This window comes from Scomber scombrus, chromosome 15, assembly GCF_963691925.1.
Source record: "Scomber scombrus chromosome 15, fScoSco1.1, whole genome shotgun sequence".
NCBI lineage: Eukaryota > Metazoa > Chordata > Actinopteri > Scombriformes > Scombridae > Scomber > Scomber scombrus.
The window spans coordinates 14,822,961-14,895,049 of NC_084984.1; the positions used below are offsets into that span (position 1 = coordinate 14,822,961).

Below are 72,089 nucleotides of genomic sequence, written 5' to 3' on the forward strand. Positions count from 1 at the left end.
ACTTGCACAAAGGAAACCCCCTGCCACGCAACCACCAACCCCCCAAAGCTGGCTGACCAAACCCTCCGTGTCTCCTGTTTCTCCTCGCTGGGCTTTAAAAAAGCAGAGAGCTGCATTCACAAAGAGTTGTAAGGTTAAAAGCTGCTCCCGACTGGCCGAGCGAGGGGCAAAAGAATAGTTTGCAAAGAGTTTTGCAGCAAAATCTACTTCCTAACTAAACTAAAAATCATTGTGTACTATTTCATCAAAGCTTAACTCTGCAAGTACAACCAGAGAAATAAAAATTAAGCTGCTTTTAATGATAATAAATATAATAACTAATAATAATCAACATTAATTATGGTTAACATACCTTTTTTCTGTACATTTACTGAAATGTATTGGAAAAACTCTGTCCTTTTCTTGTTAATTTAAACATTTATACATATTTATGTTTTCTAAAATCACTAACAGAACATTTAAATGATCAATCTCTCATTCTGCCCTTTAAACTCTGTGTAATCCATCTGTTAAACTAATATTTTCTTTATTTCTTTCCAGCTGTTTTCTGCCAAATGCTGTTAGTTTTATTAAGTATTCACTGTCATGAAACAGGTTTGTCCTTAAGCCCTGTTTTTAAATCCATAATATTTGTTGTTTAACTGATTTATATGGATTTATTTTATGTGGGCCAAAGAATATCTTCACTCACTGTCTTCTTTAGCAGTTTCCGTTCAGCTTTGCAGAGAGTTTGACTTCAGTTTTTTTTGTCAAACTGTTTTAAGGTCAAGAATGAAGTTTCACACTGATAATTTTAATATATTTAATGAAATTCTGTAACACAGAAACCAAAATATGTTATAACATTAAATAAATAGTTATAAATATGACAATAAACGAGCATTTAAACTTTAAAATACATTCAGAACAAGTTGCTTTTTTCCTGCTTTGTCCGTTAATCATTCATTCGATTAATTTCACATGTTTCTATCACCTCATTGAAAACAGTCAGAAGGAGGAAGTGATTATCCTGAGAAAAGATAATAATATACACAGGTATGAACATAATTTTATACACAACAGTTATACAACTATTGTATAGCAGCTACTATAATCTAGATCAAACAATCATATTAGTAAGAATGAAATGTGTTTAAACATGAGGTAGTGGGCAACAGTGGAAGAAGTATTCAGATCCTTTACTTAAGTAAAAATACCAATACAGCAATGTAAAAATACTTACAAGTAAAAGTGCTGCATGAAAAAATCCTCCTTAAGTAAAAGAACACAAGCAGCAAATTTGTAAAGTATTGCAGTAAAAGTAGTGGTTTGGTCCCTCTGACTGATAGATTATTATATATGACATCATTAGATTATTAATAGTTAAGCATTAGTGTTAGAGCAGCATGTTACTGTTGTAGCTGCTGGAGGTGGAGCTAGTTTACACTACTTTATATACAGTTATCTAGTTTAGTCCATGGTTCCCAACCTAGGGGTGGGGCCCCTCCAAAGGGTCAGCAAATAAATGTGAGGGGTGGTGAGATGATTAATGGGAGAGGAAAGAAGAACAAACTAAGTTCTGATACACAAATGTGTTTTCAGTTTTTGGACTTTTTCTCTCATCTTTGATTTTTGCTGAAAAATTGGATCATTTGAACATTTATTCAAATGAAAGCATGTGAGAAGTTTAGAGGGAAAAATCACTATTTGGTGGAGCTGTTAACAACTCATAGACATCTGAAATGTGAGCCCGACTACACACTGCTTTTTGGTTTCATCTTTAACAATGTGTTGCATTTTAAAAGCTTGTTATATTATCCATTGTGTCAAATCTTCATTTGAAAAGTAACTAAAGCTGTCAAATAAATGTAGTGGAGTAGAAAGTAGGCTACAATATTTCCCTCTGAGATGTAGAAAGTAGCATCACATGGAAATACTACAGTATAGAGCAGAGTTAGAACGGTACATGAGGACTGTCTTTAAATGACTGATGACGTTGCATAGCTGCATGAACTTCACGCACAGCTGTAACACACAGCTGGTACGGTTTCTCTCGCGTGTGAATCCGCATGTGCTCCATTTTGCGGTACTGTCGCGTGAAGCGCATGCCACACTCGTCGCACGCAAAGGGCTTGAGCGCGAGGTGGCTGCGCCTGTGTCGGGTCATTGTGCCCCGTTGGGTGAACTGTTTCCCGCAGACGTCGCAGGAGACCGGCCTGCTGAGTCGGTGGCTCCTCTCGTGCTGCCTGAGAAGAGCAGCATCCATGTAGCTCCGACTGCACACGGAGCACACGTGAGAGGCCGGCCTCATGTCTGGATCCTCAACATCCACCTTAATGAGACTTCTCTCCTCTGCAGCCTCCACCAGCTCCTCAGCAGCGTGTGACTCTACATGAGCGATAAGCTGCTCTGAGCTCGGGAAGCCTTTCCCACATGGGATGCACATGTACAAGCTGCCCTGCAGAGCAAACCCAGGCTGTGGTTGATGGTAGATGTAGCTCGCCTGCTTGTTTCCATTCAGCTCTTTGCCTTCACTGCGCTCTACCTTGTTCTTTAAGGCCCAATGTTCCTGTCTAAACTCGGCACGGCCCTCCAGCTCTGTGGACACCCTCCACTCTGCTTGGATCAGCTCTGCACTTTCCACTTCCTGCCTTTTTGTTCCAACACTTCCTCCCAAACAGCCGTCCCTATGGGATCGGGGCCTCCTTTGTGCTGCCATTTGATGGGAATCAGTTGGGTGTGACTGCTCAGGGTTATCATTAGGTGAGGCATTGTTGCTGCTGGAGTTTGAGGGGCTCTGCTGCAGGCTGCTGGCTGATGGGCCGAGCCTCGTTTCAACTCTGTCATTCATCTCAGGGGTCATCGTCCCCTCGAGTTCAACCTGCACCAGTTTATGACTCTTTCCGTCCTCCGTGGGTCCTGATTTGTAGCTGTGGTCTACTTGAGGTTGGCCGTTGGGGGTTAAGGAGGAGATGATGGAGGATGGCGGGTTGCTCGGCCTGCAGGGTTTAAGTTTTCTGCGGCAGAGAGCTTCCAAATCGTACAGCTGCAGGTAGGAAGCAGCTCTGAGGAGGGCAGACATATCTTTATCACTGACGTGGTGAGAGGAGGGAAGCTGGCCGGTGTAGATGAAGTCTAACACCTGATAGAAGTGGAAAAGAAGTCTGATGAGCCACATTCATGAAGGCATTTATAACCATGAAAAGTTGCTTTATCAATTGATCATTTACATACAGTCAGATTTGACCTATTTTCACATTTAAGAGCAGTAAAAACGTTTTTCTTTGCAGCCTTTTAGTCTTCTAATCTGACCAAGAATATACAAAAATAGAAATATTTACCCTAACCCTTATTAAAAACATTTGTGTGAAGCTGATCCATATATTTGTTTAGATGTTTAGATTGACCCATATTTATTGGGGAAAAAAGAAAAAATACTGTTGCACTCTTCACATTTAATACATTATTCAGTGAACTAGGATCACTATACTGTATATGTGAATGTAAATGTAAGTATGAACTCTCTCTCTGCTCTCTGAAAGCTTCATAAAGGATTAATCACACTATTTATCTGTGACTGATGATGTGTTTATGAATGATTTGTTGTGAAGTTTGGTGTAGAGACTAATTATGAAGGGATGCTGTGAAGGGTCTAAGTATGAACAGTATTGAGAGTTAATAAGAAAAACACTAAATTAATTCATCGACAACTAATTTAACATTTAAAACTGCAGGCCTGATGGATTATCATACAAAACTGTTCATTTATGATATATTAACTTTTGAAATAGCAGGTTACTGATATATGCCGTGTCTCAAATCTCACACTTCTGTACTTACACTTGATGTTTTGAGTGCATAAGTTGCATTCACACTGGGAAGAATGGAAAAATGCATTGCACTATGAGCACTCAAAGCAGTCTCTACACAAGTAAATACAGAGTTTACACAGTGTACTGACAGAAATATGTGATATGAGACGGAGCCAAAGTTTTGCTGAGGGCTTTTTAGAGACAGAGAAACTCAAGACTAATTTTTTAACGACTTAGTAACATTTATAATTACCATAATTAATGACGCTGGAAGGCCTCCCTGATGAACTAAAGAGCTAAATAAAACAGAACGTTTGACGATAGCAAAACATATTTCCTATAAATAGCTTATAAAGATTTCATAATCCAAATTTCAAGTTTATTTTTTTGTTTCTCAGGACCAAAGTGCATGAGCAGACAGAATAAATAACTAATCATAGCTAAGAAATACATAAGGACAATTAAAAGACAATAAGGCAGCAGTAGTTAATTAAAAAAAAGACCAGTGCTATACTAAAATAAAGTGCAATCAAGTCCTTCACAAAGCAGAGAGCTTAATCTATTAACCATTAATAAAGCCACTAATTAACATGTGGTTCTTTATGTTTCTCACCTGTCTGAACACCTGGGGCTTCACTCTCTGTGTGTCCAGAGTGATCATGTTGTCTCGCAGCAGCAGAGGGTTAAAGTATCCGCTGCAGGCCGCCAGGATGTTCTTATGAGCCCTGAACAGAGCGTTTTCCACCACGATGATCACGTCACACAGGTATCCTCTGGATCTCTGCTGGTTCAGCTGCAACAAAAGCTGCTTGGTGTAATTTGGTTGCTCCATCTCAAAGACACACACCTGGTAGACTGTACAGATAGACAGAGGAATATGCAGTCATTTATGATTTAATGCATCTCTTCATAATTACTGCTGTTAGATTGAAAGGCAGTTTTTAACACTTATTATACACAATATTCACACATCCACACACACAAAAATATCATTAAGAATAGTTTTCATCCTTTTCTAGATATGTGCGAATGATTAACAATGAAGGCGTTATTTGGTATTTTTTTTATTTCATAAGAGTTGCTTTTTTTTATATGAAGCCCAAGATGCCAACTAACACTCAGCATCAGTTGTAGGTCTGTGAAGCTTTAATCCTCACTGTAAAGAAAATCAAATTAAACTAAAAATGATCCAATATTCCCCCCAAAAAACAAAGATTAGAGAAAAGTCTCCCAAAATGTCTGTAGCAGAACTTTGTTTTTATATTTTTACCCATTAATCCTCTCCTTAAACTACTCAAATGAAATATTTTTATAAATATATTTACATAGTAGGTCTACTAAAATAAAAACTACATGTGTTAAATAAAGTAGTTAAAACAAGCTCTAACCTTTACCAACTACAGCAGTAAAATGTATTTTACTTAATTTCTATTTTGTAGCTACTTTTTTTTTTACCATTTTACCAAATTATTACTATTTTTTATTTTCTATCTTATGTTACATTGATGTTTCTTTTCCTTTCTTCCCTCTTATTTTGGTCTTTTTAAACATTGCTTCATGTTCCTTTTAGGTGCTTTTAATTTGAAGTACTTGGTGTGTATAATTTCTTTTGTTGTAAAGCAATTTTGTATGAAAGGTGTTATTATTAAAATATATCAGATAAATGTGCCTTTTTTATTTTACTTTTGATGCTTGAAGTGTTAGTGAGTTTTTTTAATGAAGTATTTTATCATTATTGTGTTGGTACTTTTATTTAAGTAAATAATCAGATTTCTTGTTATAAGTTTAAAAAAAAAGCTTAACCTGATAAAGGTGAAACTGCAGATAAAAAAAACAGAAAATCATAGCTCACAAAGTCCATAAATGTGTGCATGTTCAGTTTGGTAATTTCACTCTGAAGCACTAAAGTCCACCTCATGGGGGCGCTAGAGAAATAATCCAAAATTGAGATTTCTCAATGGTGGACTGACCAACTGGAGCCACGCCGCTGGTGTTTTCTAAAAATACTTTTAACGGATCATCAAGGCTGCTATCAGGGAGACAAAGGTGGTAAAAATAGACAAGATCGAGTGCCACACCCTGTCCGGCTCTATCTGCTGTGGGACAGATACACAGACAATGACAATGACAATCATACTGCAGCATTGTGTTCACATGAAACTCAGAAACCAACCTGAACCTTAACATGAATACTGAGCATGAATCTACGACCTTTATGTGTGTTTGGAAGGGATTTTATTTCGATTTTCCAGTTAATCTACACTTCATGAGAGACTAATCTACATCAAATCTACATCTACCTAATAATCAAGTAAAACGAAGCAAGACACATATCACACATATAAAACAAACAAGTTCAACCTCTATCTTTATATCTGATCAACTTAAATACATGAAATATACAGTAACTGACCATAATCATGCACCACAGATAGGTCTAAGTACACCCAACACCGGTCAACAATAACAATAGATTTCTAATATTTAAGTTTCTTGAATACATCTGATGCAAAAAAAAAGAAGCCAAAATCCAACCCTGCAGATTCCTCACTGTGTGTCATGTGATGTACACAATCTAGAAAAGTACGAAATGATGGATTAAAAGTAGGTTTCACCACCAATATCGCTTATAAAAACTGCTTTATAGAAATCGTGGTTTCTACAGTTTAGTTTTCTAATCCAAATCAATAGTTTTACAGTAGAAGGTGTCATATACCAAACACATTGTAAAGCTCTGTGCAGCAAACTTATGATTTTGGGTTAAACAAAATGATTAGACTGTAATCATTGCTCATTTTAATTAAGTACATCTCTGGGTTGATTTTCCCAGTTTTAGCCGCTATAACAATCTCTTATTTTGACTCAGTTTTACACACAACAAGCTCGAGTTTTGGCTGAATGAACGTCACAAATGTATTGTTTCTTGTACAAAATGATGTACATATGACACTCAAAGGTTACACAATCTATCAACAGTCAGTAACAAACAATGACAGGTTGTCATGAATATATCTGCTGATAAGAACAAGAGAAGTGTCTGTTCATCTTATCTCGCCGGACGCTTCTTTAAAAGAAACAGAAAAAAAAACATGTTTCAGTAATCTAAGTGGTGCACATGTGACTGGCTCGTAGCCAGTAAATCCCAGTTAGAGTCTGACTGAGAGAGTGAAGCTGTTTTATCAATGAATCCTCGACTTGTTTGTTACAACTGATGGAAGAAGTATCCAGATAGGATACTTTAATTAAGAAACTATATTTTAAAAAGGACTCCATTATTAGTTAAAGTCCTGCATTCAAAGTCTTAGTATCCCTTAGACCTGGTTATATCTTACTGTTTATAAAGCATAAGATAGAAATTATTACCCAATTCTGTGTTAGACCATTTCTTTAAGCACTTAATTTTAATCTTTATCAGGTTATAGAACAATGAACAACCAACAACAAGTCAACCCCGCCCCAAACAAGGCTGACAAAGAAATAAATAAAATAATGTATATAGCATTATGTAAATGCACACTCACCAACCTATAGACGCGCTCATACGCCAAAATAATGTATATTTAAACTTTTTTTGTGGAAATTATGGTCAATAGGACTCATTTAAATGAAATTATATCCCAACTGGAGGGCTAAATTAGACATATTTCCAACAACAATCCATCATTTGTTGTTAGAGCAGAGGAGACATTTTGGAAATATGTCAATTATTTATCTTTCTCTGCTTCCACCTTATATAATATAAAGTAAAATTGCTTCATATGAACCTACCAGGTCTGAACAGGTGAAGATGCCGAAGTCTGCAGACAGTCAAATACCAGCGAAGTAAGAGTCACAGAGATGCATCATAAACTATTTAATTAATATTGTTTAAAAGGAAACATATGATGAGAAGATGCACGCTGACAAACCTCCTGCAGAAATGAACCGAAGTGACAACCACAGAGAAGAGGATCACTGAACTACAGATGGTGACTGATAAATCTTCTTCTTCTTCAACCACCAAACAGTACCAGTGTTTTATATAATGTGGTAATAACAAGGATGAATACTGTCTCTACTCCTGCTTATAGACAATATCATATACAAAATATAATAGACTTGTAAATATACAATATAAAGTAATATCCAATCCAATCCCAGTTTATTTGTTATGCACTTTAAAACAACCACATTAGGCAAGGCAAGGCAGTTTTATTTATATAACATTTAACAGAAAAAATTGAAAAAAACATGGAATTTGAGAAATTAGACCACCAAACATTAGACCAAAATGCTGCACAGAAGAATAAATAAAAGACATAACAGCTCACATGAGGCATAAAATCACATATAAAATACAAATAAAATAAATTAAAAGACATAAAACATGAGTCAAAATAATAGCCATGCAATTAAAACAATTCAAATCAAATCAAATAAAGTCTACGTCTTACTAGGTGGACAAGAGATGGGTTTTAAGAAGAGAATAATATACCAAAATTAACAATATAAAGATGTATATCAAAAGCACAGCAGCAGATTTAACAACAGAGACGGTCATTTAATAAAATAAAGAAACACTAGTATGCATATATATCCAAATATTCATATTAATATGTCATGAAGTGCAGAGCAGATGCAGGAACTGAAGAATATATTGTAGATGTTTATATACTTTCTATATTGTGATATTGTGAAGTTTCTACCTCAATATATATATATATATATATATATATATATATATATATATATGTATATCATTTATACCTTAATAAGTCAGGAACTGGACACAGAAGTACAGAGAGGCCTTCTTATTAATATATTATAAACTTATTTTACTTGCACAGAATTATTGTTTTGCACATTCTGGGAATATTTTAATTACACAGGTACTTCTCATGTGTCACTACAACACTGCAAACATCACTGATAGCCTTTATTGCATTCCTTATAACATATATCAGATTTCTTACGTGTGTATATTAACGGACATGGCTGCAAACTTGTTTTCTTTACCACACAGTGCCATCTAGTGTTCACCTCTCATATCACTAAGACTTTTTTTCTCCACAGTCCTGCAGCCAGTTTTAAAACTTATTATCACTCTTTTTACAGAAGTGTTAAGTCTCATTCATGCAATGTATGTGCAAACTATGCCATGTGTGATCTTTGAGTTAAAGTTAGTTAAGTTTATAAAAGAGCGCCACCTGCTGCAACAGTGATGGCAATAACAGCATGCATGGCAGTATCTTTATTAAAGTGAATTGGTGATGAATTACCCTCCATAATCAATAATAGCCATTTTAAAGATATAGATATATTTCACTTTTCAAACCATATGATAGAAAGTGCTTCGCAAGGCAATGAAGCAAAGATAAACACTATTAAAATGCAGCAATGCTTCCAAGATAAAACAATAAAAAGACAAAATATAGTGCAAACATAATTAAACAAGGAAATACTTGTACTACATCAAGCTCATAATACTGTAAGTAGTACTTACTTTAATACATTAACTATTGCAGTAAAAGTACATAAATATTATGAGTGATGTAGTATGCAGTATTACAGTAAAAGTACATAAGTATTATGAGCTTGATGTAACTACATCATGCAGTACTTTTACTTATAATGGAGTATTTTATTTTACAGTGCTTTATTTATATGTACATTACATGTCAGCAGATACTGTGACTCAGTAATATTTGCTTTACCTCGTTATCACACAGAGTCAATCAGTCCCAGTAACAGTGTGTGTGTGTGTGTGTGTGTGTGTGTGTGTGTGTGTGTGTGTGTGTGTGTGTGTGTGTGTGTGTGTGTGTGTGAAGCTGTTCACCTGAGACACACACACACACACACAGGTGAACGTCTCCACTGTGTGACGTCACCGGGATGGGCAGGTCACGTGGGGCGGTGCTGCGGTGTAACGTTACTGAAATGGGAGAAAGGAGACGCGGGGAAGAAAAGGGAAGCAAACACGGTAGGAGAGCAACTCACTCTCTCATTACATCCTCTAACAGAAGTATACATTAGTGCTTTATGGTCGGGTATTGATTAGGATCGGTTTAGTGTTTAAAATGTAGACTTTTTTAAGGTTTAAAGGTGAACACGGCGGTAAACTTAGCTGCAACAGGCAGGACGAGGAGTGAAGTTTACCTTCCTCAGCCGCCTCTCACTTAAACTAGCCAAAAAACTACATTTAAAGTGACGTTTTAGGGAGTTATGATCAGTAATTCATTCATAAAGTAACATTAAACACGGTTATGGTTTAACATGGAGTCAAATTTAAGTGTTTTTGGGTCTTTTTTTCACCACAACGTAACCGAGTCCTTTGGCTGTGTGCCAGCTTGAAACGTTCACACAGGTCTGATTTACCTTGGTGTTTATTAGTAGGCCTGCGTTACACACATACATAAATAAATATATATATATATATATATATATATATATATATATATATATATATATATATCCTTCCTACCCACTGCCTCACTCACATAATGCACCCTGAACCTAACTATTTACCTATGTATTTATTGTGCCTTTAACATGCACTTTTTATCCATATACTCATTGTGCTTTTATACTGGGTTCTAGCAATGCTGAGGGTGTGTTTTTATGTATTCTTAGGTATTTTGTATGATTTCAACGTTTGTTGTCTTTGTGCCATGTATTGCTGCTTTGACATTTTACATTTCCCCTCTGGGATTAATAAAATAAATATATCTATCTATCTACCTATGTACTACACACACATACACACACACACACACACACACACACACACATATATACTACACACACACACACACACACACACACACACACATATCTCACACACACATACTACTCACACACACTACTCACACACACACATATACCACACACACACACACATACTACTCACACACACACACATATACTACTCATACACAGGCACACACACCTACATATACTAATCACACACACACACACACACATACCACTCTCTCACACACACACACCCACACATATACCACACACACACACACACACACACACACACACACACACACACATACATACCACTCTCTCTCTCTCTCACACACACACACACACACACACACACACACACACATACACACACATATACTACTCACACACTATTTATGCTTCTTGCTGGCTTGTTGTCTCTGCTGGTATTTGCATTACTTCACTATAATGTTAATTGCAAATCTGTAGAAATGAGTTTGAATTAAAACGTCACATTTGAGCTCAGGGAGATAATTGTTATAGATTATTAGGGCCCGAGCACTGACCAGTCAGTGAGGGACCTATTGCTTTTGCCAAGATTCTTATTATTATTATTCAAGTGACGCCAAATGAATCGCATTTTTGGTGGCCTGAACATACATGAAAACTCATGAAATTCTGCACACACGTCACATCTGGTGAAAATTTATTTAATTCAATGTGATTGGACGCAAGCGTGGTAAGGGGACTCGCTAGCGCCCCCACACGTCGGATCATGTGACCAAAAATGTTCTCGGATCTGCATGAAATTGTAATATGTCATAGCTCTCATCGGATCATGGGGAAATTATTTTTGTGGAATTTTTTTACCAAACAGGAAGTCTCCCACGCGGCGTGGCGTGCACCGCTTTTCATTTTTCGAACACCACTTTGAAGACTTTATGATGTTCACAGAATCATAAAACCTGCCACGTAGGTTTCAAATCATGAGCTCTTTCATCTGATACCACATTTGCCCAATATTTTGCCCCAACAGCTCAGTAGCGCCCCCTAATGCCTTTTCCCACTTAGGATGTACTGACAAGCTCTAAAAACTCACCAAATTGGACACACTGCTCAAGACTCACGAATATTATTTTTTGGTATAACCGCAACCTTTTAAGTGCCAAAATGACTGAAATTTAGGATTCATATATATCATGACCAGACGCACAAAAAAGCCTCTTGGACCCATACCCTAAGTCCAACAGGAAGTCGGCCATTTTGGATCACAGGTGCATTTTTTCCGCCACAGGTGCATTTTTTCAGCCCTCGTACTTTAACGAACTCCTCCTGCAGTTTTGACTTCAAATTGGAACTGTATCATCCTCAGACCTTGATGATGTAAACTTGATGACAGATTTTACCTACGTTATACCAGGTGGGCGTGGCAGTCGTTTGTTTGTATAAACAAACAACTCCTTATAACTCCTCAATACATTGTCGGATGTTTATACATGCAGTGCGTGAAATGTCACACCTGGTGAAGCCGTTTCAATTTCAACATCATTGGGGGTGGGTATGGCAAGGGGTCTCCATAGCGCCCCCTAACAGCAGGTCATGTGACCAAAAACTTTGTCTGATCTTCGTGAAATTTACAGGACTCATAGCACTCATGGGTAAACCCCCAAATTAATTTTTTCAAAATTTTCGCTCTAACAGGAAGTCGGTTATTGTGCATTTCCTGCGTCAATTTTCCGTTTTTCCAACAGCATTTAGAGGACTTTTCCATCTTCACAGAATCACCAAAATGCCCACATAGGTTCACACTCAGGAGCCCTTTCATTTGAGACCATAACTGCCCCTGGGCGTGGCACAACAGCTCAATAGCGCCCCCTACTGCCTTTATCCATTTTGTACATTTTCACAAACTCCTACACTCACCAAATGGTACACATACGTCAACAGTCACACATATTGACTACTGACAAAGTTTGGGATTTTTAAGTGAGAAGATGACTCCACAGCGCCCCCTGGAAGATTTCAAAGTTTAAGCCCCGCCTACCACATTAACATAGAGAAATGAAATCGACACGGCCTATGTATCATGTACAGACGCACAAAAAAGCCTCTTGGACCCATACCCTAAGTCCAACAGGAAGTTGGCCATCCAGTCTAAAATGTTCAACCTGGATGATTTTTATTATTATTATAGTTTTACGCCTTTTTGACAGCCTAAACATGCCCCAAAACTCACCAAAACTTGCAATCATGTCCGATCCGGCGAAGAATTTGATATTCTAAGGATCGCGGAAATGGCCGACGCAAAAATGGATTAATAGCGCCCCCTAGAAAATTTAAAAAATCAAGCCCCTCGACTCAGATCAACGTAGACAAACCAAATTCATGAAACACATTTATCATGTCCAGACGCACTAAAAAGCCTCTTGGACCCATAGCCTAAGTCCAACAGGAAGTCGGTCATCCAGGCAAAAATGCTCAATCTTGATGCTTTTTTGGCCCTTCACCACATTCCTTTGTGCTGAGAAGTCACCCAGACTCATTTGTGCTCTTAGTTTGCCATCTAGTGGAGACATTAACCCCTTCAAACAATGTTCCATTACAGCAGCAGGAGCAAAGACCTTTACATGGCTGCTGTCAATGCCCTGCGACTGCGACAAGCACTGACGTTCCTGCGTATGAAGACCTCTACCTGCGCGCCCTCTGACTGCGCCACAGTCCGACGTGCATGGATGTGCGAGGGCCCTTCGACACTGCTTGCAGTTTTAATCATTATTATTATTATTATTATTATTATCATCATTAATATTAATATCTGTGTGTTTTTCTTCTTTCCGCAGGTGATTCCTCGGCTCTCTGTGTGTTTAAACAAGGTTTGCATTCTGACCTGCAAGCCAATGTAAGTCGTGTTGAGTGACTGCGTGTGAAAGAGGTATTCAAGCACAGTTCATCTTTTATTTTAAAACCCGACTTGACTCTCAAGATCATAAAGAAATGGGGCTTTTTTTTTCATTTTTTAACGGGTCAAGAATGTATTTTTGTGGTGCGTTTAAGGACTCGTAGAAAGCAGTTATTACAGTAAAGAGGGGGGGGGGGATTTGTTCTGCTTCTGTTTTTCTTTTTGTGTTTTTTTTTGGTCGCAACACAAAAATGCATTCTTGACTCGTCTTGCATGGAGGAGGCTGGGATAACATCTGCACTCAGGAGGGGCTGAAGGGGCTTTTCTCTTCTCTGGTGACCTCGAGCACCAAGTCTCAGTTTGTTTTTTGGGGATTGTCAGGGATTGAATGATGTCTAATGAATGTGTAATCATTTTCTGGCTTCTTTTCTTTTTATATTTCCTTTTTCTTTATTTGTTGACTCATTCCTTTTTGTTAATCATCACTATTTTGATAATTGATTCTTTGCCTCCAGCTTCATAAATGTGAATATTTTTTATAGTTTCTTTCTTCTTCTTATACAGATAAATTGAATATTTCTGGGTTGTTGACTTTTTGGTCAAGACTAAATAAGACATTTGGGACATTTTTCATCATTGTCTGACATTTTTTAGATTAAACAACTAATCGAGAAAACACCTGATTGATTAATTGATAGTGAAAATAATAGCTATAAACTATCCTGATACCAGATTAAGGGCTGAAGTCATTTATCAAGTAAAAATAAATCGTTTTATGTCTCCAGCTTCACAAATATTGCCTTTTTTCTTTATCTATATAATTGATTTGAATTAGATCATGGTCACAACACACAGGAGACACAACAGTGTATTTAGGGATTAAATATTAACAAAACATTTAAAAATGAAACAGTTAAAATCAATAGTATCAGTAGTATGTGTGTTTTGTAAGATGTATGAAAGCAAAGCAAAGTATAACCAAAACAAACAGGAGCCTGCAGGCGAGTCAGAGAGAGAGAAAGAGTGTAATAGTAGTAATGATTTGTTTATTGGGACCTGATGTCATTTGATAAGTAGAAATCACAAACGTTCTCTGTTTCCAATCCTCTATAATATATATATTTAAATATATATATAACTGAACTTGACCCAGATCATTGCCGCAACATGACAAACACTGTGAAATTCAAAATAATCCAAAAAGATGAAAAAAAAGATCAGACAGAACAGTGATTATGAAAGTGAAAAGCTCTATATTGGTACTTTCAGTATATAGCTACCAACTCGGAGAAAAACTAGCGTTAAGATTTAACAAAAATAATTTATTTAAAACAAATTAAATCAAATGTCAAGAGAGAAAAAGGTTTGTCAGAGAGATAAACCTCTCTAAAGAAATTACCTCTGGGTGTCATTCTGCTCCAATTTACAGCGTGTTAGTTTGTGGTGAGAGATGATCAATGCTGCGTTAAAATAAATACATTTTGATTGACTGTCAGTGTTTTTATCGTTCATCAAATGGCTCTGAAAGTGATTCGTATGATATATTTCTCCTCTATGTTCTCCTTGTTGCCCTGTTGCTGAAATGTGCTGCACAAATAAATTAGCCTTGCCTCTATCGTTGTCATTATAGTTGTGGTGTGGACTCCACCATCCACTTGAATTAGAACGATATTTAAAACTATATATTTATAGTTATCTTTCTCATTGTGGATGATGGCCCTTAATAGTCCGCAACAGTTATAACTAAACCCACAAATCCTCATATTTGTGAAGCTGGAACCATGAAATTTGTGGTATTTTTGCTAAAAAAACGACAAACAGTTAATCAATTATCAAAATAGTTAATTTATTTTCTGTTGATCGATAAATCGTTACAGCTTTAGTGTAATCCTGTTATTAAATCCTTCTTTATTATAATATTTTATGTGTGTGTGTGTGTGTGTGTGTGTGTGTGATCAGGGACCAACACCATCCTCATGTCCAATGGAGGAGGCTTTTACGGACACACTGAGCGTGTCCGCCAGGCGCCGTCGCCGCACTACGACCAGGTTCCCCCCGGCTCTTTACGCCGAGCAGACTCCTACGACTTCGAGCCGCTGAGCGAGCAGACGACGGCCGCTCGTCTCGCCCAGAGTGCCGACCCCCTCCCTCCGCCTCCTCTGCCCGACCAGCCGCCCGTCGGACCCGAGTTCGACCCCAGCGGCAGCGAGGGGAACTACAACGACGACGACCCTGCCATCGACATCAAACCGGTCCATCGCTTCATCCCCGACTCCTGGAAGGACTTTTTTCGGGGGAGCAACCGCAGCAACAAGTGGTCCATGCCTGGTTCTTCCTATAATAACAACAACAGCACCTCTGAGGGGGTCCGCTGCTCTCCTCCTCAGTCTCCGTCCGTCCCTGGATCGTACAGGGATCCCTATGGCGGCTCAGGCAGCAGCTACAACTCCCGCAAGGAGCTTCTGGAAGTCCGGGACGCCCACGAGTCCCTGTCGGGCCGCACCCACCACACCGGTCTGACCTACAGCGAGCGAGTGGAGGAGTACCAGCTGCGCTACGCCTACATGAAGTCCTGGCCGGGTCTGCTGAGGATTCTGGGCTGCGTGGAGCTGCTGCTGGGCGCCGCCGTGTTCGCCTGCGTCTGCGCCTACATCCACAAGGACAACGAGTGGTTCAACATGTTTGGATACTCGTCTCCGGGTGGAGCGTACGGAGGAGGAGCGTACGGAGGAGGGTTGTACGGCGGAGGGACGGGCGGCAGCTACTACAGCGGACCCAAGACCCCGTTTGTGCTGGTGGTGGCGGGTCTGGCCTGGCTGGTGACTGTGATTCTGTTAGTGTTGGGGATGACTATGTACTATCGCACCATCCTGCTGGACTCCACCTGGTGGCCGCTGACAGAGTTTGTGTTGAACTTGTCGCTGGCGGTGCTCTACATGGCGGCAGGTGGGTGACTGTAGCTGCAGATTAATCTTACATTGAAATATGTCATTTAAAAAAAGATTTATGAGACAAGGAGAAAATGTTAAATGAGGTTTTTGTACAAGAGGAACATCTCAGACTGGACTATTACAACATTATATTTTATAAGATAAAATAAAATGTTATTGATCCCACCGTGGGGAAAATTCATTGCTACAGCAGCTCAAAAAGATAGTGATATGAGAAAAAACAAATGTATACAACACTAAAATTAAAAACTAAATAAAAATACTAGGGCTGGGCAATTAATCGGAAAATAATCGAAACCGCCATTTAGAAAACTAAGGAATTTGAAAACTTGTCCCCAGTGATCATTTGAACCCAAACCACTATGATCTTTTCATAGTTCTAATCAAGTGAACTAGACATTAACCACAGCGTCACACCTTAAAACATCATTATTTTCACTCCCTAAAGATACTCATGTGTGAGGGCAGCAGTGTAAAATACAAAACAGAAGAAACTGTGACAATACATAATTGTTCATCAAGGGTCTTACACTTGGGGTGTATTAATCTGTCGCTGAAGGAGCTGCTTAAGGCCCTCACAGTCTGACGCAGAGTAATTGTTCCTATTAACACAATGTTACATCATAAAACCTCATTTTCATCCAGCATTGAGGTCTTTCTGCATCTTAATAGCATCACATTGTCTCTAAACTGTCATTCACATGCTTCTGCTGCTTAAAAAAACGTCCTTACATCACAAACACCTGTTGCAAATAATAAGAATATATGTGACTGTAATTTAGCACATAGAGAATTCAATTTTAATCTTAAGAATAAGAATAGACTTTATTGTCAATGTACAACCAATTTGAAATCATAAGTAAAAAAAGAAAGAAGGTGCTTGTAAAAGAATAAAATAAATGAGTAATTAGCACCAAAACTATCTAAAACACATAATACACACATAGGACTTTTCACTCGCTTCTATCAGTATTGCACAATTCCCCTAAATGTTACACACTAGTTGTTGCAGTTAAAACAGGATCAACTATTCTAGTGTAAAGATGATAAAAAATTGGAAAGGCTGTTTGATTTTGACGTGTTTAAGGTAACTACTTACTTAAACACTTATTAGGGCCCGAGCGGCGACTGCAAGTCGCCTGGCGAAAGCCCTATTGAAATTGTAATGTTTATTATTATTAGGGCCCGAGCGGCGACTGCAAGTCGCCTGGCGAAAGCCCTATTGAAATTGTAATGTTTATTATTATTATTATTATTATTATTATTATTCTTCCGACATTTCGTGCCCCAATTTCGCCCCTTTCCCAAATGCGAAAATGCTTATACTTTTGCACGGACGTCCGGCCTCATCCGAAATTCGATATTTTTGGGTGGTCGCACATGGTCGACGCAGAATGGCGGAATAGCGCCCCCTACAAAGTCCAAAAATGCCCATAGGGAATTTTGCTAACTTTGTCCTATGCTCACAAAATTCGGTACACATATGTATTATACCAACATATGCAAAAAAGCCTCTTGACCTCATGACCTCAACCCAACAGGAAGTCGGCCATTTTGGTTTTGATTTTTCCCGCCTAAAATGAACTCCTCCCACAGCGTTCGCCCGATCAAGTTCAAATTAGGTATGCAACATCTCCAGACCTAGCTGAGCTTAAGTTGTGCTCTGCGCATCCGTAGGTCAAAGGGCGTGTCTGCCAGGGCTCAACTAACTTTGGCGTGCTCGCCATGTACATACGAGTGGCTCTCACGCCCACATACTTCATCCAATCAGCTTCAAACTTGCTGGACATGATGATGGCTCCGCCCTGAACGTCCCGATATATTAACTTCCCACGTAACTCATAGCGCCCCCCGGTGGTAACAGGAAGTGAACTTAAATTCATGAAAAATACATAGTTGACCCCATCAACTTCATTCCACTTCTAAAACATGCAGAACCAGTTGGCGAAGCTACATTATGAACACTGTGAAGCTACGAGTAATGGCGTCCCTGTGGGGGCGTGGCTACCATCAATTCCTCGCCATGAAAATACGTTTGGCTTTTTGATGGCTTTATTGAACACGTATCATCATGAAAATTGATACACAGGTCCAGGGTGGAGACCTCTTCCATCTGATAGGGGTGTCGCTCATGTCACCCCCTAGTGGAAACAGGAAGTGCCTTTTTTGCATCAACATTGTCCGATTTCCACGAAACTTCACATGTGTGATGAGGGACATACCCTGAACACACCTGCATGCATCCCATTACTGCCCCCTGGTGGATGAACCATCAACCTCTCATAACTCCTTCATGCTTTGTCCAATTCACTCCAAACTTCACATGACTGATGAGTGGCCTCCCTGAACACACCAGACCATATGTGTAACTACCTGTGACTGCCCCCTACTGGATGAACGAAATATTGCATTTTTGGCCTCCTTCCAGGTTTTTTCTCACTTTCTGCTTCACGCCACAGCCCCGCCATGCCTCAGGCCCCGCGTTGGCATGGGTGAGCGAGGGCCCGCCATCGCCTCTTGCGGCTTTAATTATTTAAATGTATTTATTATATCTTCAGTACTATACAAGTACACAGAATTGTTAAAAACATTTATTATAAATCTCTCGGTCATAACTTTTTAAAAATCCCCTTGAATTGCTGTTCTTCTCCAAACCTGGAAACATTTTAATTTATCATCTTTTGTCACATATCTTCTTGGATTTCCTCCATGGTGGTGAATCTTCTCCGTTTGGGTTCAAGTTTTAGTTTCACTCTAACTGCTTTGATACTCTACTGCAGTGCTGAACTATGAGGCTGCATAAAGGGCCAGTATACGTTTTTTAAAACTGTAAATCATGCAAAAATATTCCATTAGAGCCCCAGAATATAAATAATACCAGCACTTTTCATGTTCATGCATCGTAATGTAACACAGACTCAACAAAAAAAACTACCAAAAAATCAATAAAAACAGCAACTAAGGAAAGAGGAAACACCACAGATAGGGTAAAGATGTTTAAGAAATTAATGTAAAAAAATGTGGAAAAATTAAGAATACCCAAATAAAAAAAGGTAATAAAAAAACATATATAAAATAAAAGAATGTCACTATAGAATAAAATGGGTAAAACTGGGAATGATAGGAGTAGTATTTAAAGAAGACCAAAAAATGATAAGAGGAATATAAAATAATGAAACAACTAAAAGAGTAAAAGTAATGAAGTAAAACTAGACGTAAAAGGTGCGTTAAGAAGAAATGTGCAGGATTTGTCCTTTTTTAAAGTTGTGATCCAGAGAAACTTTTCTAAATTACTGCCATGAAACAAAACTACTGTCATGTTGTGTCAGAAATCTGTAAACCAAAACTAATAATGATATGTATATAAATAAGACAGTGTAGGGTTTTTTGTGTATTTTGGATGAACTGAACCTTTAATTCACACTTTAAACTGCCTTTGTTTTACCACGTTTTGCCCTTTTTTACTTCTCCAGCCATCGTCTATGTGCGTGACACGACTCGCGGAGGCCTCTGCTCCTATCCCATCTTCAACAACGGCATCAACGGAGCGTTCTGCCGCACCGAGGCGGGCCAGACCGCCGCCATCATCTTCCTCTTCGTCACCATGGTCGTCTATCTGATCGGAGCCATCGTTTGCCTCAAGCTGTGGAGGCATGAAGCGGCACGCAGATATCGGGAGAAGTACGGCCAGGAGGTAAAATCTCACTCAGTGTCGAGTCCTGAGATTCCTCAAATTCATGCAAAAACTCCTCCAAACATGCTCACACCCTCACAGACTATAATGCAGTAAATTGCATAATGTGTGCAGATGTTTACAGCTGTAGTTGAGTCTGTAATCTCACATGTGTGCTGCTGTCAGGGTTTAGTTTGAACTAGTTTTATTATCTGCAAGATGCACACAAAACAAAACACTCACTTCCTGTTTCGTCCCCTTGTTTATCTGTATTTTGGTATTTTAAAGGAACAGTCTGACATTTTGTTATCTGATATCTGCTGGTTTAAAAAATAAGCTGGAGTTAAGAGACTGGAAAAACTAGATGTTCTTGTCTAACTAAGTGTGTTTTCCCCTAAATGTCAAACTTACCTGCTTTGAATAACTAATCATCATCATTATTATAAGCCACATGTTAATGAGGAGATTATGTTTTTGTTTGCACAGATGCAGCCGTCCGAGATGCAAGCTCTGCACTCGTTGGTAAGCTTTCTAGATTCAAGATTCAAGAAATGTAATATCACATGCAGAGTAAAAACACTGAGGTTCAGACAATGCAATGAAATTCTTACTGCTGCTCTCCTTACACAAAACAATAACACACAACAATAACACATACACATGACAAAAAATAAAATTAGATAGGCAAGAGAAGTGCCAAAAAACCTGAGTGACGTTGTGTAATGTTAAAAAAAAACATAACGCAGACTCTCAGAATATAATATAACAACATTTAAACAGTTGAAAAGGGCAATTCTCTTTTTTTTACTCTTTATTTATTGTCATCATTTCATTTTATGCATCTTACACATGTAATAAAGGCTACATACTACATTGTCTACATAAGTAATGAGATTTAGTGACGCAATAACAATTAATTAATATATCAATTAGTTAAAGTAAATGGAAAGAAAGCCGCATCTCTCATATAGTTGTGTTTCTGTGTGTGTGTGTGTGTGTGTGTGTGTGTGTGTGTGTGTGTGTGTGTGTGTGTGTGTGTGTGTGTGTGTGTGTGTGTGTGTGTGTGTGTGTACACACAGACTGCACCCAAAGCTCCAGAGCAGGTCGACGGCTCCTCAGTCATTCCCATCCAGGCGGCACCAAGAGCAACAAAAGCAGGACCTCCAAAGGTTTTACAGGGAGGGATCCCCTCAGGACACATCCCCAAACCGGTTATTGTGCCTGACTATATTGCGTAAGTGCTGCTAAACATGCAATATGCTCTATAGCTAATGGTGGAGGAAGAAAAGTAGCCTCGAAATGTAACAGGGCTGCAATTTAAGATTATTTTTATTATTGATAAATGTGTAGATTGTTTTCTGGAATCATTATTTGGTCTAAAATAGTTAAAATTGTGCAGCACTATTTCCTAAACTGCAATTTTAAATTTTCTGATTATATTCAGTTTGTTTTGTATAATTTGTCATCAATATTTACATTTGAAGAGCTGTAAAAAAGCATTTTTGCTTCAATATTTTCACAACATAATTAAGATTATTTAAAATGGTTACAGATAGATCTATCAATAAACTAATCAATTAATAAAAGTAATTGATTCAGTGCTAAGATACAGTGTGTAATTCTAACATTGTGAGATAGAGCTTCAACGATTAATTGATTAGTCAATTGGCAAAAAATGAAGCAACTATTTTCATTATCGATTTGAGTCTTTTGGGGGGTTTTTAATAGAAAAAAATGCCAAATTCTCTGATTCCAGCTTCTCAAATGTGTGAATATTTTCTGGTTTCTTTATTCTTATATGACAGTAAACTGAATGTCTTTGAGTTGTGGTCCAAATAAGACATTTTAGGACATCACATTGGGCTTTGGGAACCAATTATTGGCATTTTTTTAACCATTTTCTGACATTTTACAGAACGATAATGAAAATAATCATTATTTGCATGATGATGAATTTTGACTTCATCTGTCTGTTACTGCTTTAAGATATTGCATAACCACCATATCCATAGCATTGCCTAAGCAGCACTGTATGTACATTTAATCCTATAATGTTAATAAAAGTGTGTTTCTCCATCCTGCAGTAAATACCCGACGATCCGGACGGATGAGGAGCGGGATCAGTACCGAGCCGTGTTCAACGACCAGTACGCAGAGTACAAAGAGCTCCACTCCGAGGTTCAGGCTACCTCCAAGAAGTTTGACGAGATGGACGCCATGATGCGCGGCCTGCCGCAGCACCCGACCACGCAGATGGTGAGAGGCAGGATTGATCATATAACTATAACTATTGATTTTTAGTTTTTTAGTTTGGTTTATTTTGCACAAGTTAAAGTACACACACACACACAAGACAAGTAACAAATAATATAGAGGGCAGGAAGAGGCAGAAAACCGGAATCAATTTATTTGAAGCCTTGATTTAAAAAACGTTAGAAAATAATATGAACACATAAAAGTGAAAGCAAACCAAATAGTAACTATACATACACATATATATGTGTAGATTATATAGATTAAGCAGTCCGTCCAGGAAATTTTGCCAATTACTGCAACTTGAAAAAAATCCTGCAGCAAAATCAAACATTTATGATCGCAACAATCACACAAAAAAAACCCTTGAGTTATTGATAAAGTGTCATAATGGTGTAACCTAGGCTTTTCCCAATAATTATCGACTTATCATACAATAACGTAATTATCATCATCATCATGTCTATATATGGACTTATCGTATGATACATGGACATGACCTTTGACCTCAGTATTGTCACACTTCACATTAGCAGCTAAGAGGCTATTCATGTCACATTGGCTAAGTGAGTAGTGTCCTCCATTCCTCACTGTGTTCGTCCTGAGTGGAGACTGCAGAAGAATTAAAGGTAAATAACTCTGTCCCCAACCATAATGGCAGTCTGGGTTTTTACCAGGCGGGGATTTCCGGTCCTCTGAAAGATGCCAACGCGGAAGTAACTTAAAACTGCATTCTATCAAAAGGCCACCAGGGGGCGACCATTTTGGTGTCAAAAGGACTTCCGTCTCTATACAAGTCAATGGAGAATTCACTAACTTCTCACTTGATTTCTAACCTCAGTAAACATTTTCAAATGTGTTTATGGTCTCAATCGCTAGTTTAAAGCTTTCTTCAATGCAGTAGGTTGTTCATTTGTGAGATTTTGGCCTCCCTGATTTTATATTTGACGATAAAGCAGGGTATGCATTAGGGCGTGGCTACGTCATGATTGACAGGTTGATTAGTTCACAGGTTCAGGAGGGCGCCTCATGCCCGCCTGATGCCCATATAAGTAGAATCCGTGTTTTTATTTTTCCCGGCATGCACCTGAAATTTTCAAGATGGCGCTGCCCAGATCCGAAACTATTGGCTTCCGAGCAGCAGTACACAAACCAATGGGTGACGTCACGGATGTTACGTCCATTTTATATACAGTCTATGGTTTTTACTGAAATGTATCACCCACTCTCCAATCCCCCCGCTCCACATTATTATGCTATTATATTATCATTATATTAGTGGTATAAAATGATCTTCAAATGACAATAATATCGTTTATTGCGATTATTTCTGAGACAATATATCGTCCAATAAAAGAAGTTATAGTGACAGGTGTAGTGTATCCAGAAATGTGAAAAAGGAAACATTTATTAACAATTATTCTTGGATAGTAACCAGTTTTATTATATAAATTAAGGTTAGTTTGGTCTGTAAATACATGATTATGGGCTAAGTGCTGCTTTTAAAGGAGAACAGGAGGAGTTATTATGTAATGTTCTGTGACTCCTCTGAATCCCACCCAGTCTTAATGTTTGCTCTGTGCAGATCTGCCCCACATAAACACATAAACACAAACACAGCTGGACTCTGTTTTGCGGTCCAACCTTCGATACATGAATACAGTTATCTGGTCTTCAGTCTGATTGCGGGCGTCATGGCTGCTCTGCACTAAACTACACCACACAGATTGTATCAGTGTTTGGGTTTATTATTTGTGAGCACAGAGGAAGCGATTTTTCAGACTGAACTGATTACGTGGCTGAAAAATTGCACGTTGCTTTTTGTTGTTTAAATGTGCCTCATTTCCCCATCCTGCAAATTCCTCTGTTTAGACTTCCTGTTTTCACTCCTCCGCCCTCAAATTCCTTCTTGGCACCATCGAGAAGAGAAAGCCTGTTCGACATCATCATCATCATCATCATCATTTTATTACATTGGAAAAAGGGTTTTAATCTTTAATAAAGTGACCAAACTTTTCTCTCTTCTTTTTGTAGGAGGCTGATCGCATTGGCAAAATCCTTCAGGATTACCAGAGAAAGAAAAATGTGAGTCCATTGTCTTGTCAGTGTTTTGTATATAGTGACTTTTTCTGCTGCATGTGTTAGTTTGTATTACAGAGTTTGCTTTTCATCCAGAGAGTTGAGTTTCAGCCTTGTCTGTTAGTAGAGACATCTTCCACATAGAGCCTTAAAACTGTAATAGATTAAAGGAGTAGTCTGCTTTTATTTGGTAATTTAAATTATGAAGAGACTAAATTATAATCCTGATGACTTCAGTGATCCTCTGACTTTTCATCTAATGTCGACAGCAAGTCAAAACTTTTACTTAATCAGTGAAATATCTCAAACTTCTTCTGGTTGGATTGGCACAACATTTGGGTTCAGACATTGTTCCTCTTGTGATAAATCAGACAGACTTGAGTTCAGTGCTGTCTCTCAAGTCACATGCTTCTGTTAGTATACCGAGACCAAGATTGGGGGTTAGGGTTAGTGAAGATTGAGTCAATTACTGTAATCATAATAATCATGTGGCTCAACATTTACATTATTCCTCTGTTAAAAAGAAAATTATTATTATTATTATTAACCTTTTATTTGACCTCTAAAGACCATTGAGGAGGAATCCTCATTTACAACATTGTCTAGAAACATTTACAGCAACACAGTAACACACAAAACAATATTAGGTTAAAAGAAAAGAAAAGAAAATATTAGGAAAAATAAATACAGTTAAACAGTTAAGATAGTAGTTTAAAAACATTTACAATCAAATAAAACAAGGTCTGACATATTAATGCTTTTGAACAGCTGTATTGATGGTAAAATAAATAAATAATAATTTTAAGGCCTTTTGCAGATTGTTCCATGTGTAAGGAACATAAGAGAAAGACATCTTTCCTATTTCGGTTCTGACTAATTCTGTGAACGAGTACCAATATCATGCGACTTCAAACCTTTTACACTTTTCTTAAAATTTGCAGGTGCTAAATAAAAAAATTGAGACGGCAATAAATTCCAAATCACTGAGCCTCTGTAGATTAGACCAAACTGTAACTGAGACATTCGACAGATAGGAAACCGTAACAATAACAGTTAAATAAATCGAAGAGCAGCAATAAGAAAAAGAACAAGAACGATAAATAATAAGTACAAAAAAAACAATAATAGTAAGAAATATATACAATAAAATATTTCCTACATTATTTACAAGAGTAATATTGGCATTGAGTGGTAATATACCAGAGATGATATTGTTATTGCACAGATTAAAGTGAAAGAAAATACATATGTGTATTACATGTATATTGCTCAGTTGAATTGAAATGAGTCTTATACATTAAATACTAATAATGCACAGTAAAATTATCATATAAGTGAGTGGTTTGTTTAAATTACCATCCTAGGATCCAACATTCCTGGAGAAAAAGGAGCGCTGTGAATACCTGAAGAGCAAACTGTCTCACATCAAACAGAAGATCCAAGAATACGATAAAGTCATGGAGTGGAACGATGGCTACAGCTAAACGTCTGACAAACCGCTGGACTCAAAAAATACTAAAAACTACTGTCGCTGGTGATGATGGAGGAGAAAGACTTTGTTTTTTTTAAACTGGATAGGCATCACAGGGAATTTACAGCTTTCTTTCAAATCTCTACAACATATATATATGTGTGTATGTGTTTGTTTTGAATGTTTTACACTTTTAAAAAAAATGGTCCAAAGGGCTCAATATATGTGTGATACTGTGACTGTAGCTGAAAACTGAAACTAGCCACTTAATTTTTTATTATTACAAATGACACTGGTGTCTGATCTGTCAGATTAGAGGGAGAAAGAGAGGAAACATGAAAAAGATATGCTGCTTTATTCCTATCAAAGTTTACCTTCTCTGCAATGCCGCCTGACTACTGTACTCATCACTCGTCTTTCTTTGTGTGTGTATTAATTTGTCTAAATGTTTCACAACTTCCCAATATGTTAAAAAAAACCACTGCTTGTCTTGTTAGATCCTCATCAAACTGGATTCTTTAACCTTTTTTTGTGATTGTTTTAATTGCACAATATGTTGTTTTGTTTTTTTACTCAATCTTGAAATATGCATTATTTCCTAAAGCAGAATTAGACTAATGTTTGTGTCATATGTATTTTTCAACTGTTCTACCATTTCATAGATTAAAACATTTTCTACTTTATATATTCACTTAAATATCCGTAAGTGCCTCAATGTTTCCTCAAACCTCTTGATTTTAATTTGAATGGAAACACTGTCACCAAAAAAACCCAACTATTTCTCTTCGTATCTTATCAGTTGCAGTTGTAAATGTCCATTTCTTTCATAATTTAAGTGATTGATTGGTGCTTTTTTTGGTCTTCAGAATACACTTCTGCTTATGCACTGTCCAAACACGCAGTCTGAGGTCTTTTCTTTTTATTCAGCAACACTAAAATGTAAAATATAAAGAAGATTAATTAACCAAAAGAAAACTATAACCGGTAAACTGTCAATTAAGTTACTTTTTATAACATTTCTGCCTCTCAGATGTGATGATTTGCTGCATTTCAGTGTCTCGTATGACAGTAAAGTGAATATTTTGGGGGGTTTTGGACACAGTTTAATGACATAAGGGTTTGTTTTTTGTTTTAATTTTAATCAGATTATATAGTAAAGAAAATAAATTGCAGGTCTGAGCTAAACAATCACATAAAAATATTAACATTTGACCTAAAAATGACATTTGTATATACCTGATGAGTCTTCTTCTTCTCTAAATTAATATATGCAAAGTGTTATTTAATTAATTGTTTTTAAAAAAATTATTTGTCAGAAGGTCCAATAAATACTATTTTCTGGCAATTATTTGATGGTTCAGGCTTTACAGGGTTAAAAGAGAGAGATGATAGATAGATAGATAGATAGATAGATAGATAGATAGATAGATATTTATTGTCATTGCATATAAAAACACAACATTTCGTTTACAGCACCAAAAATCAGCATAAAGGGGCATAAATAAAAGTTAAAGTAATAAATAATGCACAGATAAATAACACTAATACATAATGCTCAGGTAAATTGCACTTGTACTGTTCATCAGGTGAGTGTATGTGTGTTTTAATGAGAGCAGTGTGTGTTTATAAAGTGCGTTCAATGAGCTCAATCATAAACACATGAAAATAGAGGATTGTTTTTAACCTGGATTTAACAAATATTCACATTTTGGGGCTGAATTAAAACATCTGGTTGTGTTTCAGCTGTATTAAACATAAACAGTCTTATTGTGTCTTCTAACTTTAACTTTAACCCTTACATACTGTTTATATTCTGACTTGTCACAGTATTTCCTCACATAATTAGTCTCTATAACAAACTCCTGAACCACAAATAATTCATAAAAACCTCATCAGTCACACATAAAGTTTATTTTTTTATTTTTATGATGAAAAACCTATATAAAATAAACTATATTATGGCCTAATGTAAGATAAAACGAGAACTATTTCAATAAATTATATACAATGTGAAAAATTAAGATTCTTGAAATTTTGGATGAATATGGGTCAGATATATTTCCTTTTTTTGTATATTCTGGGTCACATTAGGGGAAGATATCAAATTTCAGGCTAAAAGAAATAACATTTTTACAGCTCTAGGATGTAAACACGGGTCAAATAACTTAAAATAACATTTCCATTGATCTACCGGTTCATGGGAGGACTTCCGGTGACGTCAGGTAACGTGACACCTGTTGGGGGGCGGGGCTTAATTTGGACCGAGAGCAGAGCTCATCAAGGTGTGGCTCCATGTTGTTGTTTTATCAGCAGCAGCAGTTTCAGTCGAAAGGTAGTCAAGTGAGGAAGTAAAGAAGACACACAGAGAAACGACAGGTGAGTCTCAACTACTCCTAAAGTTTAAAGGATTATTAACACAAGAAGCTGCTTTTAATTTAAGGTTTTAAAATCCTCAGAAATAACTTGTTACCTGTGTGCTACTGTAGCTAATATACAGCTTTAAATCAATTATCTCCTGAACAGCATGGTGTTGTGGTTTGAGCATGATGAAGGAAATATGTGAAAGAATTTGGAAAAAAACAGGATTATTTGTAGTTTTATAATCTTTAAAAACACATGAATATAAAGTGAAAAGGTGTTTTAGGTTGAAATGGTTGTTAAAAATCAACACAATGTCATAATAGTGTTAGTATGATTTCAAAAAAGGAGCTAAAATACTTAAAAAGGGTTAATTAGTTTGTGTATTAATAGAAAATATCAGTTTTTTTAATCCACTAATTGTTTATTTGACATATTTTAAAGCATGAATATAAAGTTAAGAGGTGTTTTAGGTTGAAATGGTTGTTTAAAAATCCACATAATATGTCATAATAGTGTTAGTATCATTTCAAAAAGGAGCTAGAATAATTAATAGTTGATTAAATGTGGATTAATAGAGAATAATCTGCGTTTGAGTCATATTTCAAGCCAAAAAAAAGCAAAATATTTCTTTGTACAAGCTTCTTAAATGTAAAGATTGACTTCCTTTTATAGTCTTATGTCATAATTAAAGTCATTATTTTAAATTTTGGACCATTTTGGGGACAAAACAAGCAAATTTGATGACATTGCTTTGGGGTTTTAGGGGTCGACGGCCATTTTTTCACCATTTTCTGATATTCTGTAATAGATTAATTGAGATTGTCTTTAAAGGAAATTTGAAGTAAGTTTATTCTAACGACATAAATCTTTACTTCTTAGATTTGTCTTTACAGAGCAGCACCCGAAGGATTCAACAGCGATGTCCTCGAGGCCCAACGGGAGTCCACCTCCCTACGAGTCTGATGGATAGTAAGTATCCTCTGATTAATATTAACGATTTTATTATAGAATACACTGTGTATGGAAGTAAAGAAAGGCCAAAAAAATAGATTAAATATTGTGTAATTTAACCTTTTACGGCTTAAGGTTTAAAAATGAATTACAGCTGAATTAATTGCAGTGAGTTTATGTGGTTTGAATTCCTCTATGTGAACTTTCTTGCAGGTCAAATTTATAATTATCAGAAACACTTTATTAAAATTAAATCTATTCTTAGTCACTTCTCTCTCTCGGATCATATGAGTGACAGAACGAAACCTAAAGAGAGAAAGAAAAAGGGGGAGGTGTGATGGATCCTTTGCAGCCCATATGTTCAAGTTAAAGCTATAATATTGTATTGTATTGTAAGCAGCTTTATTTATATAGTGCATTTCATCTCTAGGGGGAAACTCAACGTGCTTTACATAAAAACAAACATTTAACAGTAAGAATTGGAAACAAAAAACATAAAAACATGCAATTTGAAAAATAAAAATAAAACCCAATAATAGTAAAAACATAGAAACAGTAAAACATACAATTTAAAAACAAAAAAACCCCCCCACTAATAATAAAAAAACAAATTACAGAATAATTAGTTGCATCCCTACTGAGGTTGAACCATATAAAGAACCTAAAAATCAAGTTTTACATTTTTTTGACTGCAAACTTTCCAGTTTAGATAAAATTTTAATATGATTGCTCCATAAGATTCAACCTTTTTTTTTTTTGCTTCTAATATGCACTCATGTTGAATTTCTCCTTACTTGTGTTCGCAGTAACGTCCCTCCGCCCCAGCCGGCCTACTCATACTACCCAGATGATGAATTCCAGCATTTCTACCGCTGGACTTCTCCGCCGGGAATCCTTAAAATCATGTCCGTCATCACCTTGGTGCTGTGCTTGGCCATATTCGCCTGCGTCGCCTCCACTTTGGCGTGGGACTCTCAGGGAGCGTTGGGCGGCTTCGGCGGAGGCTACGGCGGCGGCGGCGGCTATGGCGGCGGCTACGGCAGTTTCGGAGGCGGTGGATACGGAGCTGGCAACAACTACGGTTACGGCGGGATCGGTGGGAACTACAACGACCCGAGAGCGGGGAAAGGCTTCATCATCGCCATGGCTACCATCACCTTTATCTTCGCCCTGGCCGTCTTCATCATCATCGTGTCTCACCAGAGCCTGACGGAGAGCAGGAGGTTCTACCTGACGGTGTTGATAGTGTCGGCCATCTTGGCTCTGCTGATGCTCATAGCGTCCATCGTCTACCTGGTGGCGGTGAACCCGATGGCGCAGTCGTCCGGCTCGGCCTACGGCAGCCAGATCGCCGGCCTTTGCGCCCAATACCAACAACCGCAACCCTCAGGAATGTTTGTCAATCAGTACCTCTACCACTACTGCGTCGTGGAGCCTCAAGAGGTGAAAAAAATCACATCCATTTTTTTTATATTCTCATACTAGTTTCAGCACAGGAGGATTTGATATTTCATTCCTCATCCTTTAACCCTCCTGTTGTCTTCGAGTCAAGGAAGGAAGAAGGAAGGAAAGAAGGGAGGAAGGATGGAAGAAGGAAGGAAGGAAATGAGGGAGGGAGAAGGGAGGAAGGAAGGAAAGAAGGAAGGAAGGAAGGAAGGAAAGAAGGGAAGGGGGGAGGAAAGAAGGAAGGAGGGAGGGGGCAAGGAAGGGAGAAAGGAAGGAAGGGAGGAAGGTAGGGGGGAGGAAATAAAGAGAGAAGAAGGGAGGGAGGAAGGAAGGACAGAAGGAAGGAAGAAAGGGGGATGGAGGAAAGAGAGAGGAAGTAAAGAAAGAGAGAAGGAGGGAGGAAGGAAAGAAGGAACAGTCAAAACAGACGGGGTCAATTTGACCCGGGAGGGCGACACGAAGGTTCATTTAATCCCACAAAGAGCTTGCTTGTCTTCCTGGTGTCCAAACAACAATATAAAAAAACAATCCCATCAATAATAAATCAGCAATAATATGAAAGCATCTCTTCTTTCTTTCTTTTTTTTTTAGGCCATCGCCATTGTGTGCGGCTTCCTGGTCACGGCGGCGCTCATCATCATGCTCGTCTTCGCTCTGAAGACTCGCCGGAAGATCCAGAACTACGGCAAGAGCAACATTTTGTGGAAGAAGGTGAAGATCATCGACGACTTGGAGCCTCCTCAGGATGTAGAGGCGTGGGTGAGTGTTTTCATCATGGATTATCAGATTGTATTCTCCTTTGATCAGCAGTTTTTAGTCCTAAATGTGCAAGGTGACATTTAGCTTTGGGCTGTTTGCACAAAACAAGCAAAAGATATTCAGTTTACAATGATGTTAAAAGGGAAAAAAGCAGCATATCCTCACAAGTTTGAAGCTTGCACGAGGAAATATTCATCACTGTTCTTCATAAATGACTAAAATGGTGAATTAATTAATCAACTATTGGTTTCAAGTCTTAGTTTATTTTCTGCTGAAGTTTCTTTCGACTTTATTTTGTTGAGTTTCACACATCTTGCTTGTTTTTTTGTTTTTTCTTCTCTCTCTTCCTGTTTCGAGTAAGATTCAAGATTACATTTTAATTGTCTGTCACATAGTTTTAGAAATTCCTCTCCTATCAAAGATAAAAGGTAGACGAACGAAACTTTAAGACAGTGGAAACAGTAAAAACATCACAGTAGAATAAGTTGTGCATTAAATAAACTGTGTTTGCATGTTGTTGAATAAGGAAAAATAAGACTCTAGACTGTCGTTATATAAGCAGATAAACTTTCCAGAGCTGAAATCAAAAGACACTATCATATCTCATGTCTTGGTCTCAGGTGAGGCTCAGCAGCAGCATTAGTTTGTGTATCAGCTGAAGCGGTTCAACCTGTTTGGGTGGCTGTCACCTGTTTGTCAGAGGAGGTGGGGGAGGGGAGGGGGAAGCGTTGGAGGTATGAGCTTCTTCTGCTCTGGCTTTTTAAGGTGTGGTGTGTTCATGGGTGACAGTTTCAGTCTCCTGCTCACATGTTGCAATGAAAACCTGAAACCATGTCGCTTGTCGGTGCAGTCAAGCGTTAAACATCCCAATATTTACATTGTACATCGTGAATCATCCTTTTTTTTTTTTTTGTGGAGCTATTTTCAGAAATGTATTGCAACAACTTGACACACTCATAGTAAGTAGGGATGAGTAGGTGAGTCATGGTTTTTATTAGGGTTGTAAATCATTGCGGCGGCGTTCAGCGGAGCAAAGCTTACTGCAGAGCAATGAAGAAGAAGTACAGGTCGGACCAGAACTCAAAACCACCAGTTAACAGACACACAACACTGCAGCAGTAACGTGATACTGGGAACCAGTGACATTTAACTGTAGCTTGTGGGAACCTGTGCGTAAAAAAAAAAGTGCTGAGTTTAGCGACCTGCAGCACATATTAACGTCTGACCTGCGTTAGTGTTTTTTGCAGGTGTGCAGCAGACTGTATCTCAGTAATGACACTGTAATGATAAGTAATGATACTTTCAGAGGGGCAAGTCCATACATGCAAGCAGATGTATATCATAGCTGAGGTGGTAGAGATCCAATGTATGGGACGCTGAGGAAGAAGTAGTAAACATTTTTTATTGCTTAAAGTACAGTTTAGTTTTCATGCTGTAACTCTTAAAAAATAATGAATCTAATCCCCCTTTAAAAAAGGCTTTAAACCTTTAATTTCACGTGCAAAACTCTAAAATATTGTCTCTTTTTTTTAACATTAGTTAAGTTGTTTTTGTGTGTGTTTGTGGTGAGTCAGCTAAGACGATGCAGGAAGCCGTTTAATCCTCTTTTTATGGTGTTTTCAATGACGATCAGACCTGCAGCAGCTGCAAAACTTATCCAATCACTGGGGATAAAAAAGGCAAAAACTTCAATTAATATTCAGTTTTTCATTGGTTAATCCATCCATCAGTTACCATCATTTATGTGGCTGTAGGTTGCATTAATTGATTTAATTATATCACTAGTATTTTTTGTTATGTACTGACAAACGTGATAGAAATGTCTATAAATTCATGGCCTTAAATAACCTTAGGTTTAATCTTCCCCACTGGTTTTCCACCATTAAATTGCTTTCTGTGCCGCCAATTAATTAATATTCAGTTTTCATTGGCTAAACCATCCATCAGTTATCTTTACTTGTATGGCTGTAGGTTGCATTAATTCATTTAATTATATTATTAGAGATTTTTTTGTTATGCAGCTGCTTATATGAACAGATATGTGAATAAATACATTTTCCACATTGGTTTTCCATCATTATTTGATTGGTATGAATGTGAAAAAGGCATTAAAGTGCATTCAATGTGTTCTTAAAAAAGTCTTAAATTATTTATTTATTTTGAATATATGTGTACTTTATTGTGTCAGTACATGTAATTGATATATTTCCTGTTATTAAGACATGTTGACACAATTTTACTTCCTATCTTTCACCCATCCAAAGTCATTTAATATAACAATCATACTTTAACATTATTAGAATATATACGGTTGTTTTTAAACATATAGGTAAAATGTGTGTGACTCTTCCCTGCAGGTGAACAATGTGTCCGTCCCGGCTGAGGAAGTCCCGATGGCAGCGTACCCTGAGAAGCTGAGAGGGTCCAGGAGTCATCTGGACGACGAAAGCAACTACGACAAACCTCCGTACAGCTACACACCGCAGTGAGTTTACTGACGAGAGAGAAACACACCTGCACTGGTGTGTGTGTGTGTGTGTGTGTGTGTGTGTGTGTGTGTGTGTGTGTGTGTGTGTGTGTGTGTGTGTGTGTGTGTGTGTGTGTGTGTGTGTGTGTGTGTGTGTGTGTGTGTGTGTGTGTGTGTGTGTGTGTGTGTTGGTCCTCTGAAATGAGGCCAACGCGGAAGTATCTTAGAACTGCATTCTATCAAAAGGCCACCAGGGGGCGACCGTTTTGGTGTCAAAAGGACTTCCGTCTCTATACAAGTCAATGGAGAATTCACCAACTTCTCACTTGATTTCTAACCTCAGTAAACGTTTTCAAAATGTGTTTATGGTCTCAATCGCTCGCTTTAAAGCCTTCTTCAATGCTTTATGTTAATGTTCATTTGTGAAATTTTGGCCTCCCTGATTTTATATTTGACAATAAAGCAGTGTATGCATTAGGGCGTGGCTACGTCGTGATTGACAGGTTGATTGGTTCACAGGTTCAGGAGCGCGGACAGATAGACTGCAGGAAATAGCCGTGAACTTGTTTCACACCGACAGTTTTCTCCGGAGTTTTGTGGTTATAGTTAGTCATAACAGCTAACTTGGTTAGCATCACCAGGTTGCCCCTGTAGACTGTGGTAGATCCAGCCCTCGCAACCTCCCCCGCTCCGTCCGCTTGCTCCTCCTGATGCCCATATAAGTAGAATCCGTGTTTTTATTTTTCCCGGCATGCACCTGAAATTTTCAAGATGGCGCTGCTCAGATCCAAAACTATTGGCCTCCGAGCAGCAGTCCACAAACCAATTGGTGACGTCACGGATGTTTCTTATATACAGTCTATGGTGTCAGTATGCTGCAGATGTGGGTGCAGAAACACTGTTTAGTGCAGATTTTTGAAACAAATAAAGCAACAAAATCTCCTCAGCTGTAATCAAACTGAGGATGTTGTGATTTAAGATGTCGGTGTTTTAAGCCTCATTCGGATGTTTTCTATTGCGTAGGAGGAATGATTTTAACCTCACCAGCAGGAAAAGCTGCTTGTCCTTCTCATATAAATATATTTAGGAGCCAATATGACAACAGAAAAGCTCATCTAATCAGTCTTTGTAATATCAGCTACAGAGTGCAGAGAGACTGTTTAAATGCAATGCAATGTGCAGATTTTAAAGGTTTTATTTCCTTTTATTTGACATTTCAAAGTAAAGAGAAACTGGACGACGTGTAATAAATGTCCTTTAGTCATAATCACACTGTTGTGATTTAAGATGTAGGTGTTTTAAGCTTCATTCGGATGTTTTCTCTTGCGTAGGAGGGATGATTTTAACCTCACCTGCAGGAAAAGATGCTTGTCCTTCTTGTATAAAAGTCTTTTATTAATCTGATAGATCATACAGGCCTGTTTTGGAGCCAATATGACGACAGAAAGAGAGAAAAAGAGCCGCATAAAAGCTTGTCTTATCAGTCTTTGTAATATCAGCTACAGGAAGTTTAAGCTCTGTTTTTAGCCAGTATTTGATAAATTAATAAGGTACAGTAATTCAAAAATTGACACTATACTAGCAGCATAATGGTGATAAAGTGATAAAAAATAAATAAAATAAAATACTATATACAATAAACAGTCTGTGTAAAATAATCTGCAATTATATAAATCTGCAATACACATAAATTACTACTAATAATACAATATACAAGTGTGCAAAGGACAGCCTCAGTCTCTTTTTAGTGGGAGTGGGAGATACTGGGAGTTGTGGTGTTGTACAGTCTGATCTAATAACAATAATAATAATAATAATATATTTATTTATATAGCACCTTTCATACATAACATGCAGCCCAAAGTGCTTTTTACATTTGAAGGAATAAAAGAAGAGCAAACAAGTCCACCAAGTTAAATTCAACAGCTTTAAAAATTGGCACCATTTTAAATAAATACTGAATTAGCTATTAGCAGTCAATGTTTGCATTGCACTCATAGACTTACAGATAATAACTATAACTGGATTACTTTTGGTCCTGAAGACATATTTAAACTCAGTTTTAAGTCGATTTACGGACATTAATTGCTGACGGAGAAGGATTTTACTCCCCACTCAGATCTAGCATCTCTATATAGCACATAATGTAAAGAGGTAGTATGTAATATGTAATGTTTAAAGTATGTATTTGGGTGTTTGGGGCACCAATTTACTTCTTTTCTTCAGATCTCTGCTGTCAAAGCTTGCTGAAACTTGTTCTTGTGCAAAAAAATGTGAACCAGTCTGTGAACTATGTGATGCTTTTTTTCTTTCTCTGAGGTCAGAAAACAAAGTGCACACAATGAATTGTATATCTGCCTTAAATGAATTCATTAACGTAGCCAGTTTCAGCAAAGAAATCCAAAGAAATGCGTCATGGTGGATCGTATTTTTATTGCAACACCGAAACTATGAAGTTTATTTGAGCTGATGGTGAAACCGGAGAGACGTGAATATTTAAGTATGTAAAACAAACAAACAGGAAGTCATAGTTGACCTATTTAATCATCATTGGATCACAATGGCCTTTATGTTACTTCCTCCTTCGATTATAGGAAAGTTACTGAAGAGAAGAGAGACTTAAAATGAAAACTGTCACACATGGTGATACCCAACTCTATCTCAGAACATCACCTTCAACCCAGCTCCCTCCACAATCCCTCATCAACTGCCTGCATGAAATAAAAGTCTGGATGATCACCAACCTGCTCAAACTCAACAGTCAGAAAACTCAACTCATTGTTGTCGCTCCCAAGACTCTGCTCTGCAAATTAGGAGATCTTGTTCTCCTGGTTGATGGCTCTTGCATCTCGCTGTCCTCTGAGGTTTGCAATCTGGGTGTTATTTTGGACTCCACACTCTCATATGACACACGCATTAAATCTGTCACCAAATCCGCCTTCTTCCACCTAAGGAACATTTCTAGACTCCACACTCTCTGACTCAGTTGCTAAGACTCTCATACATGCATTCATCAACTCCCGTCTGGACTATTGTAATGCCGTCTTGTATGGGGTCCCCCAATAAAACGCTGGACAGGCTCAAACATGTCCAAAATTCAGCTGCCAGGGTTCTCACTCGAACCAAACCCTGGCAGCACATCACCCCCACACTCAAACAGTTGCACTGGCTTCCTGTTCTGCATTACTTTCAAACTTCTCCTCCTCACCTATAAATCTCTTCATACTGTTGCACCCCAGTACTTAAAGCGATGGTTCGGCGTAATTTCGACCTAGCGTCATATGCACCATGAGGTCTATCTAATCACTGCCTCAGCCCTTTTTTTCATTTGGTCGCAAAATAGTGGAGTTAGAGCCATCAGCCGAATGGCTTAGTACAGGCGCTAACGGAACCACCAGTGTATCTCGTAAATTACCCCACTAATAATGCCTGGATTGTTATCAAACTTCCACAGTAGTACAAATAGGGTCTTTACTCATAAATCGATGCATTGGAAAGTTTGTAAGTACACCAGGAGTTTATTAAAATAAACACTTACCTGATGGCTTTTACGCTGCTGCTACTGCTAAAGCTGTAAACATCGTCGAAATCTTGCGCGACCACACAAGATTTCAGTGATCGCGCGAGATTTCGACACCTGTACTAAGCCATTCGGCTGATGGCTCTAACTCCACTATTTTGCGACCAAATGGGAAAAAAAGATTAGATAGACCTCATGGTGCATATGACGCTAGGTCGAAATTACGCCGAACCATCGTTTTAACGGACCTCCATGTTCACCATCCTTCACGGGACCTGCGCTCTGCCGACTTGGGCCTCCTGTCCATTCCCCGCACCAGAAGGTGAATCTTTGGGAGCAAGTCTTTTAGTGTGGCAGCTCCTACACTTTGGAACTCGCTCCCTCAGGACATTCGCCAAGCACCGACTCTGGACTCTTTTTAAATATAAGTTGAAAAGGCACTAGTTCCTGCAGGCTTTTGCCGGCTAAATGTGTTTTTGTCCGTACTGTACTACTGTTGTTGTCTGTGTTTCTTGTTATTGTGAAGCAACCTTGGGTTTCGTGAAAGGCGCTATATAAAATAAAGTTATTATTATTATTATTATAGTTTACTGTGGGAGATATAATGTAATAATAATAAAACTTTTGTCTCTCAGGCCTGCATCAGAAGAGGAAAGGCCTCTGCACAACGGAGCTCCGTACAGCAGTAACTCAGAAGCACCGAGCTCCACCGGAAAACCCAGAAAGAGACGCGCAGGTCGACCACGCCGCGCCGATGGAGAAGGTTTCGACACGGACTACAACTCCTCTGGAGACGAGCTGGATGACGACGACTTCTTCAGGTACAAACTATAATAAATTAACCCTCCTGTTGTTCTCGAGTCAAGGAAGGGAGGGAGGAAGGAAGGAAAGAAGGGAGGGAGGGAGGAAGGAAAGGAGGGAGGAAAGGAAAGAAAGAAGGAAGGAGGGAGGGAGAGAGAAAGGAAAAGAGGAAAGAAAGACAGAGGAAATAAGGTAGGGGGGAGGAAAGAAAGGGAGAAGGAGGGAGGGAGGGAGAAAGGGAAAGAAGGACAGGAAAGAAGGTAGGGGGGAGGAAAGAAAGGGAGAAGGAGGGAGGGAGGGAAGAAGGAGGGAGGGAGAAAGGAAGGAAGGAAGGAAAGAAGGACAGAGGAAAGAAGGAAGGAGGGAAGGAAAGAAGGAGGGAGGGAGGGAGGAAGGAAAGAAAGAGAAAAGGAGGAAAGAAGAAACAGTCAAAACAGACTGGGTCAATTTGACCCGGGAGGACGACAGGAAGGTTAATTTAATCCCACGAAGAGCTCGCTTGGGAGGAAAGAGAGGAAAGAAAGAGAGAAGGAGGAAGGGACATTCTGTAGAAGTTTAAGACTCATCTACATCTACTTCCTGTTGCTGTATTTTAAATCTGCCATCTCTGTTCCTTCTTTTTCTTCTTCTTCAGTGAATTTCCTCCGATCACCAACGAGCAGGACCGCAACAGCTACAAGCGCGAGTTCGACCGCGACCACCTGGAGTACAAAGACATGCAGGCGGAGCTGGACGCCATTAACAGGAACCTGGCGGAGGTGGACAGAGAGCTGGATGAGCTGCAAGAGGGAAGTCCGCAGTACCTGGTGAGAGATTACAGCTAAATAATACCAGTATAATCATTCACTGTTTACTGGTGTTTATTTACTACAGTATAACCATTCAATGTTTACTGGTGTTTATTTACTCACATATCTATATGATTTACTATGGTTTAAAAACGTGAATTATCGTCAGTTTCAATACATCTTTCTTTCCTTCTTTTCCTTTCTTTCCTTTTTTCCTCCTTGTTCTTTCTCTTTCCTCATTTTTCTATCTTTCTTTCCTTCCTTCTTTCTTTCTTTCTTTCTTTTTTCCTCTTTTTTCTTTCTCTTTCCTCATTTTTCTTTCCTTTTTTCCTCCTATTTCTTTCTTTCTTTCTTTCCTTTTTTCCTCCTATTTCTTTCTTTCTTTTTTCTTTCTGTCATTCTTTCTTTCTTCCTCCTTTTCCTTTCTTTCTTTCTTTATTCTTTCTTTCTTTACTCTCTCTTTCTTTTCTTTCTTTCCTCCTTTTTCTTTCTTGTCTTTCATCCTTTTTCTATCTTTTCTTCCTCACTTTCTCTTTTTCTCTCTAGGTGGATAAAATATGTAATATTTATCATTCTTTTGTGGTTACACCATTTGACATTTTCAGGAGCATTCAGTCTTACTTTTGGTTAAAAAATGGTGCAAATGTCATTTCAAATGATATAAGATATATAAGATATTTATGAATTGCTCATCTTACCAACCCTTATTTATCACTGAGCCTTATAGATTTTAATATCTCAATGGGACTTTGCCTGGTTAAATAAAGGATAAATAAATAAATAAATAAAAAATACAATTAGCTTTAAACCTTGTAGCATTAAAATTGCTTTAAACAATAATTTTTGTACATTAACAATGGATCCAAACACTATGAGTAATATGAAAATGTTTTGCTCATTCTGACTCTACAGAATGTTTAGTGTCTTTTTAATGAATTATTTTATATCTATGATCTGCAGCTTTAATATGACTATGTGAATGTTTCATATTTATTCATCAGGTGGAAACAAACATGACTTCCAGTGAATACATTTTATTACTTCCTTTGTTTGCTAACGTTTGCCATAAATGTTTTATTATAAGGTGATAATATGTAAATACTGTGTTTATAGTTTGTTTCCACTGAGCCCAAAGTGGCAAAAAAACAATAGATTTAAGAAAGACAATGTGACAGAGGCGACAAAGACATTGTGTTTGTTCTTATTATTAATCTTAAATTTGGGATTTTTATTCCCGATTTCAGTTTTCAATGTGACTGACAATGAGTTTGTTCTCTTTGTAACAGGATGCTATGGACGAGTACAGCAGGATAAAGGCCATGAAACGGGTACGTGTGAGGTCATTAAATGGATTCATAATAAAAAATCGTATTTCTTAATTAATTAAAGAATATTAAGCTGAATGTTATAGAGAGGAGTTTGTTGTGTTAAAATACAGAAAGTGTAGCGTAGTTTTATCTAAATGAATTTGGCTGAATATTTTAGGTGATTCTTGGCAATAACTCAACTCTCATGAGATTTCAGAATGAGACTTTTAATTTCTCTGTGTGCTCCTTTCCATCACGTTAAAAGATACTTATAATTAAAAAATGAGCCTTTCAGTGGCAAAAACGAGCTCTATTAGTGGATCTACATTGGATTACTGACTGAGCTGCTTTCACTCAATTCTGGATTAATTAAAACAATTATTGTCCCAATTAGTCACATAAACAAGAAAGGGGAAAATAGGATTCAGGTTGAAAAATACCAAAGTTTCCCTTCAAGTTAAAATCTGTATTTATTATAACATCTATTCATCAAAACTCAAAATCACCCTGATTTTGATTAAGAATAGTTTATAGTTATTAGTTTATAGTTTATTATATATTTGTTTTAATACTTTAAAACGTTTTTCTACTTTATTTTATGTTATTATTATTAATCTATAAGTTTTACCTTCTTATCGATTTTATTTAATGTTTCTTCTGTCTTTTAATCTCTTTATTAAACTTTTTTTTCTTTCTAGCTTTTATTAAACTTAAACTGTATTTAATTTTCCCTTTTCTTTTGTCTTTTTAATCTTTTTTTAACCTAATTTTCTTTTTACTCTAACTTTTAATAAACTTTTTGTCTTATTCTCTCTTATTTTTCTTTTTTCTTTTACTTTATTTACATTTTTTAAACATTTTTAACATCCTTATTTTCTCCTTGCATGCATTGGTCTCAGTTTTTTCTTTTTAATTTGTTCTTGTTGTTTTTATTCTTTCATCATTTTTATATCTTTTCTTCATGTCGTCACTTATTCTGTCTTATTATCAGCTTGCCAATCAACTACGAAGCACTTTAAACTACATTAACCTGAATGAAAGCTGCTATATAAAGAACGTTTGATTGATTTATTCATCATATCTTACTTTTCTCTCTCTCTCTCTCATCGTCTGCCACAGTCTGCAGACTACCAGATGAAGAAGCGTCGGTGTAAATATCTGAAGGGAAAACTGAACCACATCAAGAAGATGGTCAGCGACTACGACAGAGCCTGAGCGACGCTGCGGGGAGGATTTAAACACCTGTCCCAAACAAGACAGAAAGGACTATAATTAGATCAGAGTTTTTTGGGTGCTGTTAGAGGAGAAAGTGTCCACAGTCCGCCTGAGCTGATAGCTGACAGCTGGAGAAACTATGCAGAGGGTTTTATTTGTATATATGAGACACAGAAAACAAATATTCTGCTTTTATTCCACTGTCTGTACTGTGAGTGTCACCTGCCGTAGATACTGATATGTATTTATTTTGCATAATGTGATCAGAGCTGAAGTAAACAAATTAAAACAAAATCCCAGTTCATTTTAAATGGTGTTAAACGTTTATAATGACTCATCTTTTTAATCCTCATTTTTAATTCATTCTTTTTTTCTTTTTTTAACAACAATGTAAACATGTAAATATGTGGGAAACACTGATGTACTTAATGTTTTTATGTTTTTATTAGTTGTTTTTTAGGGTGTGTTTTTTGTGTGGATGGTAGAACAGATGATTATGCATGTTTAATGTGTAGTGATGTACTTTTACACTGATTTGTGACACATTTTCATCATAATAAATGCTTTTATTAAACACTTTTCCCCCCCTATTTTTGTTCATACACAGTGAACATCTGTATTATTTTTGCGGTTACATCATCTCAGTGACAGATGCTTTTTTTAATTTCACAGCTGATGGTTTCTTAACCCTTACATACTGTTCAGAGTCACATTTGACCCTTTTTCACATCTGAGATCAGTAAAAAAAAATGTGAGGAAATACTGTGACGAGTTAGAATATGAACAGTATGTGAGGGTTAATGACTTTTGTATCTCATAATTACAAGAAAACAGAATTTACTCTTAATTATGAGAACATTTGCTTTATTTCTTCCTTGTTTTGAGCCCCAATAATATGGAAAATGTCAATATCACTGAGTAACATGGATGGTATTATTATTATTAGTATTATTTTTATTATTATTAGCATGTCACCAGTTAAACTAAAACCAGGAAAATAGTCTAATCTTCTCGAAGTCGTCCAGTTCCTTCAGAAGCAGCTGAACAAATGTGGGAGGCTGTTGAAGTTTACAAACTTAGTCTAATTTAAATATCATCCAAAAAATTACAATAAAAACTTTTGCAGTGACAATTTATAGCTTAAATTTAATCAGGTATAACATCGGTTTTCCTGTAATCGTGAGATACAGAAGTCAAAATTACCATCGTTGATCTATTGCACAAATTCTCTGACATTTTTAACCTTCGCGTCGTCCTCCCGGGTCAAATTGACACCGTCTGTTTTGACTGTTCCTTCTTTCCTCCCTTCCGTCTGTCCTTCCTTCCTCCCTCCTTCTCTCTTTCTTTCCTTCCTCTCTCTTTCCTCCCTTCCTTCTTTCCCTCCTCCATCCCCTTTTCTTCCCTCCTTCTTTCCTTCCTTTCCTCCCTCCCTTCTCTCTTTCCTGCCCCCTACCTTCCCCCTTCCTCTTTTCCTTTCTCCCTCCCTCCCTCCTTCCGTCCCTCCCTCCTACCTTCCCTCCCTTTCCTTCCACCTTTCTTCCCTTGCTTTCTCCCTCCTTCCTTCTTCCTCACTACTTTCCTTCCTCCCTCCCTCCCTTCCTTCTTCCTCCCTTCCTTCCTTGACTCGAGGACAACAGGAGGGTTAAAGTCCAAACAATGACTTTGAAGCTGCAATTATCAACATTTTTTTACTATTAATAAGTCTAATGCTAAAATCTAAAGAATCCAAAATTACTGATAAACTACGCCGTTCCCCGCTACTCTATGCAGCTTTTTTTAAGCCTCTTTGAGCTCATAGTTTTGAGTTTTAAACCCACAAATTAAATTATTATTCACTATCAGCAGCAAAACAGAAGACAGACACAGTTGTAACAACTGATGAAGAGAGCCAGGTGTTTCCTCAGGAGCTGCTGCTGGAGACTAAAACAAAGCTGAAATAAGAGTTATTATTTGGGCTCAGCTGAGCAGAAACATGGCTTTTTTTTTTTTTTTTACACTAACAGTGGATCAAATGATGACAGATACAGTTTGTAGTGACAAAAACACAGAATTATCACCTGAATCTGCAGTTTCACTCAGCAGTATGCATTTTTATTTTATTTTTGCCTCTTTCAGTTTATTGTTTTTGGTTTTTGAACCTTTTTATCAGCCTGGAAAACCTACAGTACACTACCTGTCCAACACTTAAAAGCAGACAGACAACGTTAGCAACTAGCTGGTGAAGACAATAAAACATCCTGCAGCTAAAGAGTCAGATCATTTTACACAGGAGTCATGGTGATGCTTTCCATTTGTACTCAGAAGTTTGGATTTCAACTGGAATTACCCATGAAATCAGATTTGTACAACAGTGTTTAGGGCGATATATACTGACCTGAAGGAGAGGGGGAAATATTTCAAGAATTTCTGGTTTTAAAGATGCACATTTACGAGAAAAAAACTGAAAGAAAAGTTGTTTTATTCTGCCGAGCAGTCACATAGCCTCACTTTGCAACACTGGAGGGACGTTGCTTGTCGTGCATTATGCTGCTGTGGAAGAACTGATCAAATTGTACTTTTCAGTTGGGTTTAGTAATAAGGAGATACTTGTCATCTTAGCCCAGAATCATCAGATCATCCTAAGCATCTGGACTTTGAAAAGACATTGCAAGACATTGGGCCTGTTTCAGAGAAAAAAAACAATACAAATCTAGATCAGGTGAGAGTAAATTTGTGAGTTTTCTTTGTGGCAAATTTTCAACTTTATAATGTCCAAAAACGTCCATGTTTTGGTTTTTTTGTACATACATTTATGAGATTTTTTCTAGAAAATGTACGACTTTAAAGCTACCCTTACCTTTGTTACATTTTTACACATTTTTTTGTTTAGGTTAAAATGCTATTAATAAGGTAATGGCACTCCAAAATCTTAGAGAGATCCACCAGGCATAGAAACTAATCATTATTCCATTCTCATAATATTCTGTGAAAACTCATTCGGTCCAAATGATATGATTGGCCGAGCGACCTGCCTGTTTTCCCCTCCCACATTACGTAATCGCGTGCGCCCCTAACCGGAAGAGAGTCTGTAGTGGATCCACGGCATTATAATACATGATCCACGGAGATAGCCGTAAACAGACAGTAGCGACTGACAATGACCGACAAAAGCGGGCCACGGCTTCCACCTCCAGCCGCTCCTACGGGGAAAAAGAAAACTATATATATATATAGAGCGCGTTAGCGGAGGGGAAGGAAGTGCGGAGGTGGGACATAGGAGGGAGGAGGGGTTGTTGCTGTTCAAGTTTTTTTTTTTTTTTTCAAGTGCTGAGTGAAATGCAAGAAAGGTAAGAGTAGCTTTAATATCTGAAATATTACAGGTAAGTATTTTGTTTTTGTTTTTCATATATGACCCTAATACGTTGTCGTAGATTTCTGACTCGGAAGTTCGGAGGAACTTCACCAGCCCCAACCTCAAAACCCCAACCTTGTGCATCAATAGTGTCAAAGTTGTAATAATATCCTGTTTATTAGCACATTTGTCTTATTTGTGTCTCATTAAATCAGTCGTACACACAGCACTGTCCAACTTCTATTTGTGGACATATTACTACGCTGTTTGTATGTGCAAAATACTGTGATATGTGTTTTTATCAACTGGTATTGCAATCAAATGTATAATGGGGCTAGAACTGGTTTTTCTGACTTCTTGAACTGGGAATGATGTCACACCCGAGTTTGAAGTGTGCCAACTTCCAACTTCCAAGGTAAATGGAACGCAGCAGAGCAGAAAGGAGAGTAAATACTGAGCTTAATATTTGTCAAATGACCGGAAACTCGACTCCAAATGCTGATGCTGCTCTGAGACTACTGGAGGTGCAAATAGGCAGAATTTTGTGCCAACACATTCACCTTAACTTTATTAGGTGTTTTTAGTTTGCTTTGCTGCTGCCGAGTGGCCAGAAATTCTTTTAAAAATGCAACTTTTAAGGAAGTGTTTCTTACTAAAACTGCACACTGAAGCAACATGCACAGTGACAACACACAGCTCACTGAGGCAGAGGGAGATAACTTCAACATGTATGTCATTACATTGACTAGGATCTCTTATTTTTCTTTTTATATCCTCTTTGGTTTCCGTCGTGGAGTTTCTTTACACAGACGCTACGTCACATAAACACGTTTAAACATTGAAACACATTGATGATCTTCCCTCCCTTCGCTGGATTTCAAGCTGTAGTTTTGAACTGTTCGGTCTGCATCGAGTGTCTCCTCTGCAGCATCCTCTTCGTCATCTCTTTGGGATGCCCGGGAGGAGCGGAGGGGAGGAACGTTTTTAGCCCAGACTCCTGGACTCCACTGGAGCTGAGGTTGTAAAGATTGAGGGCTGGAGTGTTGGAGGAGTTGAGGGTCAGAGGAGGCAGAGATCGAGGCCTGGCTTGAGAGTTGTGGTCCAACAAGAAGGCGCCAGATCCTCGTCGCTCTAACCCGGAGAGCACTCTCCTGGTCGGGCCGAATGTCGACAGTGACTCCCTTGAGCCAAACGTGCTGGAACAGCGTAAAGGAGCCAGCTTCTTACCCTCTGCTGCGTCTCTCGCTCTCTGTTGGGAATCCTCGGGGAGATTTCGGATCCCCGCAGCTAGCTGAGGGTCGGAGCCGTAGATGTCCGTACCCAGCTTGCGCCTCTGGATGATGCTGTTAAGGCTCGACGAGGCCATGCTGTGAAGCGGAGCGCAGAGGTTCTTGCCACCAGAAAGGGAAGAAGAGGAGGTAACCAAATCTGTTCCGAGGTTTACAGAATGAAGATTGGGATGGGAGGCGGAGTGGGACGAGTGGAGACCTGGTAAGGATATGTTTTGTCCCGTGTGTTTGGCATGTTCATTCTTTCCATCTCCTTCTACTCTGCTTCTCAGTCTTCCATCATACCATTTGAAGTTGTCAGCATTTAAGTACGTGTTGTTGTCCTCATCCAGTTTGGGAACTCTGAAGCAAAGATCCTCAGTTTGGTTGATTTCTGAGGCTGCGTGAGTCTGCCAGTTGAGCAGAGAAGCTGGGATCCTCAACCACGGCTCAGAGTTCAACCTCAGGAGAGGCTGCTGCAGTCTGTTCGCCTCCGCTTGGTTGAGACCTCGAAACCACGATGGCGAACACGGATGTGAGTTTACGCCACACGACTGGGCTTCTTTAAAAGAGAAGACAGGCTTTGGAGGGTGTAAGGAAGAGGAGGTGCATTGGGGGGAGGTGATGAGCTGGATTTCAGAGGGCGACGCCGGAGCTGCTGATGCCGTTTTGTCCGTCTGATCAAGAGGACCGAGTGGAGGGATGTTGAGATACTGCTTGGCTTGCAGTTTCCCACATGGGAACTTGTCCGTGGTTATGATGATCACCTCCTTCCCTTTGGCTTTGCATGTGTCCAACAAAAGCTTCAACACCTTCCAGTCTCCAGCCATGACTGCATAGACCAGCGCTGATGTCCCAGACTGATCCTCCAGGCTGATATCCGCTCCATTGGCCAGAAGTAGGGACACCAACTCGGTGCCGGCTTGCTCCTGGCAGGCGTGCATCAGCGCAGAGCAACCCTCCTTATCCTGGATGTTCGGGTCCGCTCCTTTCTCGAGAAGAAACTGGACGAGTTTGACCCGGCTGGCGCTCTGGGCGTCAGTGTGCTGCGTCCTGCAGGCCACCATCAGGGGCGTCTGGCCTTGGCCGTCGCTCTCGTTGATGTATGCCCCTCCCTCCAGGAGCAGCCTCGTGAGTCTCAGGCGACGGAGGAACACCGCTTTTAGTAAAGGGTTACCTGAATCCATGGCCACCCCAGGGTTACAGCCTTCTCCCTCCATCCTTTTTGGTCCTGACTGGTGGTTTTTGGAGGTGTAGTTGGACAGGTTTCTGGAGATGGTGACAAAACAGAGAGTTATGCACAAGTAGAGCAGCTGTTTTACTTCAGAGATCTGAAAAAGGGGGAGCTTTTTTGGGCACCCCTGGTACAAGTCCTATGCATTTTTCCCATAGACAATGTTACGTGACTCACAGTTGGAGCACATTATGGATCAGTTGGATCAGCACAAAACTCTCCTGGCTGAATCATCAAAGATCTAAAACATAATGTCTGTTTTTGATAAAAAGTCAAAGGCACAGTTACATCATCGACATATCGAAATATCATTCAGTCGTGGACGTACAACTTTGGGGTTAACTACGACTCCTAAGGTGCATTTTTGGCAAGAAACATCCAAGACTCATGGGAGTTGTTCCTTGCCACTGTCACCAAGTGCTTGCTCATGTGGGAATGTTAAGTCTCTTTAAAATGAAACCTGAAGAGTACGGTTTAGAACCTGCTCTGTGTAAAGTGCCTTGAGATGACTTTGTTGTGATTTGGCGCTATATAAATAAAGATTGATTGATTGATGGTTTGTGTTTTTTGCTGTCCGCCAAAATGATCAGAAACACTGAAGGTGTGAAGTAATAGTTAGTAAGTTATAGTTAAGTATAGTTATAGTTTTTTGGGATTTGTCTCTTCAGTGTGTTGTTGTTCTTCATCCTTGAGATTGTTTTTGCCTTTTAGTCTATGCAGTATGCACCTGATAACATTTTGGGATGTGCATACACTACCGAGAGTCAGAAATAAAGTCCATATCATGAACCTTTAGGGTTGTTAGATTATTCAGATGAGTCCTGTGTTCCTTTGTTAAAAAAGGTGAAATTGAGGCTAAAATTCAAAGAAGAAGTCAACTCTTAGGCCTCATTTTGACCTGTAAAATCAGTGTTAATTCCCCAAAATGAAAGTCTAAATGATGTTTTAAAGTCTTCTCCATGTTCTAGGAGTTTCATCTCTTGATTCAGAAAAAAGACACTGTTTTAAATGTAGAATAACTCCCCAAGTTTGTTAAAATACCCACATTTTAAAGAAAATACTGCAGACATGTCCTCAGTGGTAGCTACGCCTCTGGTTTCTTTGATTTAAATGTTCCTTAAATATTGTTTCATTTACAAACTGATGCATGCATTCTTATGTGAAACAAATATTTTAGAGGTTTGGAGAAGCATGAGATGTTAAATTCTTTTTTTTCTTTTTTTCTTCTGCTTGCAGACTGGATCCATTCAACACTTCCTTTTCATGCGCTTGTCCTCTGCTGCACCAGCACAGGCATCCACTTTTCTATCAGCTTTTGTGCTGTTTGTCCTTGCTTCTCTCTATTAGAGCAGATAAGGTGGCAGCTGACAATGTCTCAGACAGTAACACGACATTTTCTTGTGTGAGTCACAGACTGTGAAACCGAAAACATGACAAGATTTACATTTATGAAGGAAATAAATTTACTTTTTATGTTGCATGGCGTCATATTTGCAATTTAGATGGTATGCAAAGTGGAAACAGTCGCCTACATCTGGTGTGTTTCTGTGTGGCGGACATACTGTATGTACGCTGTATCGAATGAGCTGGAATAACAATCAATTACTCACAGCAGGAGTTATTGTAACACATTCTTCTTTCTTGATGGTTTTAAGGGATTTGCATGTGTTTGTATGTAAAGAAAAAAGCCAAGTATATAGATAAATACAATATAACAAGTTATTAACAATAATCAGTAGAGCCCAAGCAATGCTGGATTTGTGATACCGATACAGATATTAGGGAGTAAAAAAATATTGAAATATTGGCCGATAATCTTATATATACAGAATATATACATAAACACATATTTTTTGTAATGATCCTTCAATTGTGGTTACTAAGATACGTAATGCAGAACCATAGACTTTATATAAGAAATTGAAGTAACATCCGTGACGTCACCCATTGGTAAGTGGACTGCTGCTCGGAAGCCAATAGTTTCGGATCTGAGCAGCGCCATCTTGAAAATTTCAGGTGCATGCTGGGAAAAATAAAAACACGGATTCTACTTATATGGGCATCAGGAGGGGAAAGCGGCGCCCTCCTGAACCTGTGAACCAATCAACCTGTCAAACACGACGTAGCCACGCCCTAATGCATACCCTGCTTTATCGTCAAATATAAAATCAGGGAGGCCAAAATTTCACAAATGAACATCATACTGCATTAAAGAAGGCTTTAAACTAGCGATTGAGACCATAAACACATTTTGAAAACGTTTACTGAGGTTAGAAATCAAGTGAGAAGTTGGTGAATTCTCCATTGACTTGTATAGAGACGGAAGTCCTTTTGACACCAAAATCGTCGTCCCCTGGTGGACTTTTGATAGAAGGAAGGAGGAAGGAAGGAGAGTAAGAAGGAAGGAAAGGAGTAAGGTGGGGGGGGGAGGAAGGAGTGAGGAAGGAAGGAAGTAAGGAGGGAGGGAGGAAGGAAAAGAGGAAGGAATGAAAGAAAGAAGGAATGAGGAAGGAAGGAAAGAAGTATGGAAGGAGGAGGGAGCAAAGAAGGAGGGGAGGAACGAAGGAAAAATTAAAGAAAGAGGAAGGAAGGAAGGAAACAAGGAACAGTCAAAAGAGATGGGGTCAATTTGACCCGGGAGGACAACAGGAGGGTTAAATTAAATCATATTTAAAACTTTACACCAGCGATTTAGTATTCGACTTTTAAAAAGCATGTTCAAAACTGATGAAAGGCCAATAATTCCTGATATGTTTTTCTCCATATGTGTCGACACTGGATCCTACGTTTCCCAATTCAATAGCGGCTGTTATAATGAGACATTTCCTGCCTGGTAACCAACCACGTCTTTTCAAATTCCTCGGCTCCTAGTTTGTAACCTGGATGTTAAGTCTCCAAGCATGAGCGGAGATAACCCCATGATGGCATTACTATGACAACAGCAGCTTTGTTTTCTCTTACAGAAGATATTATACTACTGATTTTGTTCCTTTCTTCCTTCCTTCTTTCCTTCCGTCTGTCCTTCCTCCCTCCCTCCTTCTCTCTCTCTTTCCTTCCTCTCTCTTTCCTCCCTCCATCCCCCTTCCTTCCTTTCTTCCTTCCTTTCCTCCCTCCCTGCCTTCTCCCCCCTCCTTCTCTCTTTCCTTTCTCCCTTCCTTCTTTCCTCTGTCCTTCTTTCCTTCCTTCCTCCCTTCCTCTTTTCCTTTCTCCCTCCCTCCCTCCTTCCTTCTTTCCTCTCTCCCTCCTCCCTTCCTTCCTTCCTTTCCTTTCTTCCCTTCCTTCCTTCCTTCTTCCTCCCTCCCTCCTTTCCTTCCTTCTTCCTTCTTTCCTTCCTTCTTCCTCCCTTCCTCTTCTCCTTTCTCCCTCCCTCCCTCCTACCTTCCTTCCTTCTTTCCCCCCTTCTTCCTTCTTCCTCCCTTCCTTCCTTAACTCGAGGACAACAGGAGGGTTAATATTTGGTTGAAACTACATTCTAGTTATTGATTGGTTAATGTTTATGACCTACAGACATCAGCAGAGTGTTTATTTAGTGATAACAGACAACTAAAACCTGCAGGGAGAGGATCACACGGCCGATGGAGACAGTAGAAGAAATTAGTAGGCAACTTTTTAATGCCTTTTCATACCTGCATTCTGCATCCTTCTCTACCTCTTATTGGCTAGTACTCAGAAGCTTAGTTAGTTAGGTTGAGGCATGATGGGGCATGGATGTATTATAAGAGCTGGATACTGGACAAAAAATGGTACCAATTTAGTCCAATAAGAGTTGCTTGGCTGATGCATACGCCAAAAAGGCGTTGCTTCCATGTTATGCTGCACACTGATTATACTCAGTAGTGTTTCCCCTGCTAGTCTGCAGACTTTACATTATGTTGACGTCACTGATTTTTAAACTGCTTTTCTGGGCTTGAGGAAAGTTACAAATATAAACCTCCATGGATTAAAAATTCATAATAAAAAGAATCATAATTGAGCTTGTCTGCAGTTCGAGATGTCCTGTTATCAGTTTTACAGACTCTTTTACAAAGCTGATCTATGGAGGGAAATCATTTTACAATACCACAAGTGACTTCTGGGAAAAATCAGCTGATGGCTGAGTGGTGGAGCTCTATCAGCTCTTATAATACATCCATGATGAGGAGTGAGATGCTTAGGGTTAGGGTTATAAGGGTAAGAGCCAATCAGAGGAGGAGTAGGGCGGGTCTTCGCAGAATGCAGGTGGGAAAATAATACAGTGTTTTCAGTGGCTTTACTAGCTTGTGTAGTTGTGCTGTAACATAAGTTAAATGATGAAGAAGAACCAAATATAAGTGTGTGAAACTCTCTAAAGCGAAAGAGAAAAAAACACAGTAAAGCTTATTGATTCATCAACAAGCTAATTAACGAGCTAATCAGAGTAGCAGCTAATCAGAGGCAGAGTATGACATGTAAATCATGTTAAAGCAATGAGAAACAAACTGTGTAGTAGCCAACCTCGCTTTAAAAGATGAATTATGAATATTAATGCATAAATAGCAGCTTAAGTCTTAAATGCATCCCACTTTATATCTGCCTGGCTGCTTTTTTTAAATTTTAATTTATTGAAAAATAGTGGAATATACAAACAATCAGGTAAACAGTATATGGAAATAATTTACAGATCAAAACTAAACAATACATGGTGGAAAATGAAGAATATGAGAGAAAAAATAATGGTATAAAAATAGGATAATAAGTAGGATAAATAAAACTGCCCAGCCACTTTTACCTGACTGGTCACATTACATCACTTCCTCCTTTCAGCTTAATAGTCACTTTCCCTTTAAGGAAAAGACCACAATAACACAATAAGGCCCAACATGCAGGTTTATCACAGAGTTTCTACATCTGCAGTCAACTGACAGAGAGAGACTTTAAACTCCTGTTAGAGGTATGTGATGAACGTTATCATACTTTATGTTAAATTGACGGGTTTTATATTTGTATTAATTGTGTCAGGTGTAAAAAGCAGGTGCAGGTAATCTCAGCATTGAGCTTCCTGAGCTGTGAAGGGCGGATACACCTGTATTGGTTGGCCACATTTGTATTCAACTTTATCAAAAATGACACATTTCTTTATGATATATATATATACGTGTATTTGTATTATTTTGTATTTTATTGTGATATGGATTTACCATGAGCTGTGTCCTTAATATATACGGTAGATTAGGGTAATGTGGGACACTTATTTAAATATTAATCCAATACATTATATCAACACCTAATATCATTATGAAACCCCTGAGATGTTTCCTTGCTCAATCAGAAGACAATTTCTGGATATTGTACTCCAAAGGAACATGGCACTTATATTTATATTCCTTATGCCAAATTGTTTCAGAATTGGTAGATTTTGTAATCTGGGACAGTTAGTTTTTAAAGCTTAGAAATACTCAGAGTTATACAAAGCAACTTTATATCTGCCACAACTTTCTGAAATGTGCATACTCATAGTTTTTAGGTTCATAAACTAGTAGCCTGTATGTTCCCATGTGTAATTTTAAACAATATAATTTACACAGTATATGCATATACTAGTTAGCTTTAAAAATAATTGAATAGAAAAAGAGATAATATTCAGGATAGTTTGCTGCTGTTTGGTCTTTTTTTTTCTTTGTCTAGTTTATTTTTTATTTAGTGCAATTTTGTATTTTTTCTCTTATTGTTTTGCATATTTTTAACCTATTTTGTATTATTATTTATGTCTGTTTTGTGAGATGAACCCACTGCGCTTTCATGATGATTTAAGTGTATTAATGCCGTCTCTGCGCTCCATCATGTAGAGAACAGTTTGGGTTTGCTGCACACCTGCATGCACATAAGTAGAATAACATTCAAATACAAGCAAACCTGCAGCAGCCAGCCTTTTTTTTTATAGTGTGAGGAGTACTTTAAATATTTTTCTGTTTGTTGCCCAGAACCAGCACTTTGTGGAGTCATTTATAAATCTGAATACATGCTTGTCACTCTATCTATTTTTATTTTTACAATAACGTGGTCCTCTAGTTTTACTGCTACATTTATATTCTTTATTTTTAATACATTTTTATACAACTGCACTTGAAGCCACACCTCTCTATGCTTATGTCTGTGTTGACCTGCGTATAGAAGCCAATCCTGAGTGGATCCAGGTTAAGGTGTAGTTAGTAGCACCTCACCCTCCAGACGTCAACATTTATCCAGTTTTTAAAACATTTAAGGATCTTTCTGCTTGTTCTGCATGTTCTGCAATCTCTGTATTATAGTTTTACAAACAGCATTTTACTTAAAATGATTTAAAGTGTCGGTTCAGCCTGATTTAAATGTTATTGTACATGAATTTTGAGGTGGATATGTAGCCATGCAAATGTTTTGTGTTTGTGTGTGTGTGTGTGTGTGTGTTTTCACTGTATTGTTGTGTGTGCATTATGTATATAGCCAATTGTTGCGGATGTTTGGGTTTATTATACACATTGGAACCTATTGAATAATTAATTAAAGAAGGTTATAGGTGCTATAAGCATTATGCTTCAGCCTACACCTTTTTGGTCAAACTGCTTTATTTATTTATTTATACTTTTATAGATAGAACAATAGATAGATCTTTTATTGTCACTGTCAAAAGTACAACGAAATTTAAAGTGCTCACCAGTCAATACGTCATTCATAAAAAAATAAAATAAAAAAGAAATTTACTAAAAACTTATAATAGTTGCTAAAAGAAAATATAATGGATAAATACTATACATAAAAACAGCCCAAGTAAACCCACATACACACACAAGGTTTTGACGAACCCTATTGCACATACATTGCATATACTTTTGTTTTGTTTTGGTTTTTTTTGTTTCTTTTGTTTCCCTTTCGGCTTGTTAGTAGATGTGGTGGAGATGAGGCACACCGAGCAGGTAAATGTGATTATTTGCTTTATTAGTCTTCATGTACATGAGTTCATGTGACCGAAATAAATAAAGGAGAAAATGAACCTTTATTCTTGATGGTAGTATAGATCTAGATTAGCTTGGTTAACCCTGTCAGTCATGTGATCTCTTCTCCTTTCAGGTCATAATTGTCCAACTATCTTAATAATTTGCCTGTTTTTAGGGCTTTTTGCCTTCAGTTTGTCTTCAGAAGGAAAACGTGTGACTAATCATATTGTTCGGCCACTTGGTTGCTTCAGCTGTTCTTTCAGGATCGTTGTCTCGCTGCGTAAATCACTGCTGTGGATTTATACACAGGCAGCCTCACATATCCAATACAAAAAAAACACCTGCTGCACCATGTTGGACAGACGAGGTGGAGGATGTAAAGCCTTCAGTTATGCTGTTCCCTTTTCTTTCTTTCTTCCTTGGTTAGCACTTTCATGTTTCCATCTTTGCTGCACAGGTCAATCATTGTCTCATTAAAGCTCTTTGTTCCAGTAGTCAGCAGGTTGCTTTCTGTTAAATGGTCTTTTTGTCTGAGGATTAAGAGGTTCGAGCTCACTAGTTCAGCAGTTTTCAGCCATACTAACAGCCTGGTCAGTCTGCTACTTGGGTGCAGACTGGGATATCTTAACGAACATCAGATGGATTGATGAGATATTTTGTGCAGACGTTCATTGTCCCCAAAAGATGAATCCTGATGAATTTGGTGATCCTCTGACTTTTCCTCTAGTACCACCAGCAAGTTGACATTTGTGGTTTTGAGTGAAGTAAATTAACATCTGTTGAATGGATTGGCATGAGTTTTGCTGTTTGTATAACTTTTAATCTATCAGCATCATCAGGTCAAGATTTCACAGTGTAGGAATAGATTCATATTTATTTTATTTAACCCTCCTGTTGTCCTCGAGTCAAGGAAGGAAGGGAGGAAGAAGAAAGGAAAGGAGGAAGGAAGGGAGGAACAAGGAAGGAAAGGAGGGAGGGAGGAAGGAAGGGAGGGAGGAAGGATGGTAGGAGGGAGAAAGGAAAAGAGCAAGGGAGGGAGGAAGGAAGGAAATAAGGACAGAGGAAAGAAGGAGGGAAGGAAAGAAAGAGGAAGGAACGAAATAAGCACAGAGGAAAGAAGGAGGGAAGGAAAGAAGGAGGGAGGGAGGAAGGAAGGAAGGAAAGAAGGGGGATGGAGGAAGGAAAGAAGGAAGGGAGGAAAGAAGGAAGGAAGGAAAGAAAGAGAAGGAGGGAGGAAAGAAGGAACAGTTAAAACAGACCCGGGAGGACGACACGAAGGTTAAGTGTCATTACCTGCAGAGTCATTAAGAACAGAACAAAATGAATGCAAAGCCAATACATGGCAGAGTATACATATGTTGGTTTGTCATAATAACTAGTTTTGTTGGATGATATATTGTCTCAGAAATAATCGCGATAAACAATATTATTGTAATTTAATGATCATTTTATACCACCGATATGATGATAATATAATAGCATAATAATGTAATTTGGAGAGTGGGCGCTACACTTCTGTAAAAACACAGACTGCCATTATGGTTGGGGACAGAGTTATTTACCTTTAATTCTTCTGCAGTCTCCACTCAGGACGAGCACAGTGAGGAATGGAGTACACTACTCACTTAGCCAATGTGACATGAATAGCCTCTTAGCTGCTAATGGGAAGTGTGACAATACTGAGGTCAAAGGTCATGTCCATGTATCATATGATAAGTCCATATATAAACATGATGATGTAAATAATTATGTTATTGTACGATAAGTCGATAATTATTGGGACAGGTTTGGCTAATACGTAATTCAGGACATTAGGAGAACATGTGCTGCATTGAAAACTACGCAGGTGAAGAAATGGAGAATTATAAAAGTTTAAAATTGAGCACTCTTCAGGCAAAATGGCCTCTGTCAGAGTTATGATGTTATAATACTACACTACAGGATCATCATTACTGAAGCATTAACGTGTGAAGTTGTTATTTGAGGTAATTTGAGCTATTTTACTGTATAATATAGTGTACTTTCTGTACAGTATAACACAGCATCATATTTGAAGCATTATAGGGTTCATGATGATTTTTGCAATTATGAGTCACCTGAAATTGGGGGAATATTATTAAAAAGGTCGTACATTACTGCACGTTTAATCTCATGTGGATGTAAACGCCATCAAATTATAGATAAAATGAATATTATGTTATTACAATTGTACTTTCTTTGGTCGTCAACAATAGACTCACTGCAAATGTCTCACCTAGACCGCTCCAGATCTTTCTATTGTGGCTCTTTTTGTGTGTGATGCAAAGATGAAAGAAAATGCACAAGAAAAATATCAGCATGCAACCAAACAGCCAATCACTGTATGTTTGACTGCCCTTAATACTTAGTGTGTGTGTGTGTGTGTGTGTGTGTGTGTGTGTGTGTGTGTGTGTGTGTGTGTGTGTGTGTGTGTGTGTGTGTGTGTGTGTGTGTGTGTGTGTTGGAAAAAGGGGTCTGCAAACACACAACACCCTCAAACTGAAGCTGAAAGTCAAACACTGTGTGCTTTTTCTAATGTTTAGTTTCCACCACGCCTGCAGACTAATAACAGCTTTACAGATGGAGGACAGAAAACTCCACTTCACCTGCACACTCATCTGCTACAAGAGCCCACTAACATCCTAACATCACCGTGTGTGTGTGTGTGTGTGTATGTACAAATGCTGTGCACATGTCCCTCAAAGCATATCATGAACATATTACTAGATGGCATATATGTATTTTAGTCAGAAATTTTTTATGTAACATTGTGAAATATTATATATCATCAGCCGCCACAAATCTTATATGCATTACATTTTTCTTCAGATTCTTTAACAATAAGACAAAATTAAGTTGCAAAGTTTGTGTGTATATATATATATATATATATATTTTATACTGTAAATTGTCTGTACTACTTACCAGCCTTCAGTCAGGATGAATCCTCTCTTGCAGACATTTACTCTCCTGTAGCAGCGCTGCGACTGATGTCTTCTGTAACTAGGCAGTGCTGAGCTGGTGTGTTTGTGTGTGTGTGTGTGTGTGTGTGTGTGTGTGTGTGTGCGCGTGCGTGTGTGCGCGTGTGCGTGTGTGCGTGTGCTACAGTAAGTCAGAGGAAACAGGGGCTGCAGTCAAGGTTTTTCTGTCAGATTGTGTCAGCTCCTCCAAAGTATGTGATGACAGAGAGTGATAGGGGCCTGTCGTCAGGCAGCTGTAAGACACGGTTAATCCATCATAGCAGCAGCAGCAGCAGCAGCAGCAGCAGCTCTGGAGAGTTACAGACTGAGAACAGGAAAGGTTGACAGAGATGAACGCGGGAGGTGAAGCACTATAGCAACCCGGCACCACAGCATGTCTGATTTGTCTTTCCATTTAAAGGTCTGATTCAGCAGCAAATGGGCTGTTAATGGTGACTCTGCCTCACACAGGACTTTCTTTTAGTGCAGGAAAGAGGAATTATTATTATTATTATTTATTTTTTGTCCACCTTATCAATGACATCTCCATGACAACTATCAAGGAGGCTGAATGACGGCACATGTTACAATTGTGCCAGAGGAACTGTTCTTTGCGTCTGTGTGGGAGTGTGTGTGCGCACCTGTGTGTGTGTATGTGCGTGTGTGTGTGTGTGTGAATAAGATCATGTGCTTTCACATGATTTAAACTGTAATTAGAATGAGCGGACTGTGAGAATGCTTCTTTGATTTATTGATTATAGGTTAGACTAAACTAAACATGCAACACTAAATAAATAAGATAAGAAAGAAGGAATAACATTTGTTGCTTTTCATGAACATTATAGGTGTGTGTGTGTGTGTGTGTGTGTGTGTGTGTGTGTGTGTGTGTGTGTGTGTGTGCTGTACATGAAAGGAGACTTTAAAGAGTCTTTTTTTACCCTGCAGGATTGAATATTAAACTGTAATAATGTGGCGATAAACAACCTGCTGTGCTGCATGCTTCTTTTCTTTTTTAATGGAAGAAAACCTTTCTTTGTGTCCTCTGCTCAGACTATTACTAACACAGCTGTTAATTGTCCAGACCTTGGTACAGCTGTAGCCATAGAAACACTGAGAAGTTGCACTGTGCAGTTCATAAATCCACCACAAGATGTCAGCGTCTGCACAATTTATATTATTTCATTTTTAGATTCTGGACATCAGCTGAAGACCTGTTACACACTGTGTATCCAAACTAGTGAAGAAGCCTCAGAAACAGCCTTAACCTTTGTGTCGTCTTCCCGGGTCAAATTTACCCCGTCTGTCTTGACTGTTCTTTCCTTCCTCTATCCCCCTTTTTTCCCTCCTTCTGTCCTTCTTTCCTTGCCTCCTTCCTTCCTTCCTCCCTTCCTTCTTTCCTTCCTCCATCCCCCTTTTTTCCTTCCTTCCATCCTTCCTTCCTTCCTCACTTCCTTCCTTCCTTCCTTTCCTTCCTCCCTCCTTCTCTCTTTCTTTCCTCCCCCCTACCTTCCTCCCTTCCTCTTCCCTCTGTCCTTCTTCCCTTCCTTCCTCTCTTCCTCTTTCCCTTTCTCCCTCTTTCCCTCCTTCTTTCTTTCCTTCTCTCCTCCATCCTTCCTTCCTTCCTTTCCTTCCTCCCTCCCTCCTTCTCTATTTCTTTCCTCCCCCCTACCTTCCTTCTTTCCTCTGTCCTTCTTTCCTCCTTCCCTCCTACCTACCTTCCTTCCTTTCTTTCCTTTCCTTTCCTCCCTTCCTTCCTTCCTTCCTCCCTTCCCTCTTTCCTTTCCTCCCTGTCTTCCTTCCTCCCTCCTTTCCTTCCTTCTTCCTTCCTCCCTTCCTCTTAACCTTCCTTCCTCCCTTCATTCCTTCCTCCCTCTTTTCCTTCCTCCCTCCTTTCCTTCCCTCTTCCACCCTTCCTTCCTTGACTCGAGGACAACAGGAGGGTTAGGGAGACAAAATAATACAAAAATCCTAAATTCTTAATAACTTCTTTAGGAAAGCAACAGAAAGTATCCTCACTGGAAAACAAAGGATATATTATAAGAGGTGGATACTGGACCAAAAATGGTGCTTATGTTTTATGAGTGGCATGTTTAATTTTTCCTTTTTAGAAGCAATTATTTATTATTGTTTTCTTGCATTTTTAAGGATTCCATTTCAATTTCGAGCATACACTAAAAAAAGTCTCTAGCTTCTGGGTTTACTTCTTCATTATGCGGCCTATTGAATATATGCACAGAAGTGTTTCCCCTTCTGCCCACAGACTTTACATTGTGATGACGTAACAAGTTTTAAAATCTCTTTTCTCAACTCAAGGAAAGTTTTGCAAATATTAAATCTCGATGCATCAAAAAGTCATAATATAAAGAGTCATAATTCACCGTATTTGCAGTTTGAGGTGTCCTGTTAACAGTTTTACAGACGTCTCTTTTACAGTGGTGGTCTATGGGGGAAATGCTTTTAGGGTTGCAGGGGGATTTTCTGCTGCAAAACTGCAACTGACAACTGGGATGAACTGGCTGCAAGGGTTCAGCTGCGGCACCATATCCATTTATTATAATACTGCTGGAGACATAACAATCAGGCTTAGAATTTGCACAACCCACTATAAGAATTATCCAAAGTCTGATTCATCTTATTCCTCTGTGCCGTAGACCTCTGTTGTTCGTCCAAAAACTATTAAAGCTGCACTGGGTGACATGGTCCTTTTATTATGAAGATTTTAGTTACATTAGTTTGTTTATAAATGACTCCAAAGATTAATAACTATCACATTTTTAGTCCCAGGAGAGTAGTTCTGTGTAAGGAAGAAACTACTGAGCATGTGCAGGAATGTAGCTCTGTTTATGGTGCTTTGCTTGTTTTTACTACATGGTAAATTTCTCAAAGAACTTCAGTAATAAAGTTAGTTTTTATTATCTATATATTTAGACATTGGTTTGAGAAGGAAAAATATCTGTAATAACTTGAAGCATAACGTGCGATCGTTCACTAACTTTAACCAAAGTACTTTTATTGCCTCAACTTCAACTTATTTTTTGTGTTAAGTTATTATATTGTAATTAATTGGTTTGTTCTCGCTTTTATTTGGTCATATTATTTTCTGTAATATAGTGCAATTTTAACATATTTTTCGGGGTTTCTGCGTCTCCCTGCTCTCTATATTATCTGTCATTTATTGTGTAAATTTGAACTTGTGCCAAAATAAACTAAACTAAACTAAACTAATTTATAAAGCACTTTAAACACAACAGAGTTGATCCAAAGTGCTTTACACACAGAAAAAGCAAACACAATAAAGAGAAATCAGAGAAAAAAATTACTAAAACATCATTAATAATAAAAGTGCATGGTCACATAGAGTATATAGCACATGGTGACAACAGCACAAACCTGTGGAGACTTCAGGTGAAATACTTGAGCTACTTTTAATTTATTTATTTATTTGTTTTTTTTTCAATAGTGGGTGAGAATCGGATGGAGGGAGGAAGAGAATCCCACCGTTTTTGGGTCAGATTCATCAGTGTTTGTATCATTGAAAGAATAACAAGTTAAAAATGTGTGTTTTTGTGTCTGAGCCTTGAATCTGATATACAGCAGCATAAACAAAGCAGCATTTCCCTGCACTTTCTCTGCTGTTCTGATGGAAACTATCACTGTAAAACAAGAAGTACTCTCAGCTGGAAACAGGAGACACCCACGGGACTTTATGTTTAGCCATCATGACTAACCAGGCAGCTGCTTGATTGCCCTCATAGGGAGAGAGAGAGAGAGAGAAACACACTTCTCACTTTTTTATTTGGAGATGTTTTAGAGATAACTGTCAACTCTAAAACTCACACTCAGGGCGGAGGGGTCATGTTCATACTCTTCATCTGAATCAAGTCAGGTTCTTTTTGTCATATGTCTTTAAATGTTTCCACAGTTGACTTTGTCCACTGTGATTTGGTTTTGAGTGTAAGTTCATCAATCAGCTGATTAATCAATTATTTTGATAATTGATTTGTCATCTTTTAAGAATACAATGTCCAAATCCTCCAATTCCAGTTTCTCAAGTGTGAATATATATTATTTGTTAGTTACAATCCTAAAGACATATATTCTTAGAGCCAAATATCTAAATTATAACGGTCCCTTTTCTGTATTTTCCTGTTCATAAGTTGTTATGAGGTGTTGTTTTCTAAGTAAACATGTGGCTGAAATAGAGCTGCAATGATTAGAAAATTAATTGTCAGCTGTTCTAATAATTTAATAATTGTTTTAGGGGTTGTAGAACCTAATAATGTAATAATATCCAGATAATGTAAACCTTTCATAATTCAATAAAAAATGTAATAAAACCTGATAATGTAATAAAGTGCATTTCCCAGTAATGTAACAATCTCTGTACCGATGATGTAATAAATTATTACATTAACAGGAGGTTATTACATTATTGGGTTCACCTTATTTTTATTACATTATTGGGAAAGTATTACATTATCAGGTTCTACAGGGTTTGTTTTTTTTAATAGAAAATGTCAAATATGTGGTGTTTTTATCTCTCAAATATGACTATTTATTGCTTTGACTTTGACTTTGACTATTATTTGTCAAACATGATAGTAAACTGGTAATTTTGGGGTTTGAGACCATTAGACAAACAACAAAAAGATACATGAAGGCATCGTTTTTGACTCTGTGAAATGATAAGAACAGACTTTTTTCACAATTTTCTAGACGTAACAATTAATTGAGAAAATAATCATCAGATTAAAAAGTTGTTTGCAGCTTTAGTTTATATATTTTTAGCTGTTAGTTTAGTGTATTGTCATGAATTACAGACTTTTCAATGACAAAACTGTCTCTTAGTGTTTCCCTGTTGAGCTGTGGTGGAAGTATAGTAACAAAAAGACTTTGCTACTAAAAACACTGTAACGTTGAAACATAGAAGATGAAGATTTGACTTATTTGGACGACTGAAGCTTCATATTAGCTTCAGTTCAATTTTTAAATATATCTATTTTTACACAGAAGGAGGACTGTGGGTTTAGTCCTCCATCACTTCCATTGTAAGTGCATTATGAAGGGATCTTCTAATGGTCAATATGAACAACAAAACCTGTTAAAATGTTCATTTTGGCACCTGACTGTAGTTTAAAAAGATTGTGAACTTATCCTTTAATCTACATATTGTTAAATAAGCCTCTTTTTTTTTAAAATAAATTGGTGTAAATTGGTGTGATTTGGAGTAGTTCCTCCTGAACTGTTGTTGTCTCCTCTTGTGTTCAGAGATTTGTTCAAACAGTACATTATTGATCTTTATACTCTCATTGGCTGATTGTATTGATTATCCTGAACCTGCAGACATCTCCAGACAGAACATCACCTTGTTTTAAACTAACCTTTACTGCACTTATATTTATCTAAACACTTCACACTTTACAGTTTTATGTTTTTATTACCTTGATTATGGTCAGATGAGGTTAGAGTGGTAGGAAAAGTACAATTCTCCCTTTTATTAGTGTCTGTTTTTTAATGTTGTGTCTATTTTTAAAAACACAAAGACCAAAGAGACTGCTGCTCAGTCATAGAGATATATATTTCTGTTATGTAGTACAAGAACGGCTCAGAATAAAGCAAATAACTCTATTTACAGACCACTAAAGGAGGCGTTTCTCTCTCTCTCTCTCTCTCTCTCTCTCTCTCTCTCTCTCTCTCTCTCTATCTATCTATATATCTATCCGATGTTAAAGGAGAGGGCAAGGACACGTTGCATCACAGCCGGGCATCAAACACAAACTGCTCAGTTTCAAATGTTTGTTTGTTTTTCAGGCTGAAGGTGAACGCATCTCTCTCTCTCTCTCTCTCTCTCTCTCTCTCTCTCTCTCTGTGTGTGTGTGGTTCCACATAGGTGCTCTCCCAAAATAACACAACGCAGAAACACATCACATAACAGATGCAGAAGAAAAAGAAGTAAGTTAATGTAAAATAGCAGAGAAATAGAGTTTTATTCTGATGTTGTAATATTGCATAAACAAAACATGATCAGTTTTTTATATTTTTATTTTGGGTGATTTGTAGCAGTCATAGTGGCAGTCGCACAGTAATATTAATCCTCTATAATCCTCTGCTGGCTATATCTACAGATGAGAGCGCTCACATAAAAGCCCCTTATGTCCCTGTAGGTCCTTCAGCCATGTGAGACCCCCGTTGAGCCCTGTCACTTCTTCATGATCCACTAAAACTGGGCGTGTTGTTACTCAAAATTAAACTTTTCTTATGTTTGTTTGTAGTCCTGTATAATACTTCCCCCCCCCCTTTTTAATGTCATTTTTAAAAACATTGATGCCTGTTTGTGAGTTCCTTTCCTCCCTTTTCAGTTTTATATATTTAATTATTGCTATTTTTCTATAAAGCTACAATAATCAATCATAATAAATGGAGTAAATGAAGTATATGTGTAATGTGTGTAATGTGAAAGGAGTCACTAATAGTAATGAACGTACAGAGATTCTCTACGGAGCTTTTTTTTTAGCAACTTTTATCTCTTTGTTTTGGTTTCACGGTCTGCAAATTGACACTTTGGTTGAGTCTCTTTGCTCTCATGTCAGCAGCTGTATGAATGAACACTCAAACCTGCAATAACTGATTTCTTTTTGGTCCACTTGTTTTCTGGCTTGTTAAATGCTAAATGTTCCAGTGTTCACCAGCTAGTCTACAGCTAAATGTATCTGTTTGAGCAGGTAGTGTACAATGGCTTTTTTATTTTTTGAAGCTTTTCCCCTAAAAAACGACGCTATGAGAGTACTGAGAGTGAACGAAAACAGTAAAGTTGCAGCCAGATGGTCAAACAATGAGCTGAAATTTCACTATAAATAGTTTTTATGTGATTATTGCAGACAAATGTTTGATTTTGCAGCAGCTTTTCTCAAAGATTGTGATACAGTTTGTGAGCTTTTTTAGGGGTAAAATTGTGAGAACTGGGGAAAAACTACTATTAATTATAGCAATGGTTCGGCGTAATTTCGACCTAGCGTCATATGCACCATGAGGTCTATCTAATCACCGCCTCAGCCCTTTTTTTTCATTTGGTCACGAATAGTGGAGTTAGAGCCATCAGCCGAATGGCTTAGTACAGGCACTAACGGACCCACCAGAGTATCTCGTAAATAACTTAAAACATATCGTGCGATCACTGAAATCCTGTGTGGTCTCTAGATGTGCTGTGTGGCATCTCGCGCGACCACACGGTATTTCAGTGATCGCGCAAGATTTCGACGATGTTTACAGCTTTAGCAGTAGCAGCAGAGTAAAAGCCATCAGGTAAGTGTTTATTTTAATAAACTCCTGGTGTACTTACAAACTTTCCAATGCATCAATTTATGAGTAAAGACCCTATTTGTACTACTGTAAAAGTTTGATAACAACCCAGGCATTATTAGTGGAGTAATTTACGAGATACACTGGTGGGTCCGTTAGCGCCTGTAGCTACTAAGCCATTCGGCTGATGGCTCTAACTCCACTATTTTGAGACCAAATGAAAAAAAAGGGCTGAGGCGTGATTAGATAGACCTCAAGGTGCATATGACGCTAGGTCGAAATTACGCCGATCCATCGCTTTAAGAGTCATATGTAGTCATCACTTTCTGTGCACTGGGATGAAGGAAGTTCCCACAACATGAAATGCAAATGTTGATTGGTTAAATGCTTGGTTGGATCAGCTGGAGGGACGAAATCTTGTAAGATTAAAGATAAAGTTAGCGTTAAAATCTCATGAAACCTTCACATATCCTCCCTCCAGTTTATCAAACCCTGCTGATTGAACCATTTCATGCTGTAAAGTTGCAGTAATCTAGCAAAATGACTAGTTCTTACATTAATTATTGTGATTGCACAATCGCAATTTCTCATGACAGACTGTTTAATACCGAGAAATCGTTGAGAATTTAGCAGAATTTTCTATCTCCTATATTGCAGAGACTGGTTGAATTTGCATTAATTATTGCAGAAGATTACAATTTCCTGGAGGGACTAAATTACGTAAGGCTCTAAAGTAAAGCTGAGCGGAGCTGCAGAGTCACTGATGAATCTCTGTAGGTTCAGAAATGTGCAGTTTTAATGGTCTTTTTCCTCTGATATATATTAAGTGGAATAGAAGTTTAAAAAAAAAAGAAAAAAAGAAGTAGTTCAGCTCTGAGATTAAGCAGCTGCAGTGAATGTGGTGGATGATGGCAGTAGAGAGAGAGAGACAGAGAGAGAGAGATAGAAAGACAGAGTGATGCTTTGTAAGCCTAGAAAATCTCAAACCGAGCTGCGTTCACCTTCAGCCTGAAAAAAAAAACCCCAAACATTTGAAACTGAGCAGTTTGTGTTTGATGTGCGGCTGTGATGCAACGTGTCCTTGCCCTCTCCTTTAACCTCGGAAGGATTCTCTCTCTCTCTCTTTCTCTCTCTCTCTCTCTCTCTCTCTCTCTCTCCCCCCCCCCCCCCCCGTGCAGCTTCCCATCGCTGGCTGATATTAAGCTGCAATGAGACTTTTTCATTTGTCAGCACTGCTGCTGTTGGCCCATGGACACAGTGGAGGGGGGAGGGGTGGAGGGTGAGGGGGGTCAGATATGGCCTTTAATGCTTTGCAACTGATAGGACGCGACAGGATGAGGTTAATCTACAGCAGCAATTAATGGGGCGGCTCACCAAGACTTTACAATAGCCTGTAAACTGAGGCCTAAACTACTCAGGTGCAACTAGTTTCCTGAAGTCCTCTCTAGTCTCGCACACTGGAAGCCAAAGCAAACCCCCTCCCCCCTTCAAGCAAAAGAGAGAGAGAGAAACATCACAATGTATGATGTTCATTCTTTGCATTAAAGTACAAAAAATAATCTCACTGTTACTGGAAAACTTTGAAGAGCTTTTTCCACCTTCCTCTTGGGTCAAAAGTATATCTGTACATCTGCTGTGCCGTCTCTTTCCCTCGAGCCTCATTTGCATCTGAGCGTCTGAGTGTGTGTGTATGTGTGTGTGTGTGTGTGTGTGTGTGTGTGTGTGTGTGTGTGTGTGTGCGTGTAGCAGTGTTTCAGGATCAAGGTGGGTTAGGAGTTTAGGAGTTGGAGTTGGTGTGCGGTCCCTTACCAGCCAGCCAGTCCTGTTTTTAACATCCCATGCAGCAGGGTTGAGATGTGCACCAGCGTGGGTTTGATCATTCTCAGTCGGCCTCTGCTGATGTGGGAGGCTGGTGAAATATATGCACTTTGGATTGAACTGAAACTTTGTATGTGCATGTATGCGTGTGTGTGTTTAATGCAGCGTGTGTCTTTGTCGCATTATCACACTATCAAATAAAAAAACCCTCAACAGGTCACTGCAGAGTGTGTCCGGGTTAGACTTCATCACAGTAAACTGATACTAAGCTGCCTAACAGATTAGACTGGCATCCATCGCCTGTGTGTGTGACATTGTGTCTTTGATGGTGTTCATCTGTGAGTGCGATGCATGTGTTATCTGTTACATGATGTCCAGAAGCTGCTAAAGTATGTGTGTGTGTGTGTGTGTGTGTGTGTGTGTGTGTTTTCTGGCCTCTGGACCACAATCAGCCTCCACCCTTCGTCCAATCCACCAACTAGATCATGTACAGTCTGTGTGCTGCAGCAAGAACTGAGAGGAGAATGTAGCAGCTTTAAAAAAACAAACACTCAGATATATGCACATACACACACACACACACACACACACACACACACACACACACACACACACACACACACACACACACACACACACACACACACACACACACACACACACAGTAACATCTGTCTGCATGCATTTATGAACACACACACACAGAGTCTACTAAAGCAGTACAACATCTGTTTGTGCTTTCGGGCTGGATGACAGTTTCAAAACAAACACCCATTTTCTGAAGCGTATCAGCAATTTACAAAAATAGAAACTTCTGCTTTTTTGTGCCTTTGTTGTGTGTGTGTGTGTGTGTGTGTGTGTGTGTGTGTGTGTGTGTGTGTGTGTATGCGTGTGTGTGTGTGTGTGTGTTTTTAGAGAGTTTTCTTTAGTTTTGTTGTGTTCAACACATCTAAACCGTGGTGTCATATTCAATATAGCTGTTGACAAAAGTTTCCAAAGGTCATTTTAGAGTTGTTTTCTTCTTCTTCTTTATGTGTGTGAAATGTTTCCACTTTTAAAAACAACTGCACACAAAGAAGACAATTTTTAAAAAAGCAGCAGTGATGGAAGAAGTAGTGAGATAAGTAAGTTGAAGTAGCAAAAATATTCTCTTACATGCATGCATCCAAAATAGATACTACTGTAAATCATACCTAAAAATGTACTTGAAGTATCAAAACTTAAAGTACCTATTGTGCCCCATTCAGAGATGCTGTATATATTTTTATTTTATGACCAAAAATGTAAAAATGTAGTGCACATTATTAGTTATTATATTGTACAACAACATAGAAAGTATGTTTTCTTGACTTCATTATTCTCACAGAGGGAAACCGGTTTGCAGTGTTTGCGCAAACTTTAACATGCACAATAAAAACAAACACACTAGAGAAAGAAAGACAAATATTTAGACAGTTTTTCACAGCAGACACATAGATGAAACTAATAGGAATGTTAATGATGTATGAGCCCCACTTTGTTTTTTCCAAATTCATGATGTGATGGTTTGAGCTTCTTTGGACACCTAAAAAAAAAGGTTGAAAATGTCCATCAGCAGCAGTTCAAGACACACAGATGCACACATGCAATACAACAACAACAGTAAACAATGCATTAAACTACACAGCAGATCCTGCAGTGGGTGGGATGTATAAAGATTTAATGTGAAGGAAACAATTAAAATAGTGTTATTGTGTTAAAAACCATACAGCCAAAAAATAAAAGCTCTCCTGTAAGATTTGTTTTCATTTACAACTTTATACTTCCTATTAATACATGTTATAGTTCATGTAAATCCCTGCAGAGCTTTGTACATGTTCACCCCTAATAATCAGCCACATAACTGAAAACAGCTGTGTGGCATTTAATCTATAATAATGCATCATAATATACATTGCACATGTGTGTGTGTGTATATATATATATATATATATATATATATTATCATCTGTATGAGGGTTTATTATGTAAATCTCAGGAACTTCTGCATATTTGCACATGTATATATATTGCAGCTTTATTTACATTTACAGATCCAGTTTACTTTATATAGTATTTTAATTTATTGTATCCTATTTTTGTCCTATTTATTGTTAACTTCTATTTTTAGTACACTTTCACCCTTCTGCCACTACTTTTTCCACTTTGCTGCTGTGCTAATTTGAATTTCTATTTCTATTTTTATGCATTGGTTATGTTTTTTACTTAAAAATTAAAATAACTACAGCTATTATATAAATGTAGTGGAGTCAGACAGTACAATATTTTGTGGAAATGATGTGGAAATACTCAAAGTAAAGTAAAAGTATCTGAATATTGTGTTGAATTATAATATTGTTTTATTCTTCCACCACTTGAAGCTGATGTAAACAGATCTGGAGGGTTAAATTCTTGGCATTTAATCTATAATAATGCATTATAATATACATTTGCACATATGTGTGTGTGTATGTTTATATATATATATATCCGATTTACTGTACATTGCACATTTATTTTCATCCGTATATAATCTCAGGAACTTCTGCATATTTGCACATTTATATACAGTATTGCAGCTTTATTTACACAAAGATCCCGTTTACTGTATATAGTATTTTAATTTATTTTATCCTATTTTTTTTTTAGTACACTTTCACCCTTATGCTGCTACTTTTTTCCACTGTGCTGCTGTGCTAATTTGAATTTCTCTTATCTTAATTTATACATTTGTTATGTTTTGTAACAAAACATAACAAATCTAAATAACTACAGCTGTTACATACATGTAGTGGAGTCAAAAAGTACAATATTTCCCTCTGAAGTGTAGTAGAGTTAAAGTATAAGGTGGAAATACTCAAAGTAAAGTAAAAGTATCTGAATATTGTGTTGAATTATAACATTTGTTTATTCTTCCACCACTTGAAGCTGATGTAAACAGATCTGGAGGGTTAAATTCTTGGATGTGAATGCAGGTTAGCAGACTACAAACACACACCTAACCGGCTGTGACACCTTAAACTTTCATTCATTCACGCGCTCTTGAGCACCTGCATGTGTGTACTGCTCTCTCTCTCGCGGACGTTTTTTCCCCCTCTCGGTCGGCTCGTGCACATCACGCGCTATCTGCGGCGACCTGTCTCTTTAAGTTGGTGTCAAAGCCGATTACTGCTGATCTCCGTCGTGATTCTGTTTTCACCGTCTGTTCCCTGCATCTATTTTTGTTTCTACAGCTGATAACGGCACCACACACGCACGCACGCACACACACACACACACACACACACACACACACACACACACACATATACACACACTCACACATACACATACACACACACACTCATGCACACACACACTCTCCATATCTCTCTCCTTCGCCAAAAGTTTGGAGCATGGAGACATCGTGAAGCTCTTTGGGTTTTTCTGCGGCTCTGCTTGGATTGTACAGCCCGACATTAAAACCCTCCAGACCCGGTTGAGCTTGGTGAGTGTGATGTGCGAACACTCCAACTTTTTTATACCATGGTAAGCCTGGATTACCTTTTCCTGCAAACGGAGGGATATTAACAGCTTTCTCTCTGTGGCGCCTTTACGCATAGAAAATACTGGATGTGATGCCTCTGGTTACTATTTAAAGTTGGTACTATAATAACAAATAATAATAATAATAATAATAATGATAATAACCCTTTGTAGGTCTGCTCAACTGTTTGTTAGAAGTCACTTTGTCACTTGTCACTTTTTTGGGCAATCTACCACTTTTATGAGGTATGTAATGCACAAAATAAGACCATCAGATTGTGTTATGGTTGCTATAGATACACGTTGTGCTGACAAAAGAGACATTTTTTTAAGTTGAGTTTCATTTTTTTTCATCTTGTACACAAACAGAATGAGTCTCTAATATGTTTTGAACAAATGATGTCTGTAAAACGTCCAATTTAGGGTCAATGAGAAGGAAAAAACAACCGTGATTTATGTTGTCATGGCCTCAAAGAGGTAGGAGAAGCACCAAAATAATGATTTTTTAAATAGCACTATCTTGGTGAGACCTACAAAGGGTTATATAAATTAAAACAACAACAACAACAACAACAACAAAATCACATCCAGTGTTGGACAAAAAGATGCAGAAGAGCGTGCGGTACAATGAGGGCCACGCTCTGCATCTGTCTGGGGTTGCCCGTAAAGAAGGCGCCAAACGCGGCTTCCTGAGCAAGAAGACGACGGAGAACAGCCGCTGGGCAGAGAAGTACTTCGCGCTCTACCAGAACGTGCTCTTTTACTTTGAAAACGACCAGAGCGCGAGACCCTCCGGTATCTACCTGCTCGAGGGATGCACGTGCGAGCGGGCACCGGCGCCCAAAGTCTCCGCCATCAGCAAGGAGCCAATGGAGAAACAGCAGGTGAGTGCGTCCCAACACTACACTGAAGCAGAGTTTATATCCAAACATGTTAATTCACTATATAAAACTGGTGGAAATAAAAGTTTAACACATTTTTTGTTATTAACTTATAAGCAAATTGGATCTGAAACAGTTAATTGATGTAAAATGTGTCAGAAAAAGTCCATTTTTATATCATAATAAGAATATTTTCATTATATTTTAAGCCTGCAGCAGCACACACACACTAACACTTCATTTACACCAACACATCTGCATATATATCTACACTAATACACATATTCTGACTGTGCAATGATACACAATACAATAACAACAACCTACATTCCACAAATATTAATTTATTTATGTATTTATTTAACAGTGGAGTCCTATAAACGGGTGTAAGGGGGTCCCATGCAGCAAAAAAGGGGAATAATACATGTTCTATTATAAATCCATTATAAGTAACATAGAGACAGAACGTGTGAATGTGTTGGTCATGAGTTTCCTGCAGTTTCTGTAATAATAAAGCATGTCAGTCTTCTGTGTGTTTGTGTGCCAGTGTTTCAACATCAACATCATCTCACTGAAAATACCTGAAATGACCAAACGCCGAAATTCTGCTTGTTCATAAAAATGTTCTCATATAGAAAATGTGAAGTAGTAGTTTCTAGTTTTGGACGACGCACAGATGTTTTTATTTTAAGCAGAGTCTCCAATGAGCATGGGGTGTTTTAGCTTGACTTTCTATATGATTTACACAATATTTTCTCTATCTGGATTCTTTATAAAATGTCAAAAAATGGTTATAAATGTCCCACAGCCAAAGTGTGCATCTTCGAAATTGAACATATGCAGTCTAATCTTGTAGAAAACTAAGAAAATCTGAAAATATTCATATGTGAGACACTAGAATCAGTGAATTTTTGGTATTTTTGCTTTAAAATGACTTCAATGATGATCAAAAATAACTTGTGTATGAGAATGAGCCTTTTATATCTACACAGGGAGTGGCTCCTCTTCCACAGAGCTCGCCAGTATTTCAGCTTGGCATGTTTCCTCAATCTCTGATCACACTTTATGGTAATTTTTATGAGTTAGTACAGTTAACATATTACATATTGGTCCTTTAAGTCCATTTTGTGGACGAACTTTTTCTAATTTCAACAGAAATGTTTCTAGTTTTGGATGATGCAGAGATGTTTTTCTTTGCAGCAGAGCCTCACATGAGCAGGAGTGTTTCAGTTTGACTTTCTGCATTATCTACAGAATATTTACTCTATCTTGATTGTTTATAAAATGACAGAAAAATGTTTAAAAGTGTCGATCACAAGTTTCCACAGCCAAAGTTCACGTCTTAAGAACTGAACATATGCAGTC

At 38.1% G+C, this 72,089-nt stretch overlaps 4 protein-coding genes across 4 annotated transcripts in view; 2 read left to right on the forward strand and 2 right to left on the reverse strand.

Moving 5' to 3' along the window:
* Positions 1-987: 987 nt before the first annotated feature.
* hic2 (hypermethylated in cancer 2) lies at positions 988-4,623 on the reverse strand. Its single transcript, XM_062435215.1, is given in 4 exon segments — positions 988-1,009; positions 1,946-2,010; positions 2,012-3,121; positions 4,405-4,623. Coding segments are annotated over 4 exon segments (1,416 nt in total).
* Positions 4,624-9,610: 4,987 nt separating this feature from the next.
* marveld2a (MARVEL domain containing 2a) lies at positions 9,611-41,858 on the forward strand. The gene is made up of 18 exons (XM_062435216.1): positions 9,611-9,750; positions 13,108-13,434; positions 15,361-16,347; positions 19,826-20,046; positions 20,512-20,547; positions 21,105-21,259; positions 22,110-22,281; positions 24,313-24,363; positions 25,722-25,830; positions 28,139-28,160; positions 29,069-29,158; positions 29,947-30,583; positions 31,178-31,345; positions 33,703-33,830; positions 37,968-38,153; positions 38,768-38,939; positions 40,208-40,249; positions 41,348-41,858. The coding sequence occupies exons 3-18, from the start codon at positions 15,378-15,380 to the stop codon at positions 41,441-41,443; spliced, it is 3,255 nt and encodes a 1,084-aa protein (XP_062291200.1). The 5' UTR covers positions 9,611-9,750; positions 13,108-13,434; positions 15,361-15,377; the 3' UTR covers positions 41,444-41,858.
* Positions 41,859-45,651: 3,793 nt separating this feature from the next.
* ankrd34ba (ankyrin repeat domain 34Ba) lies at positions 45,652-47,262 on the reverse strand. Its single transcript, XM_062434524.1, has one exon. The coding sequence runs from the start codon at positions 47,260-47,262 to the stop codon at positions 45,652-45,654; it is 1,611 nt and encodes a 536-aa protein (XP_062290508.1).
* Positions 47,263-70,448: 23,186 nt separating this feature from the next.
* rasgrf2a (Ras protein-specific guanine nucleotide-releasing factor 2a) overlaps positions 70,449-72,089 on the forward strand; it is an 88,016-nt gene continuing 86,375 nt past the window's right edge. Inside the window, exon 1 of the mRNA XM_062434499.1 lies at positions 70,449-70,727. Coding sequence (XP_062290483.1) covers positions 70,449-70,727 — 279 coding nt within the window. The remainder of the gene's footprint in view (positions 70,728-72,089) is intronic.

Bases quoted from the DNA above. Each gene is read 5' to 3' on its own strand.
- marveld2a (XM_062435216.1), top strand. From the start codon at position 15,378: ATGTCCAATGGAGGAGGCTTTTACGGACACACTGAGCGTGTCCGCCAG. The intron at 20,047-20,511 runs GTAAAATCTCAC...TTGTTTGCACAG, and splicing joins GGGAGAAGTACGGCCAGGAG to ATGCAGCCGTCCGAGATGCA. The intron at 22,282-24,312 runs GTGAGAGGCAGG...TTCTTTTTGTAG, and splicing joins AGCACCCGACCACGCAGATG to GAGGCTGATCGCATTGGCAA.
- ankrd34ba (XM_062434524.1), bottom strand. From the start codon at position 47,262: ATGGAGGGAGAAGGCTGTAACCCTGGGGTGGCCATGGATTCAGGTAAC.